The 72089-nt window shown below is 41.8% G+C and overlaps 4 protein-coding genes across 6 annotated transcripts; 3 read left to right on the top strand and 1 right to left on the bottom strand.

The window, feature by feature from the left end:
- Nucleotides 1-143: 143 nt before the first annotated feature.
- LOC308099436 (uncharacterized protein) lies at nt 144-9670 on the bottom strand. Its single transcript, XM_080448179.1, has 14 exons — nt 9477-9670; nt 8699-8869; nt 7932-8033; nt 7113-7163; nt 6742-6912; nt 6449-6525; nt 6078-6185; nt 5623-5746; nt 5221-5299; nt 4918-5047; nt 4681-4838; nt 4336-4587; nt 3814-4173; nt 144-1719 (listed from the first exon to the last, which is right to left on the bottom strand). Exons 1-14 carry the CDS (start codon nt 9492-9494, stop codon nt 785-787), a joined length of 2736 nt encoding a protein of 911 aa, XP_080304305.1. The 5' UTR covers nt 9495-9670; the 3' UTR covers nt 144-784.
- Nucleotides 9671-13207: 3537 nt separating this feature from the next.
- Nucleotides 13208-17650, top strand: angptl6 (angiopoietin-like 6; the record flags this gene model as incomplete). Its single annotated transcript, XM_080446683.1, has 6 exons — nt 13208-13678; nt 13926-14063; nt 14185-14407; nt 16338-16531; nt 16830-17100; nt 17463-17650. 6 exons carry the CDS (start codon nt 13208-13210, stop codon nt 17648-17650), a joined length of 1485 nt encoding a protein of 494 aa, XP_080302809.1.
- Nucleotides 17651-19668: 2018 nt separating this feature from the next.
- LOC308099266 (vascular cell adhesion protein 1) lies at nt 19669-29876 on the top strand (the record flags this gene model as incomplete). Of its 3 annotated transcripts, XM_080447949.1 has the most annotated exons (16): nt 19669-19835; nt 20999-21280; nt 21507-21836; nt 21982-22215; nt 22360-22689; nt 23279-23536; nt 23959-24303; nt 24433-24672; nt 24774-25010; nt 26487-26723; nt 27146-27397; nt 27815-28150; nt 28279-28515; nt 28617-28853; nt 29011-29277; nt 29677-29876. In XM_080447949.1, exons 1-16 carry the CDS (start codon nt 19784-19786, stop codon nt 29874-29876), a joined length of 4074 nt encoding a protein of 1357 aa, XP_080304075.1. In that variant the 5' UTR covers nt 19669-19783. The 3 variants fall into 3 exon arrangements, with proteins under 3 accessions (XP_080304075.1, XP_080304076.1, XP_080304077.1); XM_080447950.1 differs by lacking the exon at nt 28617-28853; XM_080447951.1 differs by lacking the exons at nt 24433-24672; nt 24774-25010.
- A 1257-nt stretch (nt 29877-31133) lies between these two features.
- On the top strand, nt 31134-56242 carry trip10a (thyroid hormone receptor interactor 10a). Its single transcript, XM_080447952.1, is given in 17 exon segments — nt 31134-31267; nt 36386-36501; nt 37276-37332; nt 38159-38309; nt 39167-39229; nt 39778-39882; nt 39976-40104; nt 42160-42306; nt 43062-43253; nt 49066-49230; nt 49607-49630; nt 50640-50749; nt 51081-51213; nt 54014-54070; nt 54072-54106; nt 54205-54338; nt 54495-56242. Coding segments are annotated over 17 exon segments (1794 nt in total). The 5' UTR covers nt 31134-31243; the 3' UTR covers nt 54647-56242.
- Nucleotides 56243-72089: the final 15847 nt, after the last annotated feature.

Here is a 72089-nt window from a genome sequence, read left to right as displayed (position 1 = left end):
TTGTATTAAAAGTATTCACTGTCTTTTTATATATATTGTTTTTTATTGTTCATACCAGCAGCAGTTAATACAGGATTAAAAGCATTCACTGTCTAACCATTCCTGAACATGTACACAAACATATTGCTTTGTGCCTGTTTAACAGGGGCATCATCAGGTATATTGCTAGTACTACACAGTAGAACAAATACAGCCCAATCACCCAACTTTAATACGAGTAAAGTCTGAGCTGTTCATGTTCACGAAAATTGACTAAAATGTAAGTTCAGAAGAACAATTATTCTGTTTTACATATTCATTTTAAAACTGGTGCTGTACTGTATCTCAATCTTAAAGGATACCACCGTTGTTTTATCACATTTGGTTCCACCAGTGCAATACATTATTGTCAAAACATGGTCATGTAAAATATTAGCAAAAATGGCACATCTAAAAATACAGATATTAAAGCAGACATAGCCTACTTCCTTCTTGTCAGTCAGACTAGTACCAGTATAGTCACTATTGTGAAATTTGCCATAACGGAAATTACAAGGGGTGGAACAGCCTACACAGATAACGGTAGCCTTGCCCTTGAGAGTATAGAAATTAGTTTTATTGTCAGGACAGTTTCAATAATGTACTGTAATAAAAAACGTAAACAACAAAAGGAACCACAAGAGTAATTAAGGCAAGTGCCTTAGCACAGTAATAGATTATACTTCTCTTTCACTTCATCCTACTTTTTTCCTCACTGTTCAGATAAAATGATTCACTAAAATGTTAGAATTTAACATCGTAATTCTTATAGCCTATCTCCCCCGTCATTGTCCTCTGTACACCTCCCACAGCAGACAATTCTGATACTGTCAAACACAGCCATATAAAGGAGTGGATGGATGCACATATTCAGAGCTGCCAACCCCTTAGATACTTGGTAGGCTGTGTAGACCCAACAGTTAAAGTCATCAGGATAATTTTTTCTCAGGTATAGGTGATAGGTCTGAAAGAAATGGTAAGGCACAAAGGAAATGGCATATAGCACAATGACAGATATGACCATTAGGGCTACCTTGCGTTTCTCTAGTCTGGTTATGTTTGCATTCTTCCATACCACCCATATTACCACACAGTATGAAGTGAAAGTCACCAAAAATGGAAGAAAACACCCAAACACTGCCAGAAACACTTTATAAGTGAAGTGAGAGGTTTCGTCACCATGGATCCGGCAGGCGGAAACGCACTGAGTGTGGTTTCCATGCACAGCAGGGCAAGTGGAGGCGAACTTCAACACAGGACAGGAAAGGACCGCAACAAGGATCCAGATGATTGCACTGGCTGCCTTAACGTGCGCCGTCCGCACATGGTTGCGAGAGAAGAAGGGGTACGCGATGGCCACACAGCGGTTCACACTTATACCCATGATGAAGAAGATGCTCACATACAAGTTGCATGTGAAAAGAAACCTCTCTATTTTACAGGCAGCGTCCCCAAATATCCAGTGTTTCTGTTGTTTGTAGTAGACGATCAGCAACGGCAGGGTGAAGACATAGAGGAGGTCACTTATGGCCAGGTTGCAGGACAGAACCACTCCAGTGTGCCAGTTTCTTCTCTCTCGGGTCACCAAGAGCCACAGTGCAAACAAATTACCAGCGAGTGCCACACAAAATTCCACACCGTACACTGAAGGTAGCAGTGCGATTTGGAATTTCTCACAATGTGATGCGTTGTCAAACATTGTATTGGTTCATCTGGTAGCTTTCATAATATGGACGTGTATACTCCTCAATATCTGTGAATGGAAAAATAATTAACTAAATAATTATTTATGCTACAATAAGAATTTATATTACTTTATCACATTGTAAAGCTTTTATCTACAAACTCAAAGCAGCGAGAGAATAGGCATCTGTGCAATAACATTTATGTAATCGAGTTTATGAACCTACTGAAAAACTAGGCTTATTTAGGAATTGAAATCCACAATCAAAATGTTACTAAATAGAGCTACATGTATTCAACTTTTCATTATTCATAAAATGTAAGCAGTATCAGTTGATTAGACATAACCAAGATATACTCACTCTAAAGCAGAGATCCTATGCACTGTGCTCTTGAAGAGTGAAGACAAAAGCAGCTCAACTGAATTTGCAGTAAGTGCAATATGGTGAGTGAAATCTTTCGTTTCCTCTTAACCAACATCAGCCTGACAATTTGAAGAAGCAAAAACGTCATGACTCCATTTTTTGTTGGCCAATAGAAGTAACCATTCGAGCCTGATGAAAGCCCCTGAGCCAAAACGTGTTGGTCACCTGCGTTTTTAACTTAGCCAAGCAAGCCATGACAAAAAAAAGGCTTTTTAAACTCAACTGAATGGAGTGCCATTCTTCTTTTCCTGGTATCTGGTCACATTTAAAAAGTAGCCGTTAGCAAAAACAGCACTTAATAATTGCAAATGTATAAATTACCATTATACAATATCGTGAAGTTAAAATGCATTAAGTGTTCTGGTCTACAGTATAATAAATACTGCAAATTTGGTTGTGAACTCAACTCACTAAGAAGCTCACTTTAGTCAGTTTGTCAGGCAACAATTAATGAAAAAAATATTCTCATGAACAAAAAGCCCCGCACACTGCTATTGCTCAGCAGCCTCTTGTATTCAAATTGTCAATTTGAATAATAGAGGCTGAATCTGAATAAGAGTTTTGACCTAGAAGTACTAGTGCTCCACCTTTGTGTACCCATATACAGGTCAATTATTAGCAGGCATGCAAACAGCCCAGAGGTGAAAAAGGTGACATGTTTTCTTTCGGGTCAGGTGTCACACAATTGCCCTATTTGGGTTCAAAAAGGTGACTGTAGCTGAAAAGTGACACTTTTGCATGTCTGATATTTTACTGTGTAGTAAACACTCCCCTTTATTACAAGTGGTTTCAATTCTTGAAATTTGAAATACGTTTTGTACCATCATGCCTCATTGTCAAATAAATGTGCATAATCTTTATGCACCTTTCAAGACTATTTTAAGTTTTGATCTTTTATAGCTCTCAACATATCAAATCATGTTATTTTCAGTCATGTTGGTACCATGGTAAAACCAAATATAGCATTCAAGGACAAAAAATAACATCTTCCAACTATGATGCTGAGCCAAACCATTAATTAGTTGCCTGACAATGCTTCTTTGGCCACGTCCATAGTGACGTGAGCCTCCACTGTAAACTGAAACTGAATAAAGTGAGCAACCAAATTCACAATAAAGTTCACAACCAAATATGTAGGCATGTATTTAATATACTAAAAACCAGAACATTTGTTAATGCATTTTACCTGCAATATCACAATATTGTATAATGGTCATTTATTTAAAGCAATGTGTTTGTGCAAATGTTCAGGAATGGTTGGACAGTGAATGCTTTTAATCCTGTATAAACTGTATAGGAAATTACAAAGTGCTGTTTTTGCTACTTAAAACAAAAACACCTATCCCTGATTGAGCCCGAAATACTGGTTGACCAGATAACAGAAAAATAAAAATAAAGGACCAAGTAGACTCACCAAGTAGCATAACTTGATTTCTTAACAATTTATTCGATAAAGCACATTTAACATCAACATTCGAACAGTACAAAAATTGTTTCACCGGTATATGAAGCCTCTTTGCTAATTTTCAGCAATAAATATATTCCACACAAAAAGACACCAATCGATCAGCACTTGTCTTCACTGCTAAGGTCATGGTGGTGATGTATCCACCTGTGCTGCCATCTAGTGTCTTATTGTGGACTGCATTCAATGTCTTGTTCCAAATACTGTAGAAGAGCGCAATTCAGCCTTTGCCCTTTTTCTGTTTGAAGCCTTGCTTCGCACCACCACTGGGACCTCTTTTCTTGTGGCTAGGTGCTTTGCCTTTTGGACCCTTAGACTTGAATCCCCCATCCGTGTTTTTCTTCCCAAATGTATTCTTGCCCTGAAAAGGTTTCTTCCCTCCAAACCTCTTGTCCCCATCACCAGTTTTCTTAGCCCCAAATCGTTTCCCCCCGACCGCAAATCCCTTTCCCCCCTTCCTGTCACGATCTCCTCCAGGTCCGTCTCTGCGTTGTCCACCCGGAGGAAGTCTCTGGGGTGATTTTGTATATTTCTGTTCACCTGGACCCAACCTGTTCCTGTCACGACTTCCCCCTGGTCTGCCTCCTGGTCTGCCTCCTCCTCTGCCTCCTGGTCTGTCTCCTCCTCTGCCTCCTCCTCTGCCTCCTGGTCTGTCTCCCCCTGGTCTACCTCCTCCTCTGCCTCCTGGTCTGTCTCCTCCTCTGCCTCCTCCTCTGCCTCCTGGTCTGTCTCCCCCTGATCTACCTCCTCCTCTGCCTCCTGGTCTGTCTCCTCCTCTGCCTCCTGGTCTGTCTCCCCCTGGTCTGCCTCCGCGCTGTCCACCCGGAGAACTTCTCTGGGGTGGTTTTCCAAATCTCTGTTCACCTGGACCAGGTCTCCTGGGTGACTTGCCGCGTTTCTCGTCATCTCCAGGTCTCCCAGTCGACATCCTCCTCTTCTTGAAGGGTCCTCCTGGAGGTTTTCCTGAGTGTTCCCTCTTGGTAGCAGAGAACATGCCTGAACAAAAATAAAATACAATTATTATCTCTCAACAGCCGTGAGATTAAACCCGTTTGAGATGTGGGTTGTTTCATATCTAATGATAATCACCTTCGTCAGGCTCCTTCCCTACAGCCTGTCTGTAGTATTCCACATCATCATCATCTGAGACCACAACCTTGTCAGTCTGCGCCCCAGGGTCCTCCACTTCACTGTCTTCTTCTTCTTCCACTTGTTGCTTTTTCTTCATGCCTGCCAGGCTCTTTTTCCTGAAACAACAGGCATTATAAATTAAATGTCAGAAACAAAAAATAATACGTAGTGTCAAAATCGTTGTTGAAGACCTACTTGTTTTCTTCCCGTTCTTCCTCCTTTTGGGCAATATCCTGTTCTTGTTTAGTCCGGCGCTCTGATTTCGCTTTCAGCTGTTGCGCTTTTCTTTTCAGGATCTCCTTAATTTCTTCCTCCGTCTTGGAGACTGTGAACAATTTATAGAAAACCCAATTTTAGGAACCATTTCTACAAATCCACACTGCATTTCATGCTCACAACGCGCAGCAGCTGGTTGTGAGCTTGTACATCAGCTATTTTCAAACAGTCAAAGCATAAAATAGGACTTAAGTGGTTTAATAAAATAACTTGCATACTCACTGAAAGAATGATACAGAATATTGCCCTCGCCTATGCCCTCTTGTATCTTCATCAGCTGCAGAGTCATTCGAGGACCGATCTGAGGGAGGAAAACATTTTACATTAGCCCATTAACTCTTTCACTGCGCGACCTCAGATCGCCCGTTCGCTTGTTCTACACCGTTGAAAATAGCATGTCTCGCCAAAAATGAAACACAGGAGCCGAGATAGAGGATTTTTCCCCAAATACTTTAAACAGCAAGTCAATGGAGCAGTAAATCTTTGGACCACGTTATCTCCTGGTGTGAAAAAAAATGCAAAAAAAATCTAAATAATAATGGTTAAAATATAATATAATAATGGTTATAGCTCAAACCTAAAATGAAACAGATGCGTTCCTGGATTGAATGTTGGCACAATTACCTCAGTCAAGCGCACAGCGCTCTGCTGGGATGCCATGTTGCCACGTCCAGAGTAGACCTGTGGCAGCTCAGTTATGTTGTGATCTCCATCTTGTTCCGCTTCACTCTCAGAAAGGTTAGCTGCTCTAAAAGAAGTCAACCGGAATAGATCGGTTTGTAATAAAAGGTAATAAAGAAAAACTCCACATAATCATGTACTTCTTTAACCATTTTCAACCTGGCAAAGACTTTTACCACTTTAAACTAGCGTCCCTATTCTGGGCATGTCTGCAAGCACACAGCGGTGCAATGCCTTGCGAGCTTGTAGATCGGCTATTTTCACAAACAGCCGTTCAACTACTAAATATAAACAGCGTTAAGTGGTTAAACACAAGAGAATTATAGCCGTTACAAAAGTCATTATAAAACACCTACTATAATCAAGTAGAAGAATTAGCATTTTACAAGGGAACTCACTTCATCAACAGCTCGCTAATGTCTTCAAACTTGCTCATGTTGGGGAACCTCTCCTGCATCAGCTTCTTGACTCCACGACTAATGCCAACCGGGACAACCTTCAGGCTGCTGCAGGGTGGAAGAAGGTGGTACTGGAGGTGAGTGTGCGACATTATCAACAGAACATGGAGCTATGGGTGTTTTTGGTGAAGGGCCCATCAGTGCGTTTACTTTGAACATGCATCACTGAACAGTCAAGTCATAATCGTCATCATCTGAGCCCAACGGTCTTATCAAAGGTGAACTGCCATGAAACTTACAGACTAGCTTGTGAGCATATACAGTATAACCAAAGCATAGGAAGCTTGTGCTAGGAAACGTCCAATACTTACTAATGACGGAACTCTATCTCCTGGGTCTCTGGATTGTAGTTCAGCAGAACACACCTCTTGATACTGTTGAGGCTTATCTGGGAAAACAAAATCCATACTTAAACTGTAATGTTATTAAATTACTTTATTACAAACTTTATTTTAAGTTCAGGAAGATGCCAGAGTTGAGTTGTCAGAGTGTTTCGTTTCTTCAGGGATGCTATAAGAAGACTATACTTTCATCATTCTGACACGTCATCAAACACTCATCCTTATCAGAATGAGTACTATGCTGCCACTTCATTCAAACATACCTTGTGAACATTGATGGAGGGAAACATGTGTTGGAACATGGTGGCCATCAGTTTAACCTGCATGCCGTCAGAGCCAAAGTTATTCAGGACGAGCAGCGGATGATGGCCAAACTGCTGGTCATGCATTCGGTGTTTCTTCAGAGATGAAATCACATCTTTGATAAGCGCATACTGAAAAAGAGTCAACAGTCCTTGTCAGAAACAATTCAAAGAACAATGTATCTATATGCTGTGATATTACCGGCATATTCGCGGGATTATCAGTGCGTTTACTTTGAAAGACATCACTTGACAGTCATGTAATTAATAATGCTTCATCATCTAAGCCCGTGCACCTTTTACTACTGATATTAAACGCATACAAGAAATACCTTTGCCACTTTGAAGTACAGCATTGGACCTTTGGGAAGTCGAGCGAGCCTCTGAAACAAAAACAAGTTATTGGGTCAACAACAGCACCTCCATGTTGATTTGGTTGAACTCACTATGTTCATGTTGATGAAGGGCCCATCAGTGCGTTTACTTTGAACATGCATCACTGAACAGTCAAGTCATAATCCGTCATCATCCGAGCCCAACTGTGTTATCAAGGTAAACTGCCATGCACCATTAAATCCAGACTCACTGTGGGACGCCATTTTAAAGATGATACACGCACGTCGCTTAACGCCTACACTACAGGTCACACAATGGACAATTAATATGCATCTAGGCTCATTCCAAGGTTAATTCACCTGGTGTGACACCTAGCAGTCGGCAGCCTTTGGAAACTTTGTTGCGGTGTGAACTTAAGGGTTGTTTTCAATCGTTGCACGCGCATGCTCCTGCTCAAAGACTGGTGGGACGGCATGTTACCGCGTGCAATGACCAATGCAACACTGGTCGCACAACTGTCGCATGCCAAAAAGTAGCAGACCTACCAAGCTCACCACATTTGCAACGTCTTGTGAGCAAGCTCACGCATTATAAGTTGTAGGTCTGCTATTTTCAGTGTGTGACACTGTTGTTCGATGTCGCATAAATTAGGCGCAACTGCTTGGCATAAACATTAGCATGTTACAAAAAAAACAGAGTTCACAATATGCACCCAAGGCAGATTTATGTAACTAAAAGTAAACAATGACGGGTAAATACTACTTTCATACTGTGGAGTCATCATGCAAGGTACTCTGAATTGCTAATGATCTCACCATGTTAACATTGGCGGGGGTCTTGCCGAAGATCATGAAGTGTGTCACTCCCAGTGGTCCTGCTACTGAGACAAAATCTTTCAGCGAATTCTTTTTCCTCACCTGGTAGAGAAAACAAGCACAGCCCTCAAATTAAATAAAGACTTAAGATTGCCTTGGTGGGTTTCCAGCAGTGTGACAAGACCCAAAAGTGACTCCAGGTGAGCCTTCAAGTTTTGCTATAAGGTCAACAAAATCATATCACAGGATTTAGAATTAATGTAAAAAATGGTCCGTAAATCTATATAAACCATTAAGACTGGGAAAGCTTTTGTGTCATTTTAGATTTTTAGCTAAAACGCATGATATATTTTGGCTATTCAAAAATGCCAGATATACCAAACTCATACTTGATTTTTGATGCTATGAGCTAGTAGATCTGCAAAAAAAGAATAATTGTGAAAATGTGTGACAAATCTTTTAATGTATATATTTTGAAAGCAAAATGTTTACACTCAAATCTTTGCTTCTGGGGGTCCCTGGAACAAAATATTTTGAGATGGGGGTCAGCGGCCAAATATATATAATTTCGGTGGTCCTTGACATGGAAAATGTTTGTGTGAACCACTGATTTAGAAGTTAGGATTTAGAAGACATTTTATGAATCGGGCCTCACGTCTTAAATGGGTTAAACAATACATGAATCCATACACAAACTGAAATGTAAGATTCAACACAAGGTCGCATTAAAGACTAACAACTGCAGTTTTATCCTACAGAAGACAGACCTTGAGGTTCTCGGCGGTGAAAGGCCCCATGACTCGCCGCATGTCCTGCACCAGCTGGCCGGCATTCTTCCCGACCAGACCTCTGTTAAACACGAAGGAGTGGGGGACGTTCGTGTAGGTTTCCTCAGCCACATGGTTGGCGTTTAGTCTGGATTTCTTCTGATTCTTGGTCTGAAAAGTAGGAAATCAAATGATTAGCAACTGGACATGATGCTAAAATCATATGTTTAATAATTGTACATTTTCCTCACTGTTAGCTGAGGGAAGGAAACAGCGTTCGCAAATAGGCCTTTACAGTGTACTTGTCGTGAATGTGTGGTGGGAAAAGTGCTCTAATGTTTTACTTAAGTAAAAGTATCAATACTGCAATGTAGTTAAAGTCTGGTAATCAAAATTTACTTGAGTAAAAGTACAAAAGTATTGGTATCAAAATATACTTAAAGTACAAAAGTAAAAGTACTCATAATGCAGAATGTTGTCCCAATTCACAAGTTTGAAAATAGAAGATCTACAAACTCACTATGCGACACATTGTGAGCTTGTAGATCGGCTATTTTCAGATTTTTTTTACTCAAGTACAGTAATTGAGTAAATGTACTTAGTTACTTTACACCACTGGTTTTCCCCCAATTTAAACGTTTATTCGTATATTACACGGTAAATATAAACATTATACCATGAGGCAAATGTCCATTATTCACACACATTCATAACATTAAATGTACGAGGTTCACTTTGGCTAACGCGTTAGCTAAGTTAAACAACTTTGCGTGCTTACCTTCGTTTTCTTCCCCATTATGTTCTTCTAAGATACAGTGCTGCGCAAATGAATGCAACAATAACTGCCGTTACCTCTAATACTCAGAGATTAATAACTCTTGTAGACAATAATCAGTACTATTTTCCACAACATTCATGCTAAACTGTTCACGTACACACATCCACCAAGCAGAGCATGGCAGCACATGTGGAACTTTCTTCACCGTGTCACATGGTAATATGTCCGGGTATGTCTCAGTCGAGTAGACTGGGATCAAGTTGCTTTGCAAGTTGCTGATCCGGTCTGGGTCTATACCGGATACGGAAACGTTTCTTGCATGTATGTGTGCGTGCAAATAGCCGGATACAGTAGGCAGGCTCTAGACCGGATTACACAGGTGCTGCGGAAAGCCTGGTGAAGGGGGGTTATCAATCGAGTTTGTAATGGTTCCTAGCAGCGTTGCCAGATTTTGTGAAAGAAATAAGCAGCCAGGTCTAGAAAAACAAGTCCACAAGAAGCAACCAGGGCACGACACGTTGTGAGCTTGTAGATCTGCTATTTTCCAAAAAAAATCTTGAAATAAAATGTGGAATATTTGGAGATATTTTTGGAAGAACACAAATCGGGTACGGGGCTCCCTGGCACAAAATATTTTGAGATGGGGGTTTAGGGACAAATACATGTTAAATTGGGGGTCCATGAGTCATGGCATATAAATATTTGAGAACCACTGGTTAAAGTAAAATAAAATATTGTGAAGCAAGCCCAAATAAGCAAGTACACTAGAGACAAGCCCAAAAAAAAACGCAACCACCAACTACCAATATTTACAAGCAAGTACACAGAAAAATAAGCCCAAAGTCGCTTATAATAAGCGGACATGGCAACACTGGTTCCTAGCAAGAGACATTTTATGCAGGGCACATACATTTGACTGTAAACAGGGACATTTATCATTAAAACAAATATAAGCAAGTCATTCCCCAGGATGTGCCTTGCTTATTAATTGTTTATCAGTAGCCTATGTATTTGTTTTAGTTTGCCTGAACAAAAAATCCATCTAATTCTTACCATTTATATTTATATTTATATATATTTATATTTTACATTTTATACTTCTTGTTCTTTTTCTTGATGCAAGTATGTTTTTGCCTATATGACGTTCATATAGTCATTATTGTCCTTCTTGACCTATTTGATTTGTAATCTTAATGTTCTTGAATAAAATGCATGAATAAATAAAATTGGACAGGCATTTCTATAGAATCAGAATCAGCTGCATTGTCACATCACAGGTTTACAGGAGTAAAGAAGTGGGTGAAATTATTTCAAAGAAGAGAGAAGAGAGAGGATAGAGGTAGAGTGAGAGCAGAAGGGAAATTGATAGAGACACGTTAAATATAACAAATAAAGATATATATTTGTTCTATGTACATACAGTAGGTACTGTAACAGGAAATGCATATTTGCCTTGACATACATAATTGGCTTTTTAAAAAGCTATACTTTATAAACGTCCACTCCCTCTGTTCTCGTCTGGAGTGCTCATATCTTCTCCAGAAGCCTGCTCCTGCCCATTATTTACAGTGCTGTAAAGTACCTATAATTTTGTACAGTACAAAGTACAGTACAATGTTTTACTTTACTGGAGTATTTCCAAATTTCAATACTTGTACTTCCACTACACTTACATATCAGAGGCAAATAGTGTACTTTTACTCCACTACAATTATTTGAAAACAGTAGTTACCACCAGTTACTTTGGAGATTTTGATAATTTTTTACAAAACATGCATTAACCACTTCAGCCCTATGTATACTTTGGCTATTTGAAAATAGCCGATCTACATGCTCACAACGCATCGCTTCACTTTTATACATTTGGAAACTTGTGAAATGGGACTGTTGTGGAAATTCAATATTTCCTTGGTGAGAGAATGAAGCGTTAATACTGATATGGTTTCAGTAGATTTATTAAATACAACAGATGACAATAATACAACAATAATTCCTATGTAATATAATAATGGGAAAATAAGAATGAACAGAGAAGAAAAGGGAAAAGGGATGGAAGGAGATGGAAGAAAGGAAGTGTCCGGTTGTCTCGGAAGGCAACGGGAGTCTGACCCAGATCTGGATGTTGGGGCAGCTTAAATACAGATTCTACAGGGATACATACACATTGTTAGGATAATTCTGAGTGACTGACATTCCTCTGTCTGACCAAAAGATGTGTTCTCAGTACTTGAGTATGGAAGGTCAATACTTTTGTACTTTTACTCAAGTACATTTTGAATACCGTAATATTATTTGTAACAGTGTTTCTACATTGTGATATTGATTCTATTAAATCTCCTCTTCATAAATAAGCGTATGGGAAGGATCTTGTAACAGCATAGTAGCTTGGTGGCAGAGGGAGGAGACAGAGTAGATTCTTGCACTGAGGGCCAAAGCAGATAGCTGGTCTTTGGGAGGCGGTGTCATTAGGCTTGTTTGTAATTAGGAGCCTCTTCTTTCAGAGATCCTGTGACAGAGATAAAGTTAAGGGGTGGTCTGGGTACTGAAAAACATGTGTCAGCATCATATCTGTGTGTCTCTCTCACTTTGACTTCTTTTTCGGGGGGTTTTCGTCTTTGTTTTTAACTGCACTTAAAACTTTTGCGAGGCTCGTTGATACTGCTGCGTGTAACACCATATAGAGGATATTTTGTATAGGCTCATTATTCTGCCTCTTAATGATCTCAACCTCATCTTTAGTTTGATTATATTTTCATCCGTGGGCCACAGGATCTATGCAGCAACAGAAGACAGAGGTCCAGCAGAGCCAGCAGCTGCTGTACTAACCTTCATTACGGTGAGTTATGGAACTTCCCTGATCTCAAGATGCAATGATGGAATACACTTTCAGGTAGATATGTCAGAAACAATATCAGTTGTTAAAGTAGTTGTTGTGTAGGCTACATAGTCAAGTTAAAAGTGTAATTAATTATCTTGTGATATCTTATTAATACTCTACAAATGTCCAGAATCTTGTTTTCTCTGTAATTATTTATTTAATAACCATTTCAATAACTGAGGTTGTCTTCCCTGCAGTAAACCTTGGCTGGGTGTTCTCTTTCTCAACTCATTTCATATGATATTTGACATGTTGGATGTATGGCCATTTTTTATTTGTTTTTGGTGATACATCATACAGGAGATTTCTGTGTGAAATGTAAATATTGACCATATGGTAAGAATGGTGTTTATGGTATTGACTGTGGCTGTTTTGTTGGGACCTGGAGGTAACCCTATAAATACTGTTGACCATGAGGTAGACGTTTTGTTGACTCTGACTGGTCTGTGTTGACTGTTGTCCCCTCGGCGTTGACCTGTGAATAAACTTCAGCCAGTAGAAGAGACCCTTTTGCACTTTCACTTTCCACAGGATGTGACGGAACATCTGGTGAACATTCAAGATCCAGGAGGCAAAGTGCACAATAAAATTCTCAGTGTTAATTCAACTTGAGAGTGTAAAGAATGGATGGCTGCACTAAAGTAACACTGAGGGCTTTACAATCTAGCAGTTTTTTAATTGAGCAGTTGAAGAGTAGGCCTCTTCAATGGCCTTATAGACATTCTGGTGAAGGATTAGGTTTAAGGTCAAAGGTTATCATGTGCTATGCATTGTTATTGCTGACTGAACTCTAATCTAAATTTCTCCTCCATTACTAGGGCTTGTTTTTAAGAAGTTGGTACAGATAGCCTACATGGAGAAGATACTGACACTTGCCCTGACTCTGTTTCTGACATTCTGTCTGGACATACCTGTCGCTTGGGGTCGGAAGGAGAGGGCCGATGGGGAGAACACACAGACACGCTCGTCGCGCTCCTCAGAGACGAAACCGGGTCGCTGCTCGTACACCTTCATCGTTCCACAGCAAAAACTGAAAGGGGCGCTGTGCCTGAGCACAGAGTCTACCGCTGCCAACCGTTCCGAGGTGGCGGGATTGCGCGCAGAGCTCAGTCGGCAGCAGGAACAGATGAAGAGACTCCAGAGTCTCCTAGAGCAGGAGGGGGCCCTCGCTATGGAGGTGCGGGCCCTACGCAAAGAGAGCAATGGTATGAATGCCCGCATTGCCCAGCTCTATGCCCAGCTGCTGCACGAAGTCATCCATAAGAAAGACCAGGTGTCGGAGCAGCGAAGAGTTGAGAATCTTCTACTGAACGCGACAACACAGGTGACCTATTAGGCCTCCGCCAAAGGTGCTGCATAATGAAGCTGAGCAATCACTTGAAACAGCTACACAATTGCACTGCTCATGTTCCTGATTTGGTTTGCGCGTTAGTGTCGTGCACAAAATAGCCGATCTACAAGCTCTCGACGCGTCGCCATGCGACGCGTTGTGAGCTTGTGGATCAGCTATTTTGTGAGCAACACTGGCACGTAACTAAGTATCAGGCTTTGCTGTCTATTCAACCTTACAGGCACTGCAGGTGTCCAATAATTACAGGGAGCTGGAGAAGAAGTATGGTGCTCTCACCTCTGTGATGAGCTCACAAAGCCAGCTCATTGCCCGCCTACAGAAGCAATGCCAGTGCAGGGACACTACCCCATCATTACCGGTAGGGAAGAGACTATAGTGTTCATCTACCAAATGTACAGTGTATGTGGTTGTACATCCAGGAACTGATGATGAGGTGTGTGTACTGTATGTGTTTTATTTCTCCCTGTTAAACTGGATAGGTGACCACTGAATCTCCACGAGCCCAGTCTAATGGGCGACTTAATGACTCCTCTGAGGCCAACCAAATGACTAATGATGTTCAGAGGGACCAGAGTGCTCCTCCGTCACAGGAAGAGAAACTAAAGGGTGCCGATGATGACCAACCGGCCACAACCACCACCATCATGACAGCCAACTCTCCTACAGATCCCCCTTTCAGTTACCCTGTTCCAAAAACCCCAGGTAAACCTAAATACAAATTGGTCCACTGTGTTACCATCTCCTCAAGCCTCACATCTTTTCTTTTACAGTAGTTTTCTACATGTTGTTTGTTTTACATCCTGCGGCTGTTAACCAATGACTTATTTCTATTTCCACCTCATTGAGCACACAACCCACAGACCCATATCCTCTCAGCTCACCAGTCATGCTTTTGTATTTTTTTAGATTGTGATGTAGCAGCAACACACACCCATCACATATTCATTCCCTCGTTAGACTAAAAAAAGTATTGGATACTAGAGTTTGGAGTAAGTGTCTGTTCTGTTCGTGTTATCTAACAGTCCAGATAAGCAGAAGACACGGAGGGAGCCAGTGACCTTGGTGGTAGGAGTGCTATCTCTATGGGAATGCCTAAACAATGTCTACATTACAAACTGCTAGCTGTTCCCATCGAAGCAGAGCGGGGACTTTCATAATGAGCCACAAACTCACACGCACATACGCACATGCAGTGATGGAAAAGTGCTAAAAATTTTCACTTAAATAACAGTCTCAATACCACATGTAACCATGTAGAAGAAAAAAAAGGCTGGTATTAAAAATGTACTTGAGTAAACACACACACACACACACACACACACACACACACACACACACACACACTAATTACCACAGCCCTAGAGCATTTGGTGTTGCCTTAAATGGCTGGTTTATGCCCCTAAGTAAGATGCTACAATTGCACGAGCAAAGTGTGTGAAATTACAAAGCAGAGGTTATATGATGGACAGGCTACACCCAAGAAGCTTGCGACACACATTTTGTTAGGGAGGGGGGTTTACCAGGCTAACACCTAGCTAGATCACAAAAACAACTCCAGCCAGATCACTCTAGCTTGCAACTATGAAACGCCGTTCCTCTAAACCAGGAGTTCTCAAATGTTTTTAAAATGTTTTATCTGTGGACCACTAGCATTTCGAATAATCCTCGAGAACCACCACACCTCCCCATTTATATTTTATAAAAAAATTGAAAAAACATTTTCGCGTGCACCGAAAATAGCTTACAACACATATGTTGTGAGCTTGTAGATTGGCTCTTTTTGGTGAAAGCTTTTTCCCCTCACTACGCTGATTAGTTAAAAAAATTGTCTTAAATGCAATGGATTTATGAAATATTATTTGAGCAAATATAATTTTGATGCATTTAACAAAGGTACAATATATTAGCCTGATTATCAGACTGAAGCTGCGTGGAGCTTCAGTCTGAAATTGGCTGCACTGTAGTCGATTACTTGGGGGAGGGGATTAGCATTTCCCTAAACCCCGTGGCGCTGATTGGCTTGTCGTTAGACCCACCCCCACCTCCGACTCTGATTTGACAGGTATTTCTTCTACCGTGAAAAGCCATAGGCTGACATTATGACACCAGACCAAGAGGAGCCCCACTCAGAGAGTGGGCGGGGTCTATGGTCTGGAACCAGCTGACAATATATACATTTCACATTTTAATACATTTTCCCATGGACCACCTGCAATTATGCCCATGGAACACTAATGGTCCGTGGACAACTGGTTTGAGAAACAGTGCTCTAAACACTGTGCTGATGAAACAGCCCAATCCTTTAAGGCCTGCTCTGTGCAAGAATGACTATCTGAGTCTATAAGTAGTAATGCTGAGGGCCAAGTGAAGGATATACAGTCTCTGATCACGTTCACTGTTCATGTTATCCATGTGACATGAGATGCTGAACATGTGTCGTGGGGGGGGTTTACCTTTTAGTTCCGAAACAGATAAGCTGGGGCTGTTGTGTAGCCTATATATCTGTGATATTATTGACATGAGAATAAACAGAATTCCACAGCCCCCCTCATAGTTATATATCTTGCCCCCCACTCCCCCCAGAGGTCTCCCAGCAGCCTTTTGCAGATCACATTGCATGTTTGCACCTCAGGGCCTTGGAGTGACTGCAAGCATGTGCTCGATTCTGGGGAGACCACCAGTGGCATCTACCTGCTCCGTCCACAGAGCGCCAACAGACTCCTGCAGGCCTGGTGCGAGCAGACCCGCGCAGAGGGGGGCTGGACCGTCATCCAGAGGAGACAGGATGGATCGGTCAATTTCTTCAGGACGTGGGACCAGTACAAGGTGAGTCCACCCAGTGTTAATGAGAACAAAATGTTGCACAGTCTGAAGCCAGCCAGGAAGGAGTCATGAAATAAATCTCTCTGCATAAGCATGAATGAATATGAATTAGTTGGCACCGGTAAGAATAAAGAATAAAGTCTGCAGTAAAAAGTGGTTCTGGAAGTGCGGTCCAAGGACCCCCAGGTTTCTTTGAGGGGGTTCCAGGGGGTCCCGAGCAAAATGTGGGGGTCCTTGACATGAAAATGTTTGCGAAACACTGTTTCAACCTTTGCTCAGTTTAAAAACGGTTCCATTGTAGGAAGGCTTTGGGAACCTTGATGGAGAGTACTGGATTGGCCTGGAGCACCTCTACTGGCTGACCAAACAGGCTCACTACAAGTTGCGGGTGGCTCTGGAGGACTGGCAGGGACGTCAAGTGTATGCTGAGTATGACAGCTTCCGCCTTGAGCCGGAAAGTGATGGGTACCGTCTACGACTCGGGGAGTACCATGGCAACGCTGGGGACTCCCTCTCCTGGCACAACAACAAGGCCTTCACCACTCTGGACCGAGACAAGGACCGCTACGCAGGTCAGACTTTCAACCGACCGCTCTATTTTCAACTGTCTATCTCAGGGCTTCCCAAACATTTCCAGGCCGAGACACAAAAAGAGAAATTTGGTGTTTCACCAGGACACGGAAGTAAAAAGAAAAGAATTAATCACAGATCTGCAAGTTCACAACACGTCGCAATGTGACACATTGTGAGTTTGTAGATGGGCTATTTTCACTATTAAAAAAATATTTCTCTATTATTGAAAATGAGGAATTTTTAAAACTCTTGACTTTTCTGTTTTTTAATTTACCCAAAAATGGGCCACAAGTCGACCCTATGTTTGGTATCTGTTGTTATCTGTTTGATTAATATGTTTGTTTTCCTGTATGGACATCAGGTAACTGCGCTCACTACCATAAGGGAGGCTGGTGGTACAACATGTGCGCCCACTCCAATTTGAACGGTGTGTGGTATCGAGGTGGACACTACCGCACTAGCCGCTACCAGGACGGGGTCTACTGGGCAGAGTTCCATGGGGGGTCCTACTCCCTCAAGCGAGTTTCAATGATGATCAAACCCACCTAACAGACTTGGACTCAATTGTGAGATGTTAATCTGACTGACATATCAGAACTAAGCTGCATGGGGCTGAGAGAAGATGATTCATGCATACATTTCAGTGGGAGGCTGGCCAATGGAGGATGTTAACAAAGAATGTGTGGGTTAGTTATGTTAGTGTTCCAAATCAGTCACTGGATTTCAGGTTAACAGAGGTCTAATAATATTAATAGTTTTCAATAAGTTGACAAGTTAGAGCTGTTTGTTAAATAACATTTGCTTACAATATCCTCCAAAATACTGAGGGTTAATTTAAAGGTAGGGTAAGTGATTTTCTTTGGTTAAAATGAGTGTTAAATAGCTCTATATTCTGATAGTACTCATTGCTATAGAGTGTTTGATCAGTAAAAGGAGTCTCCTTGTCTCTCCAGCTCTATATAAAACAGAAAATGCATTTTCGTTTCAGTTTCATTTCCAATTTCATCCAATCAGGATAGAGAACTCAATCAGGATATAGATTAAACAAGTGAAATTGGAAGTGATGACACTAAGAAATGAGCAGGCAAAATTGGAACTGGAACACTATAAAAATGAAGCTTGGAAATGGGTACTTTCTCCTGATTGGCTGAGATTTTTACACCTACTGGAAAATGTATTTTCTGTTTATTAAAGAGCTGGAGAGACGGGGAGACTCCTGTTACTGAACAAACACTCTATCGCAATGATTACTATCAGAATATAGTGCTTTAACCTTTTAACAAAATACTTTTTGTTTTAACCAAAAAATATCACTTACCCTACCTTTAACTGAGAGTTTACATTTTGAGTAGTTATGAGTAAATAAATATTCAGGATTTTACAGTGTAGGGCATATTTTGTAAATCCCAATGTATTTTTCAATAAAAAACAACATGATAGATAATCCTTGATTAAGACTTTCTTTGACTTTTCAATTGATAATTTCAGTGTGAGATTAAGGTAAGGGAGGAGACCTTTATCCTCTCTTTCTCTGAACGGAAAGTTTGCTGTGGTCAAAACCGTTGCTGTGGTACATGTTTCTGTTAAAAGCTTCCTGTCTCTACCAGGGCGTTTGAATTCCCCTTTGCACATTGATGCATGCATGGTATTTGTCAGGTTCCAGTAAGTGACAGAAGCTCATCATCAGGACCAACAGAATGTACAGAATATAAATTGATGAATATATTGACAAAAGATATACACACAATATACTGTACATTTGTGCACCTACAATCTTGCTCCACCATGTTTGATCAAAGTTAGGCATCCTAGCAGGTAACAAAAAAACAGAAACATTACAAGTGATAAATATACTAATACACAAGTTTTGTTTTTTACAACATGTCAGTTTTAAAGTGATTACAGTTCTTGTTTGCCTTGAGCCACTGTTTCAGATGGGTCTTAAAAGTGAAATATGCGGTAGACACTCCCTTCAGTGGTTGGTCATTCCAAGATTTAATTCCATTTACTGAAAGCACATTCTGTCCAAATGTGATGCGCCTACACATATGGCACCTCACAGTACCCTCTAGTAGTGGCCCTGGTGCCAATGCAGTTGGCACAATCAGTTGATAGCGATGGACACTGAGCTATACATGATCTTGCTCTTCTAGGCCTATATACAATTCATTTTTAGGGAAGGAAAAAGTGGTTCATATTTTACTGTCCTGTAATCTCCAGCCGACATCTGTCAGCAATGGGCCAAGAGATTTACATTGTGTAAAGTGTGACTTATGTTTCATTCAGACTATATGCTGTGAGATAGGTAATTGCATGGTCTTATTTAACAGTGCAGGGCAAATAAAATCTGAAATCCTTGTTTATGAGTTACTTTGGCAACCTGCTGATAAATGCACAGTGAGATTACACAAGATATGGGAGGAGACCTTTATCCACGCTCTCCCTGAACAGAACCTTTGCTGCATGTGGTTTGATGACATATTTCCGTTAGCAGCTTCCTGTCTCTACCAGGGCGTTGAATTGGCTCTTGCTCATGCCCTTTTGCACATTGATGCATGGTATTTGTCCAGGTTCCACTAAGTGACAGAAGCTCATCATCAGGACCAACACTGATCCAGTGTCCAGCCTTATCTCTCCCATCCCACCACATCCTCTTGCTGCATGGTTTACCTCTAAAAGACCATGTCGCCCCTTAGGATGCTGGGCCTTTTCATTCTGATGTTTTTACACGCTGGTGAGTTATAACTGGTCTACTGTGATTATATTTGGCACACAGTAAAATCTTCACTGCTAACTTATCTCAACCAAGTTGACCAAATGGGTCCATTTGGTTACATTTGTACACAGAGTTACATATTAAATTAACACTGATTTTACTGTGTGTTTTGTGTTTCCTTATTATTATTATTGTACTGATGTGAAAACCATGAGCATTTATTAATGTTCCGGGCCACGTGTTGTCTTGGTACATTTGCAGTAGCAATATTCAATCACCATATTAATACCACAAGTGAAGTTATTGTAGATAAAATACACTGTGAAAAACTCCACCTCATATTTTCTCTCAGAAGTGGAGATTGGCATTGTAATAGCCTAGCTATATAAAAACTCTCAAAATGGAGGGAAATTAGCAAAACGCGGAAGATCTAATAAGCTGCTGCCGGTCTTGTTTCAGTATGAGCTTGTGGTTTAGAAGGGAGGGGTAGGTGTTGAAGCTTCTGTTTTTGTTTCCATTGGAAAACTGCAATTGTTGCTGTGGTGGGTGGCAGTTCCGTTAACACGAAAAAATGAAGAACAAAACTAAACCCAAAGATCAACCACAAAACATGTTAAAGATAATCTTTAGACAGTTTGCTTTTATTTAGACACGATGGTGTAGAGGAACATCAGAGACATCTTTGTTCTACAATGTACTTAGACATGAAACCTACTAATTTGATCAGCTACAGTAACTGCCCACTACTGTAGTATTGAAATGGAACAGAGGGAGTTACTCTAATGTTGTTATTGTTACTTTCATGTTTGACATTTTATTTTGTATGTCAATGCGGTATGTTTCTCAGTCAGTAGGGCCCATTCATAAAAAACAACATAGGCCTACCTGTTTCAGCACCAATCTATATCACCTCCTTGTTGTAGTGGTCAAGGCAGGGAGTCTTTGTAACTGTTACAGAGGAGAGACAAGAAAACAAAAGCATAGCAGGAGGATGGACTCAAATCCATGCAGGTTTGAGGACAGTACACAGTATATATAATGGCCATAGAAACACAAATATTTTGTTTTACTGTATCTATGATAACAACAGACAGATGCAGATGGTGCAGCTGCAGCACAGTGTCTGAAAAGAGAAGCCATTGTTAAGACCCATAAAAACACATGTTCATGTGTATCAACAGATGCTGATGACTGCCCTGCTGAGTTCAACCCTCTCACCCTGCATCCTCCTGAGCTGGTGGTACAGTATGGAGACCCAGTAGGCCTACAAGTCAATTGCACAAGTGAAGTTAGTGATCTCTTGAAGATGGAATGGACCAATAAAAATAAAAGTTATGGCGAGACGGATGAGGACTTTATTGTCTGGACAGTGAACGTGACGGACTGGGACGTTCAAGCTCAGTGTCACATCCAGTTGAATGATAGTCTTCGATGCAGCAAAGACCTAAAGCTCACTATATACCGTAAGTGACATTGCAGTGTGACCTCACTTTTTAGGGGAAAAAAGGGCTACTGCTGTTGTATACTTCGCTATTTGAAAATAGATTTAATAAAATTGTAAAAACATTTCACAAATATATATAAAAAAAGGATTTTAAACAATTTTTTAACATTTTGATAAAATAAATAGGGATGCCAGGGTTAATGTGATTAAGCAATGCCATAACCAATAGTCTTTTTCCCCCAAAGAGAACCCAGAGCCAGACGACATTTTTGTGTTTCCCATCAATGGGTCTTATCAACCAGAGGAAGGACAAGAGTACCAGCTACAGTGTGACATCACCAACGTTGCTCCTGTGCAAAACCTCACTGTGAGGTGGTACAAAGGCAAAAGCATCGTGAAAAATGAGACAAATAGCAGCAATATGGCCAAAACCACAGAAAGTGTATCATTTATTCTTAAGAGCATCCTCAGCCGAGATGATGATGGAGTAGAGTTCACATGTGTGGCTGAGCTAGACCTGGGACCAGAGATACCACAAAAGCCTGTTAATGGCTCTGTCAGCGTTCAAGTGCATTGTGAGTCTATAGTTATTACACAATAACAAGGTCTCGTATTCTGACACATGCATTTGTACTTTATGAGATATTAAAGGCAAGTCAGTTCAGGTGCTGCACATTTCATGCAACATTCTGCACTATTTCTCCTCTCCTCTATCTCCAGATAAGCCTGGGGTTGTGTGTCCACCACATTTCGTGGATGTGGAGGGTAATTTCAGCCTGGACACTGTGCCCTGCAGAGTGGATGGAAACCCTCCTGCTGATGTTAAATGGTACCATAAAGGGAAGGTGATCAATGCCTCCTCAACCATGACCAGGAACAATTCAGGAGAGTATGTCATTGTAGCTACCAATCGCCTTGGCAACGCCACAGCTACTATTTTCCTCTCAGTGGAATGTGAGTGCTTTCTGAAGGACATTTTTTTATTTAGTTTCAATTAGAATTTCAACTTCCGGTCACATTGTAGCTTCAGGCCAAATGTGAAACTTTATCATGTCAATGTGAGAGTGATCTCAAAAGTTCTACATATTTCCTTTTCAGATCCTCCTGAATTTGAGGATGTATTGAGCACAGTCAATGTAACTATGGGCGGTGATGTGTCACTGGACTGTACAGCTAAAGGAGACCCATCTCCCCAGTTCCAGTGGTACCATGATGCTGAAGGATCCATGGATTTGAGCATTGAGAGCAACTCAAGTATTCTGAACATTTCAGGAATAAACAGTAGTGCAACCTACAATTGCATCACAGCTAATAAACATGGGAATAAAAGTAAGCAGATCTATGTTAATGTGATAATGACCCCTACAATGCCAACCCCAAAAGAAATGACCACTCCAGCCACAAAGGAAATGACCACTCCAGCTCCAGGTACAGTAGATCCATGTCTGTCCTATTCATGGTGCTTTTACTTTAGGCATAATTCACCAAAACAATACTGTTGATTTATTCTGTCCACAATCTCAAATGTAACCCCAAAACAATAAACTGACCCACAAAAATCTATCTAAATTGTATTTTTAGACTTTTTACACACTTAATTTGTCCTCCCAATGATATTATCAGGAGAACACATATTCCATGTAAAACAGCTCAGTCAAACAATTCAAATAAACAATTTTCAACAATACCTTAAACAATACCATTTCCAGGCATGTTGCTGTGGACATATATCATTTTCAAATTCAAACACAAAGTTTCTTTATATAATTACTTTTCAAAGCAAACACATAATAATAATCTAATATCAACCAAAGATTGTATTTGAAATGGAGAATTGTTTACAACAAAGGTAGTGGCATAAAACAGTGTATTTGTAGGTGATGAAATGCAGCTTTAAGCTTGGGCTTTAAACAGATTTTTAAGCAGTCTCAACTTCTGTCTGTTTGGCTGATCCTTCTGGTGCATAAACTGAAGCTTTATTTTTGATTGGATGTGTATGTGCTTTACTTCTGGTTAGATATTCATCCTCTCGTGCTGACGCCTGCCAGAGTGGTGGTGAGATACGGAGATTCAGTTTCAGTCAACTGCAGTACATCTTCTCCTGAGCATGATGGGATGGGTTGGGAGGCCTCGGTTGGGGGCACAGATTTGATGGACAATGTCACTTATGTCACTTGGACAGTGGAAAGCTTGACACAATGGACAATAGATCCCTTCTGCTACATTAATATTGGTACAGAACAACCTACGAAGGAGCTACCTGTCACTTTGTATAGTAAGTACCAGTAGTATATACTTGTGACACCATTTATACAGTACTTTCAGATACACAATAAGCATGGCTTGGCTTAGATATTTGAAAGTTCTAGATTGATCAATCCATCTATCCATCTATTCATCTATACCGTAGCTATATTTACATCTGTGACATTTAACCATTTGAACCCTATATACATCATTGACCGGAGTCCCCCAGGGGTCTATATTAGCCCCCCCCCCCTCCTGTTTTTTTTCTTTCTATCTACACCAAATCTTTTTGGCAAAAATAGCCGATATACAAGCTCACAACGCGTTGCAATGCAACACGTGAGCCTGTATCTGTAGATATGATATTAATGCCAAATGTTTGCCCCAGAATAGGGGTGCTACGTTTCATGTGATTAACTTAAAATTATTTTCATTTATTTTTGTCTTTAGAGACTCCAGATGCTGTGAAACTCTCTCAGGTGAATGGAACTGGGCCAATGTTAGAAGGCACAGAGTATCAGCTACAGTGTAAAATCATCAAGGTTGCTCCACTGCAGAACCTGACTGTAAAGTGGTACCGCCATAATAAACCCATCACAGCACCAGAATCACATGCGTTTGATCCAGGTGCAGCTGATGGTCTCCCTAAGGATGCAATTCACACGATCAGAATCTTTCCTAATAGAACTGACCATGGAGCACAGTACCAATGTGCAGCCCAGCTCGACTTGGGACCGGATGGACCACAGCCACCTCCTACTAAGACTTCATCACCTTTGACTGTTTATGTGTTCTGTAGGTTCTCCATTTACCTGTCATCACGCAATGTTTAAAACAGACTCAGCAATATTAGAATGATTCATTATTTATAAATAATGACTGAATGATGGTAACATGAAATATTGTGACTTGGTTTGTTTGTAGTTAAGCCTGTGATCCGAGACCTGTGTCCAAGTCAATCCAGTGGTGTTGAACACTTGTTCACTCTCAGTACGGTGTCCTGCCTTATTGATGGATTCCCATCTGCCACCGTCAACTGGTATCTTGGGGGGAGACTGATGGATGCGTCTACGCCCCTCACCAGGATGCAATCAGGGACATTTACAATGGAAGCCAAGAATTACCTGGGCCAGACCAATATGTCTATTGACATCACCATAGAATGTATGTATGACAACATTTATCACATTTCCTACTGTACAGTATGCATGCAACAGTGTGGTGTGCCATCATTTGTTTTGATTAATCTAATGCAATCTTTGCAGATGAACCTACATTTGCCTGTGAGGATCATTATAAAGTTGAAGAGAATGATGATTTCCTGAGCAGTCTTCAGTGTAAACCTGATGGAAAACCAGAGCCGCAGCTCACCTGGTTCAAAGATGGACAGGAGGTGCCTGTGCCTCACAAGCCGTTGACAAGGCGTGACAGTGGAAACTACACACTCAGAGCAACCAACAAACACGGAACTACAAATCACACGCTATATGTCGACATCTTATGTAAGTAATTATGATGACTATCCTGCCACTGCTATCATGCTAATGATAATGAACTTTATTTGTATAACGCTTTTCCAAACAGTTACAAAGTGTTTACAGGACGAGGTAAAAAAGAGCAGCAAGATATCCATAAAGAAATAAAACAGCAAAGTAAAAAAGATAAAATAACATTCATTAAACCAAATAATAACGATGATGCGATGCGAGGATTTGTACTAGCTGACACCAAGTCGGGACTCCTGAATTGCTGTCCTCTAGTCCCTCCTATCTAGCATCAGGATCTGGAGCTCAGCAGTGTTGTTGGCTCCACTGTCATGTCGCAGTATGTCCATGTAGAAGTTGGTGCACCGCTTTTCCCTCCTAGCTGTGCCTTGGGTTAGCTCCCACAGTGTCAATGGGCTCGCCATCAGTTCTGAGTGCCTGGCATAGTGCCCAGCCAGCCTCAGTCTTCTCTCTCTGACATTGTCCGTGACCCAAGAGAGGTATAATAACAAAGACTGAGAGATTAGAATAACTTAAACCAGACATATAGTAGGCAAAATACACTAAGAAAAGGACTTGACATAAAAGTATGTTTTTCAGAAGTGATTTAAAGGATGACACTGCAAGTGTTAGATCCTCAGGTATAGGGCGTTCCAAAACCTAGGTGCCTGGGCCGCAAAAGCCTGATCACCCCATGTGATGAGGGGAGTCTTAGGAACAACCAGGAGGACCCAATCTGAGGATCTGAGGCTGTGCACAGGCCATTTGGGGCCATCAGATCTAAATGTGACTGGGAGTGGGAGCCTGTCCTTGCAGCCAGGGCTTTAAAAGTAATTAGCAAAATCTTTAAATTAATTCTGAAACTCACAGGCAACCAGTGGAGAGCAGCTAAGATGGGTGTGATATGGTCACATTTCTCAGAATGAGTTAGCAGTCCGTCAACTGAATTCTGTACCAACTGGAGATGGGATATAACTTTTTTTGCTGAGCCCAGGGAATTACAATAGTCTAAATGTGATGAAATAAAAACATGAATGACATGGTCTGCAAATGAAAGGAAAGACTTAATTCTGGCTGTATTCCTCAGTTGCAGTAAAGTGATTAAACATCCCTTGTTACTTAGGCAGAACAAGGGTTATTAAAGCCTCACTATATAACTTTTTTGTAATGAATAAAATGTAAATTTGTCCAATCTGGATGGTAGAGTATGTTAATACAATATAACTTATACAATTGGGGTGGTTGTATTTTGTCTCCCTATTGAGACATTTAGATCGTGTCAAAGAAGGTCATGTCTCACCAAGACACAGGATCTGCCACAGAGATTACATTTATCCCCCGAGCAAGCAGGTCAATAAAAATGTCAGCACTTGCGCACGAAACCGTGTTCAAATCCAGGGTAGAAGAGGAAAGTTACATAGTGCTGCTTTAAGCCATTATAAATAATGACTGAATGATGGTGACATTAATTGCTATTACTTGGTTTATTTGTAGATAAGCCTGTGATCCAAGACTGTCCAAGTAATTTCAGTGGTGTTGAACACAAGTTCACTCTCAGTATGTTGCCCTGCATTGCCTATGGAAACCCACCTGCCACCGTCCACTGGTATCATGGGGGGAGAGAGATCAATGCGTCTACGCCCCTCACCAGCATGCAATCAGGAGCATTTATATTGGAAGCCCAGAATGACATGGGCCAGACCAATATGTCTATTGACATCACCATAGAAGGTATGTATGACAACATTTATCACATTTCATGTCCTCTCAATGATGTTATCAGGAGAACAAATATTCCATGTAAAACAGCTGTAAAAAAAAATAAACATTATAAACAATTTTCAGCAATACCTGTGACAGCATGTTGCTGTGGACATATCATTTTCAAATTCAAACACAAAGTTGCTTTATATAATTACTTTTCAAATCAAAATCTATTATCAACTAAAGATTGTAGTTGAAATTGAGAATCGTTTACAACAAAGGTAGTGCTATTTGAATAGGTGAAATGCTACTTTAAGCTTAGGCTTAAACCGACTTTTAAGCCGTCTCAGAGTCATAATGGACTTGTGTCTGTTATTAGCTGATCCTTCTTGTGCATAAACTGAAGCTTTATTTTTTATTGGATGTGTATGTGCTTTGCTTCTGGTTAGATCCTCTCATGCTGAAGCCTGCCAGAGTGGTGGTGAGATACGGAGATTCAGTTTCAGTCAACTGCAGTACACCTTCTCCTGACCACGATGGGATGGGTTGGGAGGCCCCGGTTGGGGGCACAGATTTGATGGAGAATGTCACTTATGTCACTTGGACAGTGGAAAGCTTGACACAATGGACAATAGATCCCTTCTGCTACATTAATATTGGTACAGAACAACCTTCGAAGGAGCTACCTGTCACTTTGTATAGTAAGTACCAATAGCATATACTTATGAAACCATTTATACAGTACTTTCAGATGAACAATAAGCATGGCAGGGTTGGCTTAGATATGTGAAAATTATAGATTGATCAACCCATCTACTATCACAGATGTATAGTACATCTGTGATATTTAACCATTTAAACCCTATATATGTCATTGACTAGAGTCCCCCAGGGGTCTATATTAGCCCCCCTCCTTTTTTTCTCCTTTTACATCTACACCAAATCTTTTTGCTGAAAATAGCCGATATACAAGCTCACAACGATTTGCAATGCAACATGTGAGCCTGTATCTGTACATATGATATTAATGCCAAATGTTTGCCCTAAAATAGAGGCACTAGGGTTCATGTGATTAACTTTAAATGAATCATTATTATTCTTATTGTTTTTATCTATAGAGACTCCAGATGATGTGAACATCTCTCAGGTGAATGGAACTGGGCCAATGTTAGAAGGCACAGAGTATCAGCTACAGTGTAAAATCATCAAGGTTGCGCCACTGCAGAACCTGACTGTGAAGTGGTACCTCCAAAACAAATCCATCCCAGTAATACCACATGCGTTTGATGCAACTGATGGTCTCCCTAAGGATGCAATTCACATGATCAGCATCATTCCTAGTAGAACTGATCATTTGGCACAGTACCAATGTGCGGCCCAGCTCGACTTGGGACCGGATGGACCACAGCCACCTCCTACTAAGACTTCATCACCTTTGACTGTTTCTGTGCTCTGTAGGTCAATTTACCTGTCATCACGCAATGTTTACACAGACTCAGCAATATTAGAATATGATTCATTATTTTTGAAATAATGACTGAATGATGGTGACATTAAATGCTATAACTTGGTTTGTTTGTAGATAAGCCTGTGATCCAAGACTGTCTAAGTCATTCCAGTGGTGTTGAACACACGTTCACTCTCAGTACGTTGTCCTGCCTTGCTGATGGAAACCCAAATGCCACCGTCCACTGGTATCATGAGGGGAAACAGATCAATGCGTCTACGCCCCTCACCAGGATGCAATCAGGGACATTTATATTGGAAGCCCAGAATACCAGGGGCCAGACCAGTATGTCTATTGACATCACCATAGAATGTATGTATGACAACATTTATCACATTTCCTACTGTACAGTATGCATGCAACAGTGTGGTGTGCCATCAGTTGTTTTGATTAATCTAATGCAATCTTTGCAGATGAACCTACATTTGCCTGTGAGGATCATTATAAAGTTGAAGAGAATGATGATTTCCTGAACAGTCTTCAGTGTAAACCTGATGGAAAACCAGAGCCGAAGCTCACCTGGTTCAAAGATGGACAGGAGGTGCCTGTGCTTCACAAGCCGTTGAAAAGGCGTGACAGTGGAAACTACACGCTAAGAGCAACCAACAACCACGGAACTACAAATCACATGCTATATGTTGACATTTTATGTAAGTGATGATGATGAGCTTTAATATATAAAATAAAAAAAATGTTACAACTCTATTATCCACAGAGTGAACAAGGCTTAATTAAACAAATACATTTTTTATATCCTTGATCAATTCTTGGGCCCTGTGTCCCCTGCTTTCCCCTAATCCCTTTCAGATGCCCCGGAGTTTACACAGGGAAATAACACTGTGGATTTTGAACCGGGCGCTGACGTGACTCTGACCTGCATTGCTGAGGGCAACCCTCCTCCTAGAGTCCGGTGGATCAACGCTGATGGGAATGTTGTTCTCACCGCCACTGGGGAGCGCCAGAGCACTATTGTTAATATCAGAGGAGCCACGTCTACCCACGCTAAGGTTTACGTCTGCGTTGCCACGAATGAGGTTGGGAGCGTGACCAGGACCACCACACTGAATATGAGAGGTATTATTATTATTGACTGTGCTGCTGAGCACAACATGGAAACATAAACACTGATGTGCTGATGTGACCACAACACAGACATAGGCTACTTTGCTGTCATCTGTATGAGACAAAAAGCAGTGCAAAGCACATTTATGATTTGAAGCAGTAACCCCCCCACTGCACACAGCACGCGCGCGCACGCACGCACGCACGCACGCACACACACACACACACACACACACACACACACACACACACACACACACACACACACAGTGACACTGACACACACGCTGACTGCACTATGTGCTGGTCTATGCTTTTTTAGGTCATATATAGCCTACCTAATGTAAAAGAGAATGTGTTGTTGACTATTTATCTGGTGAAATCTACTTTGTTCTTGTTTTTACTTTACAGATAAATCCAACCATTTGTTATGGATAATTCCACTGATCATCCTTATAATAATCATCATCTGCCTTATGTTTTGCTACCACCGAAGACACCGTGGACAATATAATTTTCAGCATATCCCTGACTCCGCTATCCCCATGGAACCTGACTCCGCTATCCCCATGGAACCACTGCTGCGCAATGGTTCCAACTCCAAGGCCTAAAGGGATTATATGGCGGAAACTATTTTATTATAATTTTTTGCCGCTTTTATGGTCAGATGAGATGTGTGACAAAGACAAGTTGCCTTCATGAAGAAGCCAGACAACATAGTCGTTCATCAGTTTTACTGTCTGTCAGTAAATGAAAAAATCAGCTTGTAAAAGAAAAATGACAAAGCAAGAGAAAGGATGTACGATATGGGTCGTCACACGTCATCATCTCATTCTCATCTGTATGTCTGAGAACAGTCAACCTCTGCCTAGTGCCTAAAACCTGTACATCCAGTCATTTTGAGGAATAAACAAGAAGTTGAAGGATATAATTAGGTCTGATAATGATGTACCGTGCTGTTCACATCATGTTAGCCATGGATCACACGACCGTCGTCTGTCCCGACAGTCATGCATGAACTTCAACCTGGTGTTTGCACTTTATCCATTTACAACCAGTACATCTACACAAACGTTCACATTTCAGATATAAAGTGCTTACCCCATGGCCACAGATGTTACAATTCTGTTCGGGCCCACAGAGGTATCTGTATCTTCCGTATTGTTCAATAAAAAAAACATTTTAATCCGATCGGTGGCCATCTTCTCCATATTTCCTCCACGCTTTCAACTACGCGAACCTATCGGTTGGGAGGTGTACTGTACTCTGATACATTATAACGATATGAGAAAATGGCCGCCGATCGGATTAAAATGCTTTTTATTGAACAATACGGAAGATACGGGTACTTCTGTGGACCCGAACAGAATTGTAACATCCGTGGCCATGGGGTAAGCACTTTATATTTTACATCAGAACGTTTACGTAGATGTACGGGTTGTAAATGGAGAAAGTGCAAACACCAGGTTGAAGTTTATCCATGACTGTCATGATATGACAGTCATGTTTCAGGGCTAACATCATGTATACTTTACATTACTTAAGAATATTTTTCAAATACATATATATTTTTTACATTTTGGACAAAAAGGCCAATTTTACATCGAGGTGCCCAGATGTCCAGTTTTGTCCACCTATCCTGTATCCCCTGCTACCATGGCCATGTGAACTGTCCCTTTAAGAATTAGGGATTTGGGAGTGACGCGATATGAAAGCTAGTTTATCCCTCTTTCCTTCGCTATGAAAAAATATTTGGACTAACTAGACTAATACGCTCGCTCGTTGGCCCTGGTTGAACTTAATTGGTGCCAGAATGCGTCCCGCTGGTCGCTAAAAGTAACCGGAGCAGAGGGGAAGTGATTCAGGTTACGAAGTCTCATCTGGGGTGGATCTAGATCAGGGCGACGTCCTCCTCCAGAGTGTTGTTGGGATCAACTTTGAAGAAGTTCTTTGTATTCAGAGGGATACAAAGTTGAACATGGACTGGGGAACAGATCTGTGGGTGAGTTGAGTTTAGTGAGCTGGATGGATGGAAACCGTTGACGGTTGTTTTATTATATAAACGGTTGTTGTTGTTTTTTAGCTGAGCTATATTAACAAAAAAGTGGCGCATTGCTGCGTGGTTACGGTTTGACCTAACTGTACTCTGCTGCTTTGAGGTGAAACAAGATGCACACGGAGGGAAAGCTAAGCTGTGCTACCCGCTACTGACACTGATACATGAGTGTGCTAACGCTAGCCGTGGGCTCAGTTGCAGACCAGACGGGACGGCTAACGGTGTCGGTCTTGCCGAACAGAACAGCTCTGCAAGCAAACGGCATGCGACGCGTTGTTGTTTGCTTGCAGATCTGTTCTGTTAGGCGTACTATGGGCTTAAATCACCACAACGTCCATGTGCGCAGAGATTCAGTCAAATCATTAACAACTCATGTTTTAAATCAATCTGCATGTTGTTCAGAGCTTATCCACTGTGGAACAAATCTTTTTATTGATTGGTCTAATAAGTGCAGTTTTACATTTTGCCGTTATATTGATGGAGATGGATCAATAATGATATGCATTGCCTCCTCCACTGGTTGGATGATGAGTTGTCCTACCTACCTGTCAAATGAGTGGCGTGTGACTTGACATAATATGTAGCCTAGTAATGACAACAAGCCTGGGTACACTAGGGAGTTGGGACGACATGATCTAAGCAGATTGTATTCAGTTTATTGTATTTTGATGCTTTGTTGCTTATATTTTGTACTTATATTGCTCAGATTCTGTACTTATTTTAAATCGCATATGTTTTATATTTCTCATCTCATTCCTATTATTTGTAAATATGTGTAGTAGCCTACTATGTGTGTATGTGTATATATTTATATATATATGTATATGATATATGTGTGTGTGTGTGTGTGTGTGTGTTTGTGTGCGTATATATATGTATATGTATATATATGTATATGTGTGTATATATATATATATGTATGTATGTATGTATGTATGTATGTATGTATGTATGTATGTATGTATGTATGTATGTATGTATGTGTGTGTGTGTGTGTGTGTGTGTGTGTGTGTGTGTGTGTGTGTGTGTGTGTGTGTGTGTGTGTGTGTGTGTGTGTGTGTGTGTGTGTGTGTGTATATAATGGAGGTTCAGATTGACACTGCATCTGATTGGTTGTGCTTGCATGTTGACAATAAAGCTGTTGAAGAGGATGATGAAGACCTTCGTTTCTTCTGCTTTTTCCTTACCATATTGATTGTAAAATGCTTATATTTGTTTTGATGCCCTCTGATTGGGTGAGAGGAAAGCTTGCTGTTGGTTATGATCACTCCAGGACACAAGAGCTCATGAATATCATGTGCTGTATTGGAGTGATTGTGAGACTTGCCTTGGACTGCACTGACTTGCAGACTACAAGCCAGATGTTGGACAGTGTGATGATAAAACAAATGTAAAGTGTCATGAGGGTATACATCGAGAATACTTATAATCCATTAAGACCTGAGGCAGATTCTAAAAATGTCTTCTAAATCCTTAACAGTTTTCTGAAAAAAGATCGTTGTTATATAAGTGGTTCTAAAAATGTCCCCCACAATTATATGTATTTGGCCGCCGATCCCCATCTCAAAATATTTAGTTCCAGGGACCCTCAGAAGCAAAGATTTGAGTTAAAAATGTTCGCTTTAAAAATACATATATTTTCAAAGATTTGCACACATTTTCACGATTTTTCTAAAATGGCAGATCTACAAGTTCATAGCGCGGCACGAAGTGGCGCGCTATGAGCTTGTATATCTGCTATTTTTGAATTGCGAAAGAAATCTAAAATGACACAGAATCGAACATAGTTTTCAGATCATACCAAACACTTCTTTTGCAAATGGTTTTCGTTATCTGTTTTATTATGTACTGTAGCACTTTGAGGTTTGTTTCAAATGTAAAGTGCAATACAAATAAAATTTATTATTATTATTATTATTACTTTATTGCCTTGACCACTGAAAGTTTTTGTCAATACAGTACATGGCTACTACACACTCAAACTCACTGTATCAGAAGGTGTAAGTGGAGCATAGCAAAGAGGAGGGTGGTGAGGTTCTGACCTCATTATAGATAGAGTCTCCCCTAGGCCTGTTCCCTCTGTCCTCTTTCAATCCTGGTGCGACAGCCTAATTAGTTTTGCCCTAATTTGAAGGAGTTAGAGAGGAACCTATCCATATTCCAGTATTAATTAGGCCTCGTGCAATTAGAGGAATCTGTTCTGTTCTCTTAAGTTCGTTTCCTCATCTCTTTCAGGGATTCTTCTGGTCTAGCCGTCACTAATATTTACCACGCGTAACACCAATCTGACTTCGTTTTAAGTTGACTAAACGGATACCAATGTTAATATGAGGGCGTTACTTTGTTTATATTAGCCCCATGTGTGTCTGGAAGTTGCAGACTTGGCAAGGCCTGACTAGTGTAATTGGTCTTGTTAATGTTTGGCCAAGGAACCTCCCTTGTAGGCACGGTTGCTCTAGTCTATGGCATCTGTCCTCTCCTTGTCGTTAATCTAGTGGCTATTTTAAGCCACAACTTTTCAGTGTTGAAGATCACGGCCGGGTTTTAAGCCCTGATAGTGAGTGCTACTAGGCCAATGTCGTCTGCAGTGTGGCAGGTCTGGCTGTGTGCGGCCCATGAGGTTCTGAAAGACTGGGTGACTCAGGGTACAAGCATTCACTCTAATCACGGAGAACCAGACTGGTGGCTTCTGGTGGTGACTCGTTTATAAGTTATTCTGTTAATTGTTGGCACCGCTTTGTTCTCTTAGGCATTGTTTTCTGTGTGTCGGATGATGGAGGCAGCGGTAGGCTATGTGAGAAGGGTACTAACATCATTAGGCAAAGCCATCAAGGCTGCAATCTGTTAGGTCAGTCTTTTTTTGATAATTTTGCCTTCATGCATCCATCCTAAATAAATACCTTTTTCTCTTCTTTGTATGAAAATTCTGTGCGCTAGTGGAGTTTTGAATTATCTTGACATTCACTTAAGAACAGTCAGGAGGAGAATGAGATGCTGATTAGCTGGATATTCTGAGGAAATTGGATAAAAAATGTAAAGTAGTATCAGTTTTAAGTGTTGGTACTCTGTGGCAGGGGTGAAGGATTATACCATTAACTGTTTTCAACATGAGAGTGACACAGTACTTTTTCACACCAGTAACTGGGTGTTATTTGAATTGTAAATACAAATTGACATGTTTTTCTGTATGATTTGTTCTCTGTTAATTTGTGGATGGGCATTTGTTTTTGATTCTTTGGTTTTGACTCATTTATTGTGCATCAAGAAAAATGTTATTGCTGGACATAACACACGCACTCACGCACGCACGCGCACACGCGCACGCACACAAATTAACAAAATATTGCACTGCACAGAACCTGTTCTTTTGGGGCCTGTTAAGTAATAACAATTTCTAATGGTGCAATTGCCTTTTCAATGCTGAGTCTAATCCAAAACAATATTTGATGAAAGAGCTGATAACGGTTTTGAGTCAGCAATATGGATATTTTAGTTCGTACTGGATGTTCTTTATGTCAAAAGAATTGGGTTTATGAGCACTCACTAGTCACTACTATGGCAGTTTTCATATCTGATATCAAATTAATGATTCAATTCAGCTGACATATACTGTTTCCCCTTCTTTATTAACTACCCAGCTGTTAAGTTATTTATTGCTCATTAACATTTTTTAAATGTGCTTTATCACTGTCAGCTTAGCCTTAATTAAGGACTGTTGAATATAAAACCTATTTGAATATGTGAAAGCGTGGACTACATAATGATTTGGATCTGATCAATTCATGTCAATTTATCGGCTACTGTTAACTTTTCTCCAATATACAATAGAGTACTAGACTATTGTTAGCCAATACCTGGTTTGTATGCTCAGTAGGGGTCAGCTATATCCCTATGTTTGTTTATAAAAACATTTGATTAGTGTCGTGGACACCTACTGCAAATCTTTTGCATTAAAGATTTGTATTAGTTATAAATCTGCAGTACTTGTTTGAGTTGTACCTGCAGAAGACCTAGACCTAGCTTGCTTTGTTATTTCACTGTACTCCTTTTTCATTGCATCTACTGTATTTGCAAGTCAAATGCACGGGACATTTTGCAAGGAGCAAATATCCTTCACATCACCATAACAAAACCTTTTATTGGCAGCCTGTATCGACTGTCATTACGTCCCCAATCTTTTTACATTGATTCAGCCATCCGTCTTCAGTCAGGCCTTACTCCACTAAAATTGCAGACCCTCTGCCCTAAACTTGTTCTGTTGGTTGTCTCACTCATTTGGGCTGTCTTTTTCGGTTTTGCTTAAAAGGAATTAGGGGTCAAGTCAAGCTCAACATGGCCTAACTTGTCAGGAATCCCTTTTCAGAGATACCCGCCTCCATACTGTAAAGGTTATCACCAATAGAAAGTTTGGAGGGGGTGGGGTGGGGGGTGTAAGTGGAGTGGGAGGGAGGATTTCTCTGATATCATCTCTCTCTAGCAGGCTTGTCTGAGCTTGAAGGTGTCATAAAGCACTGCTAAATAACAGACACAAGAGAAGGAGTCAACACGATACACCCCCTTTCCCCTTTCCTTCATAAAAAGTGTAGGAGTTTCTACAAATGCAGTCCTCATTTTCAGTCAGATGTCTATGAATTTGTGCCAAGCACAACTGATAAAATACATGTCGCATCACTCTGAGATTGTGGCTGAAACTTTACTGCAGGTACCTCCTATTTCCTGTCTGAGAACTGTGACCCCTGTGACCCTCTCGGTTGTGGCCTTATGTCCCCTGACTGTTCTCCCTCTCGCTGTCTCTCTCTTTCTTTCTCTCCTGTGATTTAATGCTAGGAGGACACATAGTCTGGCTACGGTCAAGGGTTTTGCACAAGCAGAGGGAATCTGTGGAATGCATAGGACATGCAAGGAGAAAAAACAAAAACAAAATGTGTTTGAATTTATTACCGTACATCCAAACTCATCACAGAATGTATGTACTGTATGTACCACCTCCCGTGACTCCGTGAGGTGTATGCTCAATAACATCTTGTCCTTTTCTATTTTGTTATCTCTTGACATTCTGTCCAGGACCAATATGACATCATTGAAAAGCACACACAGTCTGGCCTGGAGCTGGTGGAGAAATATGTGAAATTTGTGAAGGAGAGGACAGAGGTAGAGCAGAACTATGCCAAGCAACTGAGGTAGGTCTCATTCCTGTCATGGCTCCCTTGACGAAGTTGCATTAAATGAATGCTTTCAGTTGTGTGTGTGTGTGTGTTAGTGTTAGAGAGAGAGAGAGAGAGAGAGAGTGAGTGCTGTCTCTTTGGTTGTCTGTGTGTGTTGTTGCTCTGTGTGTGTGTCTGTGTGTGCGGCCATGCGTGCGTGTCTGTTTGTTCATTTGTTTGTTAGTGTTCGTGTGTGGGTGGGCACATGCTAAGACGGCTGTTTATGAAATGTATTCACTGTCTCATGACTACTTTGAGGTTACGTCCTCGAAACACTGGCCTCATTCTCCAGCTGAGCTCTTTCTATCAGCCACTCTCCCTCTCTCATCGGTCCCCAGTCCCCAGTTCACTCCCAGTCCTCACTCCTCAGGCCTACATCTGTTTAGTGCTGAGCTCTGCTGGATCACAGAGGAAGTGGGAGCAGACTGGCGTAGTACAGACAGGATGTGGTTAGAGGAGGGGGGGGGGGGTGGCGGGTGGAGAAAGTGAAACAAGGAAGAGCAGAATATTAGCTTTTTTCCCCTTTTATTGTCTTTTTCTTTTCTTACACAATTTTTATTGATTCGCAGCAACAGCGGTAGCAGTTACAGCGGTAGCCTTTGTTCAATATGGCTGTGCTGGGCTGGTATTTACGTATGTACTGTATGCGTTTATTTTTAGAAACGGAGCAAATGGTTACATAAGACTGGTTTCGGGAGCTGTCCTCTTCTGTCACCTGTGTTTCTGACCCCCTTTTTTCAACATTTGCAGGAACTTGTCAAAGAAATTTAACTTCAAACGAGGCAGCAGAGAAGAACAGGAGAGCAGGTGAGCCGGTGGGGTTGTGAGTGGCCTGACCAAAAACATTTATGGAAAAAACATTGAACCTTCTGTAACCAACCTCCGGTGATGACACTTCATTGTTTCACAGAAATAAATATAGTTGCTAAGCACTAACGGCACAAAACATTGCTTACTGGCAGAGTTGTTGCCTAGCAACATGGACTTATTGATCTGTTTCTTGATAGATGTCTCTGGGTCTGTCTGTAACACATGAAAGAAGAAAGAAAAGAGCATCAGTATAATATTGGAGGCTGTTCAGAAGGCTCTTTACATGCCTGTCAGTGTTGCTGCCTTCATTTGGCAGTATCAGTTTAAGCATTCAGTCTTGGAAGTCCAAGCTCAACGGCCATTATTACTATTATTACAACTATGTATAGAAAAAGCCTTCGTTTGGGCTCTCATACAGGGGTTCAGTACCATCATAGCTTGAACAAGATGGCCGTAGAGCATTCTGCACCTAAGGTCAAGGTCGCTGTTACTGGGCGTATTATGCACCCATATGTGGAGCTCTTGTTTTGTCGTCTTTCGAGAAGGAAAAAGGAGTAATGCCTTATTTTTACTTGCACCGAAAATAGTAGATCTACAATCTACACAAAATGCGTCACAGCGTGGCGTGTTCTGAGCTGGTAGATCTGCTATTTTCGGTGAGCAACACACTGCGCAACCAAGTATAAATCGGGCACAAGGAAGTGATAAGCATCTATCATTGCTTGTCATGCCACTGACCTGTATTTAAGGTTTTATGTAACCTGTTATCAGTGGTCTGGTCCATCTCACGCCTCTCTTATCTCTGCACCCTCCTTCTGAACAGCAGGTTCTCCAGCTACCAGTCCTTCCTGGACGTCCTGAATGAGATGAACGACTACGCCGGGCAGCGGGAGTTGATCGCCGAAAACATGATGATGAACATCTGCATTGAGCTCACCAAGTACCTTCAGGAGCTCAAGCAGGAACGCAAGACGGTGAGCCTTGGATGGAGGAAGGGAAACGGGTTCGGGACAATGGTTCTCAAACTCTTTCATGTTAAGGACCCCCACATTAATATGTATTTGGCCACAGACCCCTACCTGAAAATATTTTGTGCCAGGGACCCCCAGAAGAGAAGATTTGTGTTAAAATATCTACATTATTATTACACATTTTTCAAAATGTCCCCAAGAATTTTAAAAATCTTTCCAGATTAGCTGATCTACAAGCTCACAATGCGTCTTATCTCGTAGATCGACAATTTTTTAGGTTAAACAGATTGTGATGCTATATTAACTAATTTAGCTTGGGACACCCTAGAAACCCCTCGAGGACCACTGGGGGTCACCGGACCCCACTTTGAGAACCACTGGGTCCCGGGGGGGGTGAGCCAAGTCTGCCTGGGTGTAATCATGGAACGCAATGCTGAGGGGGAGTGTAAACGGTGGGTGGAGGGAGGTGGTGAAAGGCGGAATGGCGATGCAGAGGTCCCACTGTTGTGGCAGGAAGGAAGCCTTTACTCTGTGCGTCTCTCGGGAGGGAGGGATGGCCGCAATAGCGGTGTGTCATTCTCCGCCGTGTACTGATTTGGCTCCTTCCACGCTTGGAATGCAGGGAGGCAGTGCAGCCGCGTACTGACTCTCGCTGCAGCCGTGATGTCTCAAACACACGCACTCGCTGGCATTTGTTTTTGTTTGTTTTGTGGCTTTTGGGAGGTCCTTGTTTATTCTGTTCCTTCGCACATTAACTGACCGACTCAAGTTCTGTCTGCCCCACTCTACATCGTGGGCTCTCTCTGTCATCTGACCCCCTCCCTCCTCAACTCTGTCTCTATTTTTATTCCTGTCTGCAGTATCTGTTGGAGGCCAAGAAAGCCCAGCAGAGTATGGAGAGCACATACAAGCAGCTCGATAGCGTAAGTTGTTTGGCCTTATTTTTAGACCCTCTTGGAAATTAATCTCCTGAAATGAGATTTTTCTACAGCATTTGCATGTACGTACCGTATAAATGTTCTGTTGCCCTGGGGAAAGCTGTCAGGTAGCCAGAAATGTTTCACTGTGAGTTGAATGGTTGTGCATCCAGCGTCTTTTGTCAGGTGACCACATTTGTCTATAGTAAAAACAGGTGGGCGAGGGAGTTGAAACCATGAGGGAAAAAAAGCATGTTCCCAGTGCTTAGAAAAATAAAATAAATATCTTGAACGCTGCCATGCTTCTGCATGGTCCATGACATTGACTGCAGACTTGTCTCATAAATCCAAGTCGTGTTTAGTAATGATTGGTGTACTTAGAGTTCCTTAGGCTCCACACCTCCCCTATCCATCCTTTTTTAAGAAAGACAGTGAAAAATGCTTTGCTCAAAATAGTCGAGCCTCATCATATTTCATTCAGACAATGGCCTCAGTGCAGCGTGGGTCGGATGGGCTGCCATGAATGTGAGCTTCTTCTTCCCCGTTCCTCCCAGAGTAAAAAGCGATTTGAGAGAGAATGGCGAGAAGCGGAGCGTGCCACGCAGAACGCAGAGAAGACCGATCAGGACATCAACGCCACGAAGGCAGATGTTGAAAAGGTAGATGGGTAGTAAAAACGCATGTACCTTTTCCTGTGTACGTGTCAATGGTGGAATCTTGACGGGGTGCGTTTGCTGTGTGTTCATGTGTAGGCCAAGCAGCAAGCTCACATGAGGACGCACATAGCAGAGGAGTGTAAGAATGACTACGCAGCACAGCTCCAGAAGTTCAACAAAGAGCAGAGCCAGTTCTATTTCAACGACATGCCCCTCATCTTCAATGTAAGCCAATAGCCTCATAAAGGCACCAGTGAAATGAGTCAACCTACACTGCAAAATGTTAAATCTAACAACTTTCAACCTGGCTTCCTTATTTTGGGCAAGTCATTATAGCCAAAAATATGTTCGCTCGCCAGTAATAGCATATCTACACTATTTTCGGATGACAAAGTATAAAATAAGGCTTTATTGGTTAACTTTAAGAGTGTTGCATATGCATGATTGGAGCCAGAGGTCACACAGGCCAGGCTACAGGTTGTTTTCCCTTGCTTAAACGAACAAACATTTACAGAAACTGATTGTTCAAGTCATCTGTAATGCAAGACGCCACATTATCATATTTTAATTTATTTTATGAGGTCACTCAAATTCTATTTGTCTCAGTTGGAGCTGTATTCTCCAAAAATATCATAATAAACTACAATATATCAATATCAGCAAAATCAGCCATATTGCATTGCAGTATTGGTTTTATTTTTTATTAAAAACAAATTACATTATTTTAGTTTATTTCTTATAAATTACTAGTTTTATGTACATACAGTATATTACACATTTCAAAATCGTGATTTTAAAGATATTATAGAAATCACCTAAGCCTGCTATTGCTTTTATTCTGTACATCTACTCGAGTGTTATGGTTAGTTAAGGTATAAATCTGTGAACGGTATACAACCGACGGCATTCTTTTTATTATCTTATTGTCTCCGCCTGGCCGAAAGGCAGAGAGTATGTTTTTACCCCTTGTCCGTTAGTCCGTGTGTCCGTGTGTGTGTGTCCGTGTGTGTGTGTGTCCGTGTGTCCATCTGTCTGTGAACAGCTAATCTCCGGCACCGTTGGCCCGCTCGCTGCGAAACTGTGCACACACACTCCCTGGATGCCAATTCAGAACCTCTGCCATGCATTTTTCACATGGGCCCGTTATAGCGCCACCAGGAGGCCGATTTGTGCAAAACATTTTTTTAATATTACTCCTACAGATGTTATCCAAACATCACGCAAATCGGTACACAGTATCTCTATAGTCATGTGATCAACATAGATCTGTCCGATTTTCCATATTCCATCCTGATTGGCTAAGATTGGCTTCCAAAGTTTGCAGGATTGGTTTGTTTTGAACAAAATGCCTCAAATCATCTACACAGCATGCGATTTCCGTGAAATTGTGCACGCACGCACATTCCCACTAGGCTGAGGAAGAAATGGCACTTGAAAATGTTCAAATCAGCCTCATGGTGGCGCTATAACAGGCCGATTTGCGTTTTTACTTATAACTGCACCGATCTGCGTGAAACTTTGCACGCACTCTCCCTAGAGGCCTAGAGGAAGGAAAAACCTCTGCCTTTTAGAGCGCCACCAGAAGGCTGACTTTTGTAAAACAAATATTTTGCTATTACTCCTTCAGAATCCAAAGAGTCCAAAAATCACACAAATCGGTACACAGTATCTCTTTAGTCATGTGATCAAGATGGAAGTGTCCGATATTTCATATTCCATCCTAATTGGCTAACATTGGCTTCCAAAGTTTTCTAGATAGGTCCGTTTGAACAAAATGCCTCAAATCATGAACACAACGTGCGATTTCTGTGAAATTTTGCACACATATTACCACTAGGCCGAGGAAAAAATGCCACCCTTTTCACATTGGCCTGTTATAGCGCCACCAGCAGGTCTAATTTAGCAAAACACATTTTTGGAACAAAATGCCTCAAATCATGAATGCAGTGTCCGATTACCGTGCAAGGCATAAGAAGAAATGCCGCCCCTTTTCACATTGGCTTATTATAGCGCCACCAGGAGGCCACAATAACCTACCTGACCTGGCGGAGACCTGTGCTCCGAGGAGCACTTTTTCTAGTCTTTGTGTTGAGTTTTCTTGTGTCCAATCACAGCCTCATACATAATTGATGTTATGTGTCATCATGGTAGAATAGATACAGAAAAACCATCATTTATCCGTTTGTAGCCCTGAGAGTGTACAAATGTAACCAACAGAGTTAAATGAACACTGAGGACTTTATTGTGCACTGTGCTGACTGGCTTGGATGTGTTGTGTAGAAAATGCAGGACATGGATGAGAGGCGAGTGAGGAAGTTGTCACAGGGTTACATCTTGTTCTCGGATACGGAGAAGCATGTGATGCCCATCATTGGCAAGTGCCTGGAGGGCGTTATTAAAGCCGGCACTAATGTCAATGAACGCAATGTAAGTTGGCCATTCAAATAATAATACCCTAATCTTACACACACACACACACACACACACACACACACACACACACACACACACACACACACACACACACACACACACACACACACACACACACACACACACACACACACACACACACACACACACACACACACACACACACACACACACACACACACACACACACACACAACCAGTGCTCAGAGGTTAGCCTGATAACAGAAACCAGAACCGGACGTATTGGGAAATATTTGTATTACTATACTTGTGTGCACATAACATTTTAGGATGCCAATTTTAGAAATGCCATTTTTAACCTTAACCCTAAAGCCTGAATTACACTGAGTTGCGCAATACTCACTTGCGCAAAGTACAAATCAGGCATAACACTAGCCCTAACCCTTAAATCAAGCCTCTAAATGCCTACTCCTAACCTTTCTAATTGTAAGCCCAACTTTAAAAAATACATTTTACCCATAAAACAACCATTTAGTTTTCTGAAATTGTCCTCAAAATGTCTATTTCTCAAAGTATAGTATAGTAACACACACACACACACACACACACACACACACACACACACACACACACACACACACACACACACACACACACACACACACACACACACACACACACAGAGGCTTTAGACAGCACAATAATTGGTGTCTCAGTCCATGAAGATTACAGTATGAAATTCACCAAAAACCTTTCATTACTGCTTTCCGTGTTTCCATCTGCTTCAGGATTCATTGGCTCTAATAGAGCAGAACAAGTCGGGGTTTGAGCGTCCTGGGGACCTGGATTTTGAGGATTACAGTCAGGGAATCAACCGGACGTCCTCGGAGAGCAGTCTGGGCACCCCTAAAGGAGGAGCCATGGACCTTCTGGGAAAGAACCGCAACAAAAACTTCTGGCTGTTCAGCAAGAAGAGTAAGGTAGGACCTTGATCGCCAACAGAGCACGATGGGCTAGTCTATCCCTCTGACACGGCCTGGTCTACAGCAGTGTTTCCCAAACAGTTTTGGGTCACACAAACATTTTCACTTTTTGATGCGTCATATTTAAGGCTGTCTTCACACCTGGAGGATTTAGTTCGATTGAAGCGAACCCTGGAGCGTATTGTCGGAAAGTCCAATTCTTTTGCACTGGTGTGAAAGCACATTCGAACCCTGATGCGGACCAAACTAACTAATTCTGGTCCGCCACAAATCGGGGGTCTCGGTTCAATTCCAAGTGCACCAGAGTTTGGTTCACTTAAAGGGTGAACACAATCTGACCCAACAGTTGGTGAAAAATTATTATAGTGGACATATGTTGGTTAAAAATGATATTCTATTGGTGTACTAGGTCAGCTTTATGAGTTGATTTTGTTATGCAAATTAATTCAACCTTGCACACAAGATTAAGGACGTGTATATATATATATATATATGTTTTAACCCATTTAGACCTGAGGCTGATTTAAAAAATGCCTTCTAAAAAGCCTTCTAAATCCCTTAAAGGGATTGTAGGCGATTCAGAGATAAACAAAGAAAAAAATCCAGCAGTCCGTTTCCCCGACCACCAGGGGGTGTCGCACGGAGGACTTCCATAGAGTTAAGGAGACTTCTAAACCGTCCATGCCGAATATAGGTTACTTTATTCGGATACAATTCGCGGAACTGCCCGCCCCTGCCGGTTCTCTGAATTTTTATTTTTAAATAGGCTCTTTCATGACAAATTGACCACATATATGAAGTTAAACAACTAAATTCTATCCAAATGCTGTCTGAAAAGTAAATTATGTGCATCAAAAACGGAGTTTGAGAGCATTTTAAAACCGAAAGTAAAAAGTCGACACGGACGCGCACGGATGCGCACATGCGTGCGTGAATTTACGCACCGGATACCCGGATGTGTAACCTAAATAGTAGGGAAAATACGGATTTCAGAAAGAGGAGTGTTTTTCAATGCAGGAAAACACCCCAGCATCATTATATAGTGGCTGATAGAGGGGAAAAAATGCAAAATATATATATAGAGGTATTTTTCAAATATAGGCTTAATGTTGCCTACTATACCTTTAAATATGTATTCAATGTAGCTATATACTGTACATAGCAACAGGAACCCTAAAAGGGGTTACCGTCCTGAAAGGTATAGTTACAAATAGGGGTTCCCGCCCAAAATGGGTTAATGGATGATGACTTCCAAATCCTTAATTTATTATGACAATATTAAACAAATATAGAATAATCTTTACATAATTAGGCAAGCCAGTTGCAGCTGCAAAATGCATGACCACTGCAAAAAGATCGCCCCATCATTAATCTGATTATATATTTACAACATACATTTGTGTATTCCATTAAATGAACGTGTTGCGTTAAGCGTAATTCTATTGTAGTACTCGGCAATTAAGACAGCTTGTTCGTTCAGGGCAGGATAGAGTCGCTAAAATAAAGGTTGGTGTAGACACATTTGAATCCCATGATTAATTACATGATGAATGATGAAGTGTTGTATATGTAGGCTATGATGAGCAGTGAAGTCGCGAGCTGCTACTATTTATTTCATAGTACACTACAACAAGTCCTAGGCTACACAGTGTTAGTACTTCAATCAATCTCTGCTTGTCGGATGACATGGGTATACAAAAGCACAATGGCTTTGATATGCTAGTGCTATGCAGCCCAGCTCAAGACGCTGACAGAGATGACTCCCTCACTCTGCTACGCTCTATACAGGCTATAGAATAATAGTTTGGATTTGGAGGTAAAAAAAATCCCTTCTAATTTCTCCATAGAACAGCGGTTCCCAACTTTTTCTGGATCAGGGCCCACTTTAACCCATTAAAACCTGGGAAGCATCTGTGTCATTTTATATATAATTTAGCGTTGGCTATTCAAAAATAGCAGATGTACAAGCTTTTTGTGTGTGAACACAAATCTTCTCTTTTGCGGGTCCCTGGCACAAAAAAAAAATCAGATGGGGGGGTCTTGGCAAAATAAATAAATACATATTATTTTGGGGGTCCTTGGCTTGGCATGAAAAAGTTTGAGAACTACTGGTTTAGAAGTCATTTGTAGAATCGGCCTCAGGTCTTATATTGTCTATGGAGAAAATGAAAGTGATTTTTACTTCTGACTGACTCCAGCGCCGGTGCCAAACAGGCCAAAACAAACAGGCTAATCAGAGAAAGCCAAAGAGTTTTGCCGTGATCCACGTTCCGAGCTCCACAGTAATTGAAAGAGAGTGCCTACCGTACAGTAGGCTACTACGCTGTGATCGTCATGGTAACACAGCCGCTGTGTTACCTTGGTGATGTACCGCGGGACGGCAAGAAGTGAACGACGACTTGTAAACTCTGAAACACGGAAGGATTAACCCTGAAGTTACCTTTTTTATGAATGAATCCAGCTTCATAGCCTAGTACAGTGACAGTCCCATGGAAGACAACAAGAAAATGTGCTGAGTTTCCCTCGAAAATACTGTCCAATAAACAAGCGGCCCTTTGCAACTTCACCACCAAGTCTACCGAACTGTAGGTGTGAAGCTGCCCTATAAAATATATAAATTACAGTATATAAAAAAAACGTCTGAAATTTCAAAAACATCCAAACAATTCAATACATATCAAAAACCTTTAGAAAATAGCAGATCTACAAGCTCACAACATGTCACATTCTAACACGCTGTGATTATTGTCAGCAGCTATTTTCACTGTTTTTGAAATTATTAATTCATGATGTATTTTTGTAAGTTTGGGTCCCGGGGAGACACCATAATTAACTTTTGGACCTTGAGCTTGAAAGTTGGGGAAACACGGGTTGTAGACCTGTGTATGATGTCATTGTTCACCTCCTTTTTATCACTAAATGACAGATTAGAAAATCAATGGCCAATCAGTCCCATGATGTGAGGGGATTCTTAGCAGGTCGCTGTGAATCAGATATGGGTCAGATTGGGTGAGCCAGGGGGACAGCCAATCAGATTCCAGGAAATCCCCTCTTACTGAGAGCTCTCATGATCGACCTGTGGTGGCGCGCACACACACACACACACACACACACACACACACACACACACACACACACACACACACACACACACACACACACACACACACACACACACACACACACACACACACACACACACACACACACACACACACACACAGACACACACACACACACACACACAGACACACACACGCACACAAAACCCTCTCCTCACTACAGCTCATCATCGTAATGCATGAGGCTTCCTCTTTATTACCTATGCAGTGCATTGACAGACATAAACACACACACAAAACACACACCTTTCTAGAACAGGTCTTTTGCATGACTCTGTCCCGGCCTGGCTTTTGAGTGAATAAGCCTTGTCCCCTCCCCTCTGTCCCTGCTGTGCAGGTTCCAATAGGTCAAGCGGGGCAGGCAGCATTCTGCTGTGCTTGTGCTTTCATCAGCACGGGGCACAAACAACATTGAATGTTCCTCTGCAGGCATCCACAAACAACACTGCTTCCATTCTACGGCCCCGGAGAACCCTAAGCATTATGACTCGCATCACAATAACATCTTTGTGTCAACCCGCCAGGGATGACACTAGTTCTGGGAGGTCACGGTCTCGACGTCCATTCATACAGTCGAGTTTTTAGATGCTATCGTCAACTTTGCTGTACTATTTGCTCAATGACGCCCTGTTCGGGGCCAAGAGAGCATCACCGCCTCATTTAAAGATCGCGGATCGTTATCTCTGAAGAACGTTCATTCTATAAAATGTTCTGGCCGGGGCTGCCTGAGTTAGTCCCAAATTAACCCATGAGAAATGAGTCGCTGACCGCTAACTAGCTAACTGACAATCCCCTACCCACCCCCCCGGCCGACCCCAGCTTCTATCTACTGAAAACGCTGGATGACCCCGTCTGTTTCCAACCTGCAGTGTCCCCTCCCTCCTTCCAGCCGCCCTCCCTCTTTCTGCATGTCTCACTGGTTGTACCGATCTGTGCACTCTCTGACGTCCTGTGTGTGTTTGTGTGTGTGTGTGGCACACTGCTTTTGTGTCATCAGTCATGCTCTCCCCATTAGCTCTGTAGCTGTAGCTGGAATAGCAGGCTGAACATCGGGGTTCTGTCTTGTATCTGCTTGAGTGAACCATTAGTCTACGTTGAACCATTACGAAGTTGAACCCCCCCCCCCCATCTACAATCCTTTTCTAAACCCGCCACCCCCCCCCCCCCCCACAGACTCCCCTCCCACTCCATTAACTCCAAAGCAAAGTAGAGCCTTCCCTGTAGGTGCACACATAATGATACCCCTGTACTACCGCCTCTGACTGAGGTTTTTGTACGTGGGAACGAGTTACCTTTTTATAGATCGCCATAACTGTCTCTGTGTTGTCAGAACTGCGACGTGCGAGGCTGCCTGTGTAATTTAGCTAATGGCTCGCAACCCAACGCTCCTCAATTAAGTCATTCAGCTGACACTGAAAGATCAGCCAGAGTACAGAGGTTCACTGCAGCTTGGTTTTAATTGAAGCTTCCTCCAATAGATCACAGTGGGCATTCTTAATAAATTACAAAATATGTTGTCCAATCTATCTCCCACACCAATTAATCACTTAAGCCCTATTTCAAAAATAGCAAAAATAGCCGATCTACAAGCTCACAATTCATCACATTGTGATGCGTTATGTGCTTGTAGATTCTTTTGCAGTTTTTTTCCTTTTCTTTTTTTGTTATTAAACTATTCACCTATGCCCAAAAGAGAGATTCCAGGGTTAAAGTGGTTAATCAGGATATCTATGATACCCCTGCCCTGTATTTCAATATTTATCTTTCATGTAGGTCAGGCTGCAAGGGTAGTGAAGGGTCACTGATGATGAAGCATAATATATTATAACATACACTAAGCGCACTATAAACAAGCTACTGTATATAGTATATATTTTTTTACACAGCTGGTAATTGTGTCGGCTGATCAGGTTGAACCAATGAAACGATGGCTAGCAAAATCCAGTGTTTATTTATCTCTGAAAAGTTGCTGGTCCAGTTTTGGACTTTGAGGGACCATGTCCACCAAGATGTGTTTTTTCCCGGCTGGAAACGCCAGCGTGCTCGCCTAAAGATTCTTCCAAACACCCAAGTTGAAAATATTTCAGAGCTCGACAAGCAGATAAAAAACACCACATATGAACGTGCAAAACGTGCTCAGTGCCTTGTCACGCTGCTGGGGTTTATAAAAACCACGGCGCTCCCATTGTAAACAGTCTTGGTGGACACGGTCCCTGAGAGTTAAAATGACACTCCAGTATTTCACTGTGTGCCCTTCATCCTGGCTTGTGTTGGCACTCTGTCCATGGTACGGCCGTCATACAACGAAGTATACCAGTAAAGGTGTTGGGGCTACCGTGACACTGACTGTCATGAGTATTGTGCTTTTTGTTTATGTGTGTATGTATATGTGTGTGTGTGTGTGTGTGTGTGTGTGTGTGTGTGTGTTTGAGAGAGACTGAGATAAATGTGTGTGTATGTGCTCATGCTCTATGGGCTGCTGCGCAGTGGTCTATGTGCGTGTAAGTGTTTATCATGCAGTGTTGTCTTCCTGCCTACTGTGGTCATGTGCTTTGAGGTGTTGTTGACGGTGTCTCTTTCTTTCCCATGTCACCTGTTTGTTTTTACCCTCCCCTCCCCATCCAATCCCCCCCCCCCTCCTCTTGTCCATGGGTGTCGGTACCTTGTCTCTCACCCCCCACCCCCAGCTCTCTCCCTACACGCTTCCCCCCTTCTCGCCCCCCCACACCCCCACCCCTGCTAACGAACCCCCCTCCCCCAAGTTTTCCCGGGACCCTCTGTCATACTGTTTGAAGGAGATCAATAAGACAGTCAAACCCAGAATCTCCTCCTTCCGGACCCTTCGGAGATCGGTGAGTCACCCAGGTTCGGGGGGAGATGGGTCGGGGGGGGGGGGGGTCATCATGAGTGATCTCCGCTCCTTGGTGCAACATGTCGTTTAAATGTGTAGGAGTCAATTAATGTTCGGGGCTGAAATGATCGTCAAACAAGTATATTATAGATCCCACTGCTCAGACTCATTCTTTAACACACCTAGACACTCTAGAAGCTCACAATGCATTGTGGGGCCTTGTAAGCTTCTAGAGTGGCTATTTTCGAAGAATTTAGAAAATGTTTTTGAAAGAATTGTGAAATTCCTGTTAGACTGGAATTTTAGTGCCAAATGCTAAGGTTATTGTCACATGGACTACTGTACACAATGCTGTCTGTTTCTCTGCCCCCCCGCAGAAATTCACACCAGAGAGGATCATGGTAATTTTTGGTGTGTGTGTGTGTGGGGTTGCAGTATGTTGTACGTAATGACCATCTCTCTATTTCTACAGCTAGCTTATTTCTACAGCTAGCTTAATCCCAATACAATCAAATACATGCTGTTTGCCCAAAATCAGTGGTTCTCAAACCTTTTAACTTCAAGGACCCCCATAACTCTGAGAGGGTACAAATGGAACCAAATGGACCCATAACCATTTGGTTCGATATGTACACTCTGTAAGGGTCCATTTGGAGCCCATTCAAGGAACTCTGAGGGTCCCCGGATCCCATTTTTGAGAACCACTGCCCAAAGTGCTCCAGATTAGCTGAGAATCTAGTTGTTGTTAGCATGTTCATGCTATGTGGCACAAGGCCTGTGTTGATGACTTTGGGTTGAGGAGGGGGCCACCTGCTGGTGAAGCAAATAATGTTTGATAGCACCGCAGCAAGTGGAGCATCTTGGAGGCTGTTATTCTTTCACATCGCATTTGCAGTTCCTTAGGGTGTCCGTCATCAACTGAGAGAGTATTTGTTGAAGTTGTAAAAAAAAAAAAAAAAAAAATATATATATATATATATATATATATATATATATTCTTGAAGTTGAAAAAATATATATATAATAAGAAAACAAGTATGATTTATTGTTGATTATTATATGGTACTCGCGGGCTTCACTGGTGGAAAAAGGTGGCGGTTTTGGGTCCAGCTCAGTCATAAATCATTGTTATTGATGTAGCTAATTCAAAGTGTATTGATGTAGCTAATTTAAAGTGTAACAAAGGCAATGTTGGTACTGTATATGTGAGACTGATTGTTTAGTCAGCTAAATGGTGTAGCTCGAGCTGAACCCAAACCACAGTGTGTCCCCCTGGGGTGCGTTTCTGTAATTGCAGCTCCTGGGGTTGTAAACTGGGGTTGTTTTGCAGCTCCTGGGGTTGTAAACTGGGGTTGTTTTAGTGTCAGAGAGAGTTCAGTATTAACCCTCCCTTCCTATGAACTCTTTCAGCCCACAGTGACCGAAGACTTTGGCCATCTCCCCCCTGAGCAGCGCAGGAAGAGGTTACAGAAAAAATTTGATGAGATCGGCAAAGAGCTGCAGAAGGAAGTGGATCAGAGGTGTGTGTGTGTGTGTGTGTGTGCGCGCGTGTGTGTTTGCGTGAGTGCATTATATCGTTTGATAACCACTGTTGTTGCCCAACAAAAGTGGTGTGAGCAACTGTGTCTGAGGAAGCATGGGAGTCTAATATGTATTTAGTGCATATCTACAGTATGTTTATATCTCCGCTTGTCGCCTATATACTGTGCGTGTGTGAATGTGTGTGTTTCATTTGTTTACCCAGCAATGGGCTCCAGGGAACTGAAATCCACCGAGAATCAATCCCACCTTCCCTCTCTTCCTCTGTCTCTCTCGTCTCCTCCTCCTCCTCCTATTCTTCCCTTTCTCCAGTGAAGCCCTGGGGAAGATGAAAGATGTTTATGAGAAGAACCCTCAGATGGGGGATCCTGCCAGTCTAGAATCTCAGATCAGCCAGACAACACAGAACATGGAGCGGCTCAGGGGAGAACTCAACAAGTATGAGGTAACCAGGCATTCTGTTATTCAGCCCAACATGTTATTAAGCCTGAGTTATACTTGCGCACAGGTGTCGTGCACCGAAAATAGCCGATCTACAAGCTCACGGCGCGTCGCGGCACGACACTTTGTGAGCTTGTAGATCGGCTATTTTTGGTGTGCGACACCAGCGCTCAACCAAGTATAAATCACTGGTAGCTAACCAGCAGCAACCTCTGATGTTAAACACAATGTGGGCAGACGCATGGTCATCATGATAAACAGTGATTTGATCGGCCTTCATATCTCTCTGTTTGCTTGTCTCTCTGTCTCAACCATATCTCTTCTCCCTGCTGACCTAAATTCAATTGAATATTGATTGATTTGAGGTCTTTATTGATCATGAAATAAAATCATATGTCACATACATACATCTGTAACAAACATCTGACCCACCATAACCAACAGGATAACGTAAAAAAGCTTACAACTTGTTTCGATTGCGGTCCTTTATTAATATAGTACAAAGGCAATGTTGATATTCAAACTGATGAACCGTATGATTTTCTGTAAATGTACACTCATTCAGAATTTGATGCCTGTGTAACGCCCGAGATTCCATCACGCAGTATGTTGCTCCGAAACCTATATGCACCTTTCAGCATTAATGGTGCCTTCACAGTTGTGCAAGTTACTCATGCCATGGGTACTACAGCCCCATGCCATCACAGATGCTGGCTTTTGAACTTTGCGCTGGTAACAATCTGGATAGGATTGGTTTTGTGCAACCAAAATGGTCACACTCTGGAGCCCTGAATATCCATTTCAGAATGATGTCTGTTTTAATGCAATGCCGCCTGAGGGATCGAGGGTCACAGCCATTCAATGTTGGTTTTTGGCCTTGCAGGGATTTCTCTCTTAGTGATATTATGACTGCAATTGTGCATTGAGAATTGTTGTTCTTAAAGTGTTGGACTATTTACCAACGCAATCTCCACACAGTGTTGAGCTTTAAAGCTGCACTTTCTGCAACTTTTATGCCCTAACTGGGATTCAACGTTGAAGAGGTAGAGCCTGCACACCAAAATATGGTAGAGGCTTCTTTATTTGAAAACATTTACAATGTTTCGAGCCATTGGATCGAGCCATGGATCTTCCTTAGGTCAGTTTAACATTACTACCTGGGGATTCAAACCACAGAGCTAATAGAGCATGCCTGCTCACTCAGGGAAGAAATTGAATTTTGACCTGCAGGCAGTAACACTTGTCAACCAGTAGTGGTCCTACCACACCGCAGGATAGACATTTCTCAATTGAATAGCAGGGAGACCAAATGCAACCACCTCATTTGTGTTAAGTTATATTGTTCTAACATACTCTATGATGTAGAGTGGTCAAAATAACATTTTATGACAGTCTTCTAAGTGTCCTCCTATGGTTTGAAAAAGTGTTAAGCTTTATGCCCTCGGAGAGACTCTCACATGTTCTACGGGGTACCTTGGCCGAATTTGTAGAAGTATGGCTGCCATTAGCGCCATATATACTGTAGGGGATGAGCGGTCAAATGTTTTGTGTATTGGCGTGACGGAGGCTGCCAGTTAGACGTCATACTAATTGGGAGGGAGGGGATAGATGCAAATGGCTGAGCTGTATATGGGAGAGATGATGTTGGCAGCAATATTGTGATGCTTTTTATATACTGTATTTGGTGTGAATAAGTATTTTATGATTGGTCTCCTTTTTGTTTTATGTCTTTATTGTATTATGTGGTGTTAAGTTGTGCTGTATGTGTTGTCATGCTTGTGGTGTATTGTCTACCTTTTTGTTTAATACAAATATTGAAACACAAAAACTTTTATGCCACCGCACACTTGGTCTTCAACCAGCCAAGATTTTGGTGAACGTTAAGCCCCTCCAAATGATCCAGAATGTCACAGCGTGCCTGGTCTTCAACCAGCCAAAAATGTTCACAACTGCCCCCTTTTCTGCTCCCTTCATTGGCTTCCGTTTGCTGCCCGCACTCAGTACAAAAACACTGATGCTGGCCTACATGGCACCCTCATACCTTAAAGACACGCTCCAAGTACAACCCTCACTTAGATCAGCCAACACAGGTAGGTTGTCCGAGCCTTCCCTAATAACCCCCTGGACAACGCTCCCGTGCGGTCCACACATCCCAGATACTTCTCCCTCGGGGCTGTGGAATAAACTCCCCATTGCAGTCAGAACTGTAAACTCTCTCCCATTTTTCTACCGTAGTCTGAAGACTACCTCTTCAGATTGTACCTCACCCCCTATCATGTCACTCTCCTCATATACCTTCTTGATGCTAGCTTACTATGCAGATATATCTTGGTTACTTGTTCTCATGTTTTTGTTTCTTAGATTTGTTTTCATTCTACCACAAATATTAAGAATGTGATTTACATGGCATGTTGTTTTAGGATGCTAGGTTCATATTTTACCTCCTAAAATCCAAGTTTTCTCTATTATTTACCTTGTTGTTTATTGACTAGAGCTCATTCTTTCTCTGGCTTATTGCAAGTTTGTACTTGCAATAAGCTGTAACCTCGCACCATCCTTGCTTGTGAACAATTCAGCCTTTTGGGGATGTTCCTTTTTTCCTAATTAGTTCCAAACTGATGTTTTTTGAGCATTCCACAACTTTCCCAGTATTTAGTTTGCCCTGTCCTGTCTTGTATGGCATGTATTGCTGGCATTAAACTCAGAATAATCATATATTTACACAAATCAATAGTTATCAATAGATATGGACATATGTTGCATTAAATATATTGTCTTTATTATGTTTTTTGTCTCTCCCATAGATATGGCTGGCTGAGGCAGGAGGTAGAGGGGAGACGCTGCGCTACACACCCCAAACATTTCAACAACAACAACGTTGCTCACGATGTTTACAGGTAAGATCGGCGGGCTTCCAACGAAGAAACTCCTGACTAACGGTCACTCTGTCGCGCCTGTGACGCTATTTCACAGAAACTGCCCTTTTCCTCTACAGTCCTGACGGAGCCCACTCTGATGAAAGTGCCCCTGACCCCTCCCACGCCATCTACGCCGAATTTGATGATGACTTTGAAGAGGAGGAACTGACTGCTGCCATTGGCCAGTGCACAGCCATGTACAACTTTCCTGGTACGTCTGGGGCAAACAAACATCCCGTGTTCTTCCTACTGTAGCCTTTCTCTTTTATCTCCTTCCAAGACTATGCAGCAAACGAGGTAATGTTTACACATAGTCAAATGAATACTCTGGACTTACTAGGATTCAGTCTATCCTTGTCCCTCTCAGGTGCCAGTGAAGGGACCATCGCCATGCAGGAGGGGGAGGTACTTGCAGTGGTGGAGGAGGACAAAGGGGATGGTTGGACCCGCGTCCGTAGGACTAACGGTGATGAAGGCTACATTCCGACCTCCTATGTCAGCATCAGCCTCAGCAAGTGACACGTTCTCAAAGACACCGATAACCATTAATGGTCATTTCAGAACACTACACGAATCTCTCCTCAATGGGACCATTCACAACGAAAACCACAGCACTAAAGGCAGGACCATTGGTGTGTTTGTGAGCGGACCATGGCTAACAATTGAGTTGCTTTGATTTCTTCATAGACGCGTGCATGTGTTTTTGTCACCAATGTGGGGAGAGAACGGCGCTAACCGTTTGTTCTGCCAGGCTTACAAAAGTCATTGTAATCCCATAGTCACCTAAGCCACCTAAACCACATTTTTTTATATTTTCATTATTGACGAGTTATCACTTTATTGCATTTGTGGTTAGGAAAGGAGCTGCAGGGATTGTGAATGGATTTGAGGCACAGTTATGGTTGGAAGTGCTAGCCCTGCCACAGGCTGGTAAGTAATTAGCTTCCGAGAGAGGAGCTAGCGTGCTGCTGCCACTTCTACACTGGTGCCGAAACCGGTTACGCTTAGGGGGAAAGTTACCTCACCTGTTCACTTTTGTTAATATTTATGATGAAAAGAAAAAAGAAAAAAAAAAATGCAGACATGCACTCTGACCCATGTGGGTGAATGATCCACATCCCAAAGATCTTTGAGCACAGAATAATTTAAACTAATACAGGAAGTCTCAAATCCCAGTTCTAACCAATCCCAGTTCCAGCAAGCATTTGGAAGACTGAGCTCTGTTACAGTGCCCTTGCTAATAGTTGGAGTGAAGACCATAAGTGTTTACAGACTTATAAGCCTGAATCATATCGCGCATTCATTTTCGGTCAGCGACACCGTCGTAGAGCGAGGTGTAAAGTAGGCGTTAAGAGTGCGTTTGTTTGAGGGAAGTCGCCTTTTTCTGAATTTCTAGCCATCCGAGGCCAAAGATGTTGACCTCACTCAACATGATAGGACCTGTATGCACATGGCAGTAGTAACAACTGGTCAGATGACAATCATCTTCAGTTAGGTTTCAACCATCGACAGGACCACAGCTCACATTTTCTAATGGTTTAGAATCTCATGTTTGTACTGAAAACATATAATTTATTAAGGATGTGTACGTCACTCAAGGTAAGAATTTCAAGTTTTAACAGATATTTTAGTTTGTTTCAATGATTTTCTCAAGCTCTTTCTTTCCCCGTTTGTGTGGCACACGGTTGGCTGTTTTTAGCCACACAAATGAGTAAATAATACAGACATAAAATGTACAATGTTAAGACTTTATTGTATTTATGTAATAAATAATATATATTTTAGCTATCACAACACCACTATTGTCTTATTAGCTTTATAACCATTTAAATAAAGATTGTTACATTGTGAGCAGATAACTGAAAGATCCTTGTGATAAGACTTATTTTTACCTTTTTTTTATTTTGATTTGCTTCACACTCTCTTGTATAAATCCTTGTCTTGTTTTATGTTGTCTTTGAGCCAGACGGGAGGATCACTCTTCATCTAACTGACTCACAGGTCTTGGTGCCTTTTTCAGGTTAAAAGCATTGTGTGTGTATATACTGCATTTACATACAAAATGTCTTCTGCTTTCAAGACTAAATAAATGTAAAGCACATTTTCAAAGTTGAACGTGGTGATGATTTATTTGTTTTGATCTCTTAGAACAGTGGTTCTCAACCTTTTCAGGTCGCGACCCCCCAAAATAATCATATATAAGCCCTGACAAGCACTTGGAATTGCACGAGTTGCGGAATTAAATGTATTTAGGCTTGGTTCCACCGATAAATATTGTGAAAATAGCCTAAAATATTTTTTTATTAAAAAAAAAGATAGGCTATTTTCCTTTTTAAATCGTCTTCATATATTATTTGACAATTTGGCCAATGTTTGTTCAGTTTTTATAGTATAGTTTGTTAATTACTTGTCATGCAATAATGGTCTTTTCCCACCTTTTGTTAGGTATTAAAAAGGTCTTAAAAGTCCTTAAATTGACACTTCACTGGGCACCCCCCCCTCCCCTAATCATGTCCGACCCACAGGTTGAGAACCAATGTCTTAGAAGACTACCTTTCCCCTCATTTGTCTAGGAGGTTCACAGTGAGAGCTGCCTATTGAAAGAGAATCAGCTCAATCTCCTGCACATGCAGTCTATCCACAGTAGGTGGCAATGTTGCTTCAATGTTTAGGTGAAACTACATTGCTCCTTTAATCGGCTACCTTTTCTTCACATTTATGCATTCCGTAGATATAATTTTATTTGCATGATTAAAATTAACTGCAAAACCATATTGTATATAATGGGCACTTTAATGCCAATCTGGAGCACACATCTCTCGCCACCGCCTGATTACTAGACCAGACAAACAAAATAGGCCTGAAGGGGGCTGGTCAAACATAGGACTCAAATGTTGCCTTTTTTTGGTTTCTCTTCAAACGGCAAGGAGGATCAGTGGATCGAGAAACGACACAGCATATCGCTGCCGTGCTCGGCTCCTCAAGCGACCAGCAGAGCCGTGGGTCGGCATTGAGTGACTGGTCATCTGATTGATGACTGTCATTTGTATGCAAAGCCTATGCTCTCAGGATATGTTAAAGGTCAGCGTTTCCATAAGGCTGCTGCTCCTAACCACTATGTTATAGTTGCGGTAAAACTTGTGGTTGCTGGGGAAAACCACTGCATCACTCAGCACCCCTGCTACACAGGTGCTGAGTGATGCAGTCAGGCAGCGCCGTGACACACAGCCCTGCCAGATGTGGATCTGAAAGACATACAATAGGAAAGCGTTGACTAAGTGATTCTCAAAGTTTTACAATTCAAGGTCAGACAGTTTGATTTTTTTTTTTTTTATCTCTGGAGACCCCAATCTCTACTGTAAAATCCTCAGTGTGAATTGAACTCTATCCTATTGGTTTCCATTTGTACACTGTCAAGAGTTTCATACCCTTAAGGTCCAATTTGGACCTCCGGTGGTCCCCAGGCCTGATGTTGAGAAACAGTGCTACATTACTGTTGTCCAAGCTTTCCACATATAATGTCATTTTCTTTTATCCACTGTAGGGTTTGGGATAGAGTTGCTCCAGTGGTTTGGAAAGTACAGGCTTAGGAATAATCCCGTGGAGATGTCTTTCCCATCAAGGTACAGATACCACAGTACATGAAGCACCATCTTCTCTTACACCGCATAGTATCCTTTAAAGAAGATATTAAAACTGTCTGATGGATTAATATGGGATTAAGAGATGTTTAATATGGGCAGGGTGACATTCTCCCTAGGTTGCAATTTGGAGTTTTCCCTCATATCCATTGAACCAATGCAGAGCCAAATAATTAACAAAACATTGATTTTTATTTCCCACTGTTCTTCAAGGGACAAATTAGATCAACTACAGAAAATAGATCGCTCATGACTTTGACTGAATGAACTGAGATGTAAGTATTTTGTCCTTGCCTAGAATTCACCAAATGGGTTTTTTCAAAGTCTTTAATGTGCTGGGGAAACTTAAATTGGTAACTACCTATGCATTATAGATCACACTACAGGCATATGAGAGTGAAACAACATGAAATTGTGCATAAAAGCATGGGGGAAAAGGAAGGAACATCCATCTTGATTCCATAATTCATACTTTAAGTGTGTTGATTTAATCAAATGTGCTACTAACATGAAGTAATCAGATGAGATAAAGCTGTTGTTGCGTGGTCGTTGAAATGAGTGATGATGTGTAGTCTACTGCACATCGTTGCTGTCGGGCAGAAACCTCATATCTCTATTTCATGTTTTTTCGTAAATGAATGCCCTTCGTCATTCTACAGTGTCAAACAAAAGTAGCACAAAAAAAAAACATAGTGAAAGTGGTTACATCTGCAGGTTTTATAAATATTGAACCAAATTAAAATGAGCTTGTGACTATAATAACTACATTGGATTCATTGGAACTCAGCATATTATTTCCCATTTTCTAAAAAGTAACAGTTTTGGACATACAAGGTTTCCACCTGACAGCAATGACAATGCTATGTATGGTGCCATAGTTGCAGATTGTGTCTGTGTGTGAATAGCATTTTGTTCTACAAAGGATGTTTTGGTGGAACTAATGGATGGGGCCCGCTCACCTCTCCATTTAGCTGTCCTCATTTCATTTTATGGCTCAGACGCTTCAGCTTTTTACAATGACCCATCTCTTAAAGGATGACTTCACCCATTTTCAACCTATCTTCATATAATAGGTCCTCACTAATGCTCCTCATAAAATTGCGTAGTTTTTTTCCTACTCTGTCTGTCTCATAGGAGGGCTGTGGACACCTCAGAAACCCGCCTACCAGTGACATCATCAGGGTTTTTTCCCCCCAAGATTTTAAACTTTTTATTTTTATTAACGCAAGAACAATGGCTTCCATTATAGCATGCGAACTTTCCAGGAATAGAAAGCCTGCAGTTTCTATTAGCTTGGATTCTACATCGATGATGTCACTGGTAGGCGGGTTTCTGAACTGTCCACAGCCCTCCTCTGAGACCCAGACGGGGTAGACAAAAATGGCGGCATATTATAATGAGCATTAGTGAGGACCTATTATATGAAGACAGGTTGAAAATTGGGTGAAGTCGTCCTTTAAATTGCAGCAACCTGATGATCATTGGTAATTCTTGCAGGACGGATGAATACCAGAGTAATATTGACAAAACACAGATGTTATTAATCAAGCTCTGTTTGCTCTGTCATTCACCATAAGACTGCAGTGATATACGCCTTTTTTTCCCGTGGCGTGTGCATCTACAAAATGAGCAATTTATTTCTGTGCCTAGTGCACCAGAGGTAATTAAAGATTTAAGAACTCGATCCTCCAACAGTTGTTGCAGGAAAAGTGGAGGGAGTAGGTTTTTCTAATGGTATATATGGTCAGTTTTATATAGTGGTTCTCAAACATTTTCATGTCAAGGCCCCCCAAATGAATGTTTATTTGGTCGCAGACCCCGTTTTTTTGTGTCAGGGACCTCCATATAAGATTTGTGTTGTTGAAATGTCTTGTTTTTTTAAATGACAGATCTATGGCATGATTGGCATCTATGGCAGATCTACAAGCTCACAACGTGTCACATGGCGATGCATTGTGAGCATGCGGTTGTGAGCTTTGAAAATAGCCAATCTACAAGAGATTGGCTATAAAAAATAAATAAAAAAGTAAAAGTGGTTTTGATGCGATATTATCCCCTGGAACCCCTTCAAGGACCCCTGTCCCCTGGGGGTCCCCGGACCACACTTTGAGAACCGGTGTTATAGACGATCCTATCCTTAAGGGCAGAACGAACCACTGTCATAAATATAGATTATCACCCTGGGCATTCATCATTGCCTGAGCTTATCAACCGAGTGCAGGCAGATCTGAAAGGTTATATTTATTTTTTTGGGTAACTTGTATTGATCCCAGTGGGGAAATTTGTTCTCTGCATTTGACCCATCCCAACCATTAGGAGCAGCGGGCAGCTGCCTGGCGGCACTCTGGGAGCAATAGGGATTCAGTGTCCTGCTCAAGGACATTTCAACACCAAGCCAAGGGGAGCCAGGGATTGAACCGGGGACTTTCCAGTTCCCAGACAGCCACTGTTCTTTGGTGGCTGAGTTTTATCCATGTTTGACATTGTGAGTTCATTAAACCCTATACAGCTTATATATATGCTTCATTGACCGGTGTCCCCCAGGGGTCTGTACTTGGTCCCCTCCTCTTCAGCAAAAATAACAGATCTACAAGCCCGCAAGGTGTCGCATTGCTTGTGAGCCTGTAGATCGGCTATGATCGTTTCCTATTTTGTCGGAATGTTTGCCTGTTATGACATGCCCAGAATAGGGTTTTAGTGGTTAACTGGTGCCAGTGCAGCACGGGCAATTTCATTGGTCAGTTACCTACCATATAACCCAGAGGTTCTGTAATGTTAGTATTAATAATAAACATGAGGAGAACATTTTAATGAGTCACAGAATGGATCACTATCACCATTCCATTCTGTGCCTCCATCATACTCAATCTCATCAAGGCTCTGAGTACATCATACTCATCTAAAACAGTCATAAGTTTTAGCTGTGCCCTAACTTGGAACAGTTTTGCGAAAGCATGTATAATGCATAGACTGGTATGATAATACCCTCTCTTCAGTAGCCTAGTATTAGGCCTACCGTTGAAACGAATCCCCTTGTGTCCAAGTTTAGGATTGTTCCTCTGGGAATACAATTACTTGTTGAGGGGACATGGTTATTAATGATTTCTGCCTTTCGCTCTCTTTTAACACACTGTGCTGTACTTTTATAGTGCGAGTGATGACCTGAACTTTGTGAGTCCAAAATTTGACAAAATGAGCACGACCGCACAGCAATATAGAAGCCTAGGGGACTGTATTCACATTATAATGGAAAATGTAATTCAACAATAGCATTATAATTTTCCACATAGGCTATGTAGGGTGAATATTGTTAAATTGGGACACCTGGCAAATTGGGACAGTTAAGCTTTGCAATGAATATATTTTCAAGGAACACCCAAAATAACCCCAAACTCTAATACTTGCTGAAAAGGCATCTTAAAAAAAAAGAAATTGCTGAAAAGGCATCTATGACATCAGCACCAGTGTAAAAATTAATGTTCTAAAAAGTTAATAAAATATGCATAACGTGAAAAATATATATATATTGCCAAAGAAAAATATTGGCATTGTACGTTTGGATACAATAAATCTTACGTTTGCATTCCGCTTTGGGCGTTCCTGTGGCACAGGGGTAAATCCACCACTGTGCATCCGCCTTGGCCGAGCGTCTATGATATAGACTCTACATATATGTTCAGGGAAGGGAAGCCGGGCGCGGAGGGCGATCTTTGTTGCTGCGCTAGCAGTCGTGCTGTGCCTCAGAGTGCCTTAGCAGCCACCGTATGTGAAATTGTTTTTCTCAGGATGGCTGGATAAGACACCAGCTGAGACGGCCTGTAATTGACTGAGACGGGATGGCAGCGCTCGTTTTGATTCACTTGATAAACAATTCCTTCCACCACGGCTTGCCAACTCACTGCACGCTTGTCGACGGGCAAGGCCATCAGCTGTTCGCCGCCATCATTCGCTTGCCCAGCGACTCGCTTGGATATGCCTCACAAGCCTCAGTGCCTTGCCTTGTTGAGTTAACATAAACAAGCGCTATAACTATAACTATAAAAATATTGTCAAAAAAAATAATAGGCCAATGTGAAAAGGGTGCCATTTATTCTTGGGGCTTTCACGGCAATCGGACGCTGCATTCATGATTTGAGGCATTTTGTTCCAAAAATGTGTTTTGCAAAGATCGACCTGCTGGTGGCGCTATAACAGGCCAATGTGAAAAGGGGGTAATTTTTTCCTCGGCCTAGTGGGATTGTGCGTGCAAAGGTTTATGGAAATCGCATGCTGTGTTCATGATTTCAGGCATTTTGTTCAAAACGGACCAATCCTGCAAACTTTGGAAGCCAATCTTAGCCAATCAGGATGGAATATGGAAAATCGGACAGATCGTGCTCAGTGTGAACGGACCTTTTTTCCCATGGGTAGATTTAACACATACCTCATGATACAGCTGGTTCATGGTGTGTAAATGTTTTTCTCCGGTGTGAATACGCTGCTGGTGTGTCTTGGTACTAGAGACATTGAAACTCTTGTCGCACTGTTAGAAAGGCAGAAAGGTTTTTCTCCAGTGTGGACGATGGTGTCTCTTCAGAGTACTTAACACAGTGAAACTCACACTGTTTACCAAGCCCCCAGCCCAGAACCGCGGTAGAACAGTGAAGCTGCCGTCGCCTGGTGGTCAAATCTGGGATTGAAAGACTTCCACATTTAAAACGCTACTGCGTGTGTGTCTACCGTTGAAACCCTACTGTGCATGCTTCTATCGTCTGAAACGCTAGCGCACCTGCTCTATTGGCTCCAACCATAGAGCACTGAAGTCCTGACGTCACTGCCAGTAGAGGGCGTTTTCCGCAGGTTCGTGGCTTTACTTTTTGTGTTGATATCCTCATTGGGGAATATTAGATCGCTTCATATAAGAACTGTGTTCCAAAAATAAACACACCACCCTGGCGATTTTACTCATATGGATATGAAGCATCGACTGAAGGTGTAAATGTACACATTTACCCAAAGAGTAACACAATATAAACACTAAAAACGAGTCAAACAACCCAAAGACTACATTTCCCATGAACTGTAGGGACAGTGATTTCAGACCCGGAACGGAAGTAGTAGTTCTTAAGACTTTTAAGGCAGAATTAATTCCATTTTCATCAGAAACAGGCTGTATCAAATAAGAATGATTATCATAAACGATGCAGAGCTACCCCCCTGACAGAAACGCCAGGGTGGTGTGTTTGTGTTTGGAACACAGTTCTTATATGACGTGATCTAAGATTCCCAAATGGGGATTTCAACACAAAAAATAAAGCCACGAAGCCCTCTAGTGGCAGTGACGTCAGACTTCGGTGCTTTAGAGGGCGGATTGCCCCGCCCCCAGCTATTCATTTCTATGAAAGTTGCTCAGTGGCGTTTGAAGCACCCGGAAGACTGCCGGAAGTTTAAAGTGGTCTACACTCTGATTGGGTCTGTCTGCCGGAAGTACTGAATATTGAGTCGAAAAGGCGTGTCCATAGAGTTCTGTGCAGGTGCCCAAACGAAAATATTTTTTAAAATGCAGAAGTGTTGCATTCTCAAATTGACCACCAGGCGACGGCCGCTTCAATGTTCTACCGCGGCTCTGGGGGCCTGGCTCCAACCTTGGAGTCAATCCAGTAAGTAAGAGGTACTTCCGGGTGCTTCATGCACTAGTGAGCAACTTTCATTGAAATGAATAGGTGGGGGCGGGGCCGTCCGCTCTCTAGATATATTATAACTCTATGCTGATTACAGATGTGAGTTTTCTTTCCTGTGTTATTAAGCTGATGTGTATTTATTCTTCTGACTGAGTTAAAGTCTTGGTAAACTGTTCTTGACTGTAGGATCTTGGTTTGTCAATGTTTCTGTCTGGTTACAGAAGAGCTAGTTATTTGCTGACTGGCTGCTGAGGGGAACTGTCCTTTCCTCTACTGAATTTGACAGTAGAGGTCGTTGTGGCTCCTCTTAATGCGTTTATGAAGGAAGACTTGAGACATGAAGGCGTCATTACTTCCTTCCATGATGGGGAGCCCTGCCCTCTTTAAGGGTTCAATTAAAACAGGACAAAAGCTGAAATGTCCCTCCTGAAGTCCATTCTATTGCTGCCTGGTGATTTAGTGGCCTTTTAGTCTACTGATTGCAGCTTCCATCTCCTTAACTGTAAATTGTATTGTAATGGTGTCATTCTGTATCTCACCAACATATTGCACGTCGACTGAGTTAAGAAAACCTAGCCTTTTCATCAGCTGATGGTGGTTTGGAATAGACTTTCTTATTGTACTCTTCAAATATTTCCTTCTAATCTGGCTCATGTAATAATTGGTTGGTTTGATGGATTATTATTATATGGATTCATTGTATCAGAGGCCTGCTGTTTACACAGATGTCTGGCCAAGACATTTTCTACATCGCCCCTGAGGATTTAATCTATCTCCCCTGTTTCCTTAATTTCTTGTAATACCAACTGATGTGTTTTTTTTAATCCAGTTCTCTTTTTTGTGATGTTGTCAGGGCGATCAGCTTTCCACGAATAACTGGCCTTCATAGCAGTACACAGTATTACAGTGGGTGCGTTCGGAAATTACGCACCGGAGCACACTCGCCTATTAGTTTGTATTGGCCAGTGTGCTCAGTGCTGTATTTTCGAACGCGCCCATTATCATTCTATATGCAGTATAGCCTATATTATATATAACTGTGTATCTGTTACATACCCATATTGAGCTTCCCTATGAAGTATTTATTTTTCAACTATTCATGTGTATTGTCAAGCTGATTGCACTGTGATCTGATACATTTGCCATCCTGATTTTACACTTTGTGACTCTGGGACTTTCACCAGTAGGCCAACTTAATATTAAAACTAGGTCTACCCTTTAGAGATGTGCGGATCGTGGTTATATCCTTAGATGCCGTGGATATTGGCCGGATTTGCACAAAAAACTGATGTTTGCATTTAATTTAGTCTTCTCATAGTACTGGTTAATAAGTTATGGCCATGCGGGTGGGTGGCGAATCTATATCTCAGAGAAATAATTAATTCGGGCAGATGGAGGGCGGATGATTTATTTGTACATATGGATTTGGATGATGTCAGAGCTCATCCGCACATCTCTTGTACCTATTTATAGATAGATATTCTGGCCAACCGCTAATTCAATCGTCTTCCCATGCACTTGAAGTTGCTCGGTCGGACAGTTCTCGAGATATGTGGGGGACACCCAGACACACACCCACAAAGATTTTGTGCATTTATAGATAGATAGACTAGGCCGATGCCCTGTTGGGAATGCATATGCCCCTCCGGTTACGCAATACCCGTTTTACCCGTTATCAGAGTACCTAGAACAGTCTATGACGTCAGTACTATGACATCATTTTGATGACATCAGGGATTTCCATTGTTTTGTTAAGTTAACATTGACTCGATTATTCATGTAAGTTCTGTAGCATTTTAATGACAACCTCCAAAAATAGTAGACAATGACGTATTTAGAGCGGCATGGTCCTGTAACGTCTACTTTAACTCCAAATTACATCTAATCACCCTTCAATCCATGACACTTTTTTTTCCATTTAAAATGTCACTTTTTTCTGCTGAAGCATAAATTAGCCATAACCGTGACAGCTGCACAGCCTATGAAATAAAAGTGGTGAATACTGAAGGGCGGGTTGGAGGGAGGGTAAATCAGAGCAAAGATATGCAGTTTATCTTTCTGTCGTCAGTGTGTTACAGATCGAGGGGGGATGAATGGGCTTCTTTAAATAGCTCTGATTAATTAGAGGTTTTAAATTGCACGGGGGTTGGTAGCAGCAGCAGCTCCCAAGCTCTTTCCCTCTGCGTTGCCAATGTTGAAGGGACACATAGTTCTGGCTGACTTAACACCATCAAGCATTCTACTCCATCTGTGCTGTCGCTCAACATGACGAAAGACAGCCACCGCCACTGTTTCCCCTTCAGGTAATACCTAAATGTATACTCCGTGGTACGGCGGTGCCCCGCGCCGAAAATAGCAGATATAGTAGATTGGCTATTTTTGGTGCGGGACACTGTCTTACGACTAAGTAATCAGGCTTAAACGTCAGTTACAGTACAGTACAGGCAACAGTTCTTACTGTTCTGTACTTTGTGTGCACCCTGCCCTGCAGGAATGATAATGGCATGCCCCAAGGTTGTGGAAACCCCCCACCCCACCACACACACGCACATCATCGCTCTACACATCTACTGTATGGCTTTCTTCCCCTTTTCTTCCATCGTTGCTCTTTCCATCTATCTTGTTGCATCACCCCTCTGTGTCTTTCTGTTGTGCGACTGATTAAGATCTTGCTACTATCTGCCGTCACAGGTCTCCCCCTTATTGTTTCTTGCAATGCTTTGCATCACCATGGACCCCACTCCTCTCCATTTTTAGCACCTTTATGAGGTTGTGCATGTGGTGATTATTTGCCTCCATGTTTTTTTGAGTTGTTTTGTTTTTTCTTAGGAAAAAGGGCAGTGATGGGGAAGGACATGCAACACAGGTCTTTCTATCTGGAATCAAACTGTGTGGTCATGTATGGTCGAACGTCGACACAATATCCAGCCATCTACGGACACACCCCAGGTATTTGTTCTTCTTTGACTAAGGCCAAGTTACACATGTATGATGCCCCACAACAAGTCACAGCCCTCATGTGATTCTGTGAATCACAGTTTTGTGAATGCAAAGATTGATGGATTGATGGATTCATTGATAGATTGATTGATAGATTCATTGATAGATTCATTGATAGATAGATAAGATAGATTGATTGATTGATGATTGATGATTGATAAGATACCTTTATTGAGTCCGCAGGGGAAATTCAGGCGCCATAGATAACACAGCAGTACAAGTTACAGGTGCAGAAGAATAAGTACACCTTCAAATAAATATGAATAAAGTACACAGATCTATACAATGATCCTTCCTGGTGCTGAACAGGAGACACAGTCAATAAATATACGTATACAGACTCTGTAAACCAAATAAAAGTGATTGTATAGAGTGTATACGTCTGTATTACAGACGTATATACTCTATACAACTATCCTGCCTGATGTAGAACATGAAACATAGTAGCAAAGTAAGCCCATAGTTATGACATCAGCACAGACCACAGGTAACGTTGCAGGCAGTATCGCTTGGCCAGACTGTTGCGTCCCACAATTTTTCAAAAGCTTCCAGTCAGGGCGCCCGCTGGCCTAGCGGTCCAGGCGCATACCACATAGTGCGTTGCGGGTTCGATTCCCGATCCCGACGACCTTTTCTGCGTGTCACCCCCCCCCATCTCTCTTCCCATTTCCTGACAGCCTACTTTCCTATCAATAAAGGTAGAAAAAGCCCCAAAAAATATCTTAAAGACTGGCGCATGGAAGATCTGTTGATGATTAAGGGGGAAAGCTGAAGCCCCGCCTCCCCCCTCTTCTGTTTTGTCTTTACAGTCGCACAAATGTATCCTAATATAAATAAAAATCATCTAAGCATATGTAGCTTGCTTTTTAGCAGAAATGGAAATGAAAAAATCAAATGTTTTAAAATATATTTTCGTGAACGGAAATTACGAACAGATGCCATCTTCCTGCCTCGGATTTCGGGAGGTGTAGTTCCAGACTCTATTCACCTGTTTCCTAGGCTGTGTGTTTTCCACTTCCTGTCGGATTTCATTGGATATCATTAGTCATCTGACCAGTTTCATTGGATTTCATTGGATCAAATCGACAGGAAGTGGAACACACACAGGAAGTGAAAAGCCTAGGAAACAGGTGAATATAGCATTCAGAGATTGTGGAATAGCTGTCTGGCTACGCAAGACTCCATTACGTTACAGGTGACAACAGATTGGATGTTACAATAGTCACACAACATCATAATGCTACTTAAGTCACAGAGAGACAGTTACCGTTGCCCTTTGCATGCCTCGTTAATTATACATTTCTCATACCAACGGCACAAAGGACTGACGAAGCCCCTCCAACCTCGTCCTAGGGTAGCAAAAGAACATGAAACATTCATTCAACAACATTCATTCATAAAACAAAAAACCTGTTGGTGAAAGAAACTCAAAGATGACAAATAATCTCACTAATTTGTTCTGCATGATGCTGACCTACAGCATAGGCATATACTATACTAATGGAGTACAGTATGTGTTCATTTTTAATCATCAATGGCTATTTACAGTTTTTGTAAATAGCCATTCTGTAAATAGAATGTTTACTTTACATATATTTTGGCCTCCTTGAAGCACATTAATAGGCATTTTTAATTAGAGGTACAAAATATAAAATGACATTATTGAGTGCAGTGTTGTTCATTACCATTCTGGAAGTGGCAGGCTGTTTGGGCTAGCCGTGTGACATTGCCCAGCTTTCCCACCATCTCCAGCCTGCTTGGGTATGCAGGGCAGCCCCTGGTGATTGATGAGTGGGCATGGGGAGAGGAAATCTATCCCTGGGCTACAGTGCGGCCCCGGTGATGGATGGCCCCTCAGAGGTCTTAGCAGAACTGATGGGTCGTGGGCCTCTGAGAGCCCAGCGCTGGGAGAACGGAGGTGCTGAAACAGAATACAAGAAGGAAGAAGTGCAAGAAAAAGTGAATTCTAAGGCACAGACTTTATTTTGTATTTCTTATTTATTTTCTTGGGGATGGATGCAGCACAACAGACTGCTGTGATTTGTCGAGTATCTTGAAGGCACCGTTTATTAACTACACAATGCAGGGAGAGCTGTGACTTTCACTCCAATGCTAACAGCCTATTCATAAGGGGTCAATAATGTAAAAGCTGGAGTGATGTGTCCTTTTGTGGACTTAATGTAGGAATAAAATTGTTTGTCAGCATGTATTGGTGTGCACAAGCTGAAGATGAATGCAGCGCGATGTCGGCAGATAGATTGCCTGCCCGGTTAAAAAGAAACACTCTCACACTGTTTGCATTCCCTCCCTTTAGCTTTACCTCACTACAAATAAAGTGCATCATGGGAGGGATTCTCAATGTGTTTTTCCAGAGAGAGAGAGTGAGAGAGAGAGAGAGAGAGAGCACGTGCATGACACCTTGCCTGTCAGCAGCGCTCATGAACATGGTTTGTATGGGAGACGCACGTCTCTGGCTGTAATGGGTTGGTTGGTATATCACCTTTCTGGGACCCAATGCCTGAATCATCGCGCTGTAGTGCATAAGCTGAAAATCAATTACGGTGACGCATAAGGAGTGTGGAGAAACTGACAGAAAATTAATATCATTCAGTGTTTTTTATTATCTCAGGAGATGGAGGGGAAACTCCTGCGGCCGGGCCATGATTATGTGAAAGTATCACGTCTGACAGATAATGACTTCTTTGAAAGTTGCCATCTCCTAGGATCTGCTCCTCAATGCTAACTTCTCTCATAAACGAATAATTAATGTGTCGACCTGGTGTGCTTAAGGCCTGTTGTCAGTCATTCCTCCTGTGCCGCAAATAGTCGTTGACATTTTCAGAAACTTTGTGATGTTCTCATCATCCCAAGGCCATTTAAATACATTTATTACCATGTCTTTACACAACATGAAACATTGTTCTCTTCCATGCAACCACACACAGTCAAGTCACAAATTCTCTTCTGCACTGTTTATTTTATTCAGATATGACAAAGCTCTTCTGACACAGTTGCGTGTGCAGAAATGTCTGGCCTGCTCTTTTGTCAAGTGTCTCTAACCATTATCTTCAACGCTTGTTGTCAGGGGCTACTCTTTATGGCAATTTGGAGAAGCTGGTCACCATTGTGGGTCTCAACCTAAAAGAGACGCTTCAGCAGCTTCTGTATTACCCATTGCCATTTGTAAGCATGAAACACCTTGGGTCTTTGTGTCCCTCGGTATAACGAGGGTTAGAGTTTCAGAGAACTTGACTGTGGACTGCATCCAAGCGCATCACTGCGATGAATGCAATTTAGCCCAATGTTGTCAGCCCCCTCTTCCCACTTAATATACTGTAGGCCTTTTCTTGAAGTCCATTCTGCAGATGCAGTGGCACTGTTCCTATCCACTGGCCCCTTTCCTTTCCTCAGCTCATTCGAATCCGCCCACAGCCTTGTCTGTCCTCTATCAGAATGTTTTTGGGCTGCAACTATCTTCTTAGCGATTATTCTATCGATTACTTTTTGGATAAATGAAACAATCCAGAAGGGTGTTTTATATATAGTTTTTGCTTTTTAAAAATATATATACTAAAGGTTCATAGCCAATCTGTGTCAGTTTGTCTGCTATTTTCAGTATTTTTTAAACCTATAATGTGTCACTCATGTCTTTGGACTACAGTAGCTGCAGCTGCACGTGGTATTCAGAAAAGAAAACTGTTTGGAACACAGATTGTTTATTTTTATTTTCTTAATTTCTAAAAGGTTGCAATTCAGCTGAATCAAAGGGGTAACAGTTGAGTAGAACACAGCGTGAGTGAGGGTGCAATGGTGTAAATGTATGTGCATTTCAGTGTACGTGCACATAATTATGTACAGTATAATATATGTGTGTGTGTCTGTGTGTGTGTGTGTGTGTGTGTGTGTGTGTGTGTGTGTGTGAGAGTCATTGGAAAGAGGAGAGCACTGTTTCTGTGTTTCTTGACCTGGGATGGGCAATTTCCCTTGTGAACGGCAATTAAACAACATTCTCTGGTGAAGGAATTAGATCAAAATCCAAAATTCCATGGAGATTCCAAATGAGGCTGTGCTTTTTAAAACCTCAGGCTAATACTGTAGGTGTCTCTTTGGGAAGCCTCTATGCTCATTGCTCACCCTGGCTTTCATCCATCTCATTTCATCACTTATTTTAATGTTTCTTACAGTTGTGCCGTTTTTCCGATTTATTATAGTGACTGCCAATCACTTTGGCACCTTGTTAAAAAGGCCCTCTTCTTAAAATTGAACTCTGCACCATTTCAACGATCCAAAAAAATAAACTTGGCTTTGCTGTTAGTATAGTATGCTATGCTCTCCCACCTCCAGTCAGTCCCCCAGACATGGTGCCATGCCAGTGATGCACTCAAGCAGTGGTGTAAAGTAACAAAGTACATTTACTCAAGTACTGTACTAAGTACAATTTTGAGGTATTTTGACTTTACTGGAGTATTTCCAAATTCCAATACTTCTACTTCTACTCCACATCTCGGATCCAAATATTGTACTTTTACTACACTACATTTATTTGAAAACTTTAGTTACTAGTTACTTTGTAGATTTTGATTATTATTACAAAACATACATTAACCACTTCAGCCCTATACATTTCGGCCATTTGAAAATAGCCGATCTACAAGCTCACAATGCGTCGCATCGCGACGCATTGTGAGCTTGTAGATCTGCTTTTTACTTTATCTGACTTTTACTTGTAACAGAGTATTTCTACATTGCAGTATTGGTACTTTTACTTAAGTAAAACATTTTAGTACTTTTTCCACCACTGCACTCAAGTATTCAGGGACACATTCTACACACAAAACGGGTCTCTGCCCAGGAGCCCAAAGCGTACCATTACTGGTCTGTCCAAGACAACAGTGGAGCCAACTTGGTATAAATGAGCGAACAGTGTGCCATCAATCATTTAACGCCCTATACGGTTCCAACGGCCTCATACATAGACGATTTTAATATCTCCAACCTCGCTTTTTTTGTTGTTTAGTTTAGTCCCATCAGAGGTTGCGTGGCAGTGACAGAATATTCCCTGTGTATCTGTTGCTGGCGGCTGTGCGATGAGAGGGAAAGGAGGGCACACAGCTCGACTGATAGCAGCTGGGGGAGGACAGGAGGCAAACCAGCGCATGCCTTGCTAGTTTGACTGGAAGGCAAGCGAGCTGCGTTGAAGGCTGGAGATATAACAGGCTGGACAAAATGGCTGGAATTATAATATCTCTCTTTGTCTGTCTCCTTCTTTCTCTCTCTCTCTCTCTCTCTCGCTCTCCGTGGGTTTCTCAGTTCTGGGCACCCGTCCATCCGAGTCAAAGCACAAAGTTGTTTCTGGGCATTCGTGATTGTAGCAGGAGGGCAACACTTGTTCAAAGCAGGGGGGCTACTTTGTTAGAGAGGGCAATCATAACAATACAAACTGCTTGGCAAGCCGGATGTCGAAAAGGCCACAAAGCCCATCATTACTGGGTAGAGTGTCTGACAAGTTTATTATAGTTTTGAATTTTTCATTTGTCTGAATTTTTTTATTTTGTTTTGACTTTCTGTATTCAGTTTCATTTTTGCTTTAATTCGTTTTAAAGGCAGGTTTGCTACACTGAACAAAACAAATGAATCTAATTAAAACATTTCTGACAATCC

The sequence above is a fragment of the Gymnoscopelus braueri genome, assembly GCF_963280865.1.
Source record: "Gymnoscopelus braueri genome assembly, chromosome: 13".
Taxonomy (NCBI): Eukaryota; Metazoa; Chordata; class Actinopteri; order Myctophiformes; family Myctophidae; genus Gymnoscopelus; species Gymnoscopelus braueri.
This window is presented reverse-complemented; position numbering and strand designations above follow the sequence as displayed.

Excerpts from the sequence above, each read along its gene's own strand:
- LOC308099436 (XM_080448179.1), bottom strand. Across the intron at positions 8,034-8,698 it reads TCACCGCCGAGAACCTCAAG|GTGAGGAAAAAGAATTCGCT; the intron begins GTCTGTCTTCTG and ends TTTCTCTACCAG. Across the intron at positions 5,300-5,622 it reads GCGCTGTGCGCTTGACTGAG|ATCGGTCCTCGAATGACTCT; the intron begins GTAATTGTGCCA and ends TTCCTCCCTCAG.